Below are 69,462 nucleotides of genomic sequence, written 5' to 3'. Positions count from 1 at the left end.
CATCTAGCGTGAATTTCATAGAATCATAGAATGGTTAGAGTTGGAAGGGACCTTAAAGACCATCTAGTTCCAACCCCCCTGCCCTGGGCAGGGACACCTCCCGCCAGCCCAGGTTGCTCCAAGCCCCGTCCAACCTGGCCTTGAACACCTCCAGGGATGGGGCAGCCACAGCTTCTCGGGGCAACCTGCCCCAGGGGATCACCACCCTCAGCGGGAAAAATTTCTTCCTCATATCTCATCTAAATCTCCCCTCTTCCAGTTTAAAACCATTCTCCCTCATCCCATGGCTCCACTCCCTGATCAAGAGTCTCTCCCCAGCTCTCCTGGAGCCCCTTTAGGCACTGGAAGGGGCTCTAAGGTCTCCCCGAAGCCTTCTCCTCTCCAGGCTGAACCCCCCCAACTCTCTCAGCCTGTCGTCCCAGGAGAGGTGCTCCAGCCCTCCCAGCATCTTCATGGCCCTCCTCTGGCCCCGCTCCACCAGGTCCATGTCCTTCTTAAGTTGGTGGTCCCTGAGCTGGACACAGTACTGCAGGTGGGGTCTCACCAGAGCAAAGTAGAGGGGCAATTTGTCCAAGAGTTTCATGTGCCACCAGCATCTGAGCCTGTCTTCCCGGCCTAACCGCTGTCCCCTTGTCCCCAGGACGGTGCTGCTGCTCAACCGCTCTGAGGTGCAGAGCGAGTTCCTCTCCATCGCCGAGAAGCTGAGCGCCAGCGAGCACCCGCAGCGCGCCACGCTCGTCCTGCTCCTCGAGCACCTCTACCAGGCCAACTTTGGCACCCGCTGTGACCTGGGCAGCCTGCACCACCTCCTGAAGGTAGGCTCAGAGAGCTGCGACTTTGGTGGTGCCCCGATGCTGTTGGAAGCTGTTTCATGCAGGTGGCTGGTGGATTTCCTGACCAACATAATATTTGATTGACAAAAGAAAAAATGTTTTCATAACCCTTCTTGTAGGAAAAATATGTGTCCTTCCCTTCTCCTCTCAGGTTGGACCTGAGGTCTACGCTTCTGTTTTGTGAAGTGTGGCAGGGGAATAACTCACCTTTTACCCTTTTACTCCTTTCCCCATCCCTAAGTGGAGAGAGGAAGAGCCCCTGGATTTGAAATGCAGCAGAAGTGTTTGTTTAACCAGAGAAACACGTTGCTTTGGTGGTTGGGGTGGCAAAAACTTTTGAAGAAGACCCATTAGGTGTGTGCAAATACATATTTTTTTTCTTTGCAGAAGTTTTGGGGAGACTTGAAGGGGGTAGGAGATAGAGAAGGGAGAGACATTTGCCCAGTGGTGTAGTTAGTGACCTTCCCCAAAGACCTATGCGTTGCCTCTGCGGAGGGACCCCCTCGATCTCTCGTCTTGGCTCTTCTCCCCCCAGTCCAAGACGCTGGAAGAACTCTCGGAGATCTACGCCAGCGCCGCTGACGCGCAGGAGATTGCAGCCTCCAGCAGCGACCCTGTCCTGGCCCGGGAGCGGCTCCAGTCTGTGCTGCGGGACATCGCCGGGGCCGCGTCCTTTCCTGCCATCGCGGGTGAGGAACCCCCCCCGGGCCCCTCTTTCCTCCAGGGTTTTTCTCCAGCTCGGCCTCTGCAGTGGCGAGGCACTCCCCTGCGCTGCGGGTGCTGGGAGCCAGCTCGTTGTGGTGCGAAAACCTCTTTTGTGCAAAGTTTCAACCTAGTGCAACAACAGCTACAACAAAAAAAACCCCACAAACCAACAACCCAGGTCCAATTTCATAACCACGGGATGAGCCAGAAATTGTTTCTCATCTTTCATTAAAACAGCACCAAAAAAAATTTCTCCAGCCTTTGCAGGCGAGATGAAAGCATTGAATCTGAAACCGATGGCAGCAGTGATGTCTGATGGCTCTTAGAGGTGTGAAATATCCTCTCGTCCCAACTGCCCGTGACTTCGCGGGGATAATGACAGCAGCGTCAGTGCTCTGCGTGACCTGGGCTGCCCAAAACACGTCCATGGGGTGGGCGGCATCTCCCACCAGCCGGGAGAGCCATGGGGAGCGGTATGGGGGTTCCCTGCAAACTAACTCCTCTCCCTCCTCTCTCCCCAGGTGAGGCTCAACCCCGCAAGCTCCACACCATCCCCATCCCCGCCGCTCGCTGCTACACTTACAGCTGGGACCAGGATAACTTTGGTAAGCGGAGGGGGTCCCCCATCCCTCCTAGAGACACCACAGCCCGTCGCAGGGGCGGCTGAGCAGCGTTTCAACGCCGCTGGCACTGCCATGTGTGGCACAAACTGTGTCCGGAGCCTGAAAGAGCTGGTAACAAATTGGCGGTGGTGATGGGAGAGATAATGCAGTGGGCGCCAGTGTCCCCTGGGCAGGAGGGGACATGGATATCAGGTCGGGCACGATGCCTGCTGTGATCCCAAGCAAAGCCCTCATCCGAGTGGTGGGGACAAGACATCGGTGGCCCTAAAACATGTGTCACCAGCGACAAATCATGCAGGGCTTAATCTCCTGGGCAACGTTTTGCCTTGTGTTAAGCTGGAAGAGGTTTGTTGCACCTGAGTCCGTGGGGACAGCGGTAGGGTGGAGACCTTGTTTGATAGAAAGCTCCTCTGCAAGGAGTAAACCTTGCTCGTGCCCTGGAAATAATTGTTGCTGGAAAAGCCTGACCACACTGAGATGTCAGGACTTTTTGGGGTTGAGACCCCTCGGACGTTACAGCAGGGGTGGCTTTGGTGGGTGCTGTGCTCTCAGCCCGACCACAGCAGTTTTGCAGGGGAAGTGGTGGCTTCTCCTTCTGCTGAGCTGGTCTCTTCAGCTTCTCCATTCTTGGAAGACCTTTTCTGTTCCCGTGAAGGTTTGGTGTTTGTTGCCTGCTGGCCTCAGCAAGCTGGACCAGAGCTCTGCCTTGGGCTTTGCAGTGAGTCCAGCCTTGCTGGGAGGCCACCCACAGGGGGGCGATTTGGGGTTTGATTAGCCAAATACCTTGCTTTCCTCCTGCCCTCCAGTTAAACCCAAATCGGACGTGAGCCCGTTGTGAAATCTGTGTAGGAAGGAAGCAAAACCCCAACTGGTGTTTGCCTTTCGAGAACTCAAACAGAATGTGACCTCAAGGAGAGAAACACGTTTTGTTTTGCATTGCATCTGAGCGCCTTATGGAAATCTAAAAACATTCAGTAGGAGGTTTTCAGCTCCTTGTTTGAAACCGTGCAGGATCAAAGCGAGCGTTGACCATGCTGTAGTACTGTTGTTGTCTGGAGTCGTGACATTTCCAGTGGTTATGCTGGAGCCCGTGCCAGACACGATTTCCCTCCGGTTGCCTTTCAGATATCCTCAATGATGTCCTCAGCAAAGAGTGCAGTGTTGTCGAGCCCATGGCCTCGGAGAACGAGGAGGAGGACGAAGAGGAGGAGGAAGAGGAGGTGGAAACCGATGGCTGTTCTCCTGAGCGGGACTCGCTGCTTTCCCCCATCTGCGCCATTTCCAAAGACTCTGTGTACTCGGCGCTGTCGGAGGAGGGTTCTAAGCCCTCACGAGTGTCCCTCTTCGCCACCTCCAAGGACTCCATCTCAGAGCTGACGGTGGTCTCCAGAAAGTCCCTGAAGTCGTTTGTCTCCAGCCTGAAGGACTGCATGGACAGCGGGTATGCGGAGGACAGCGACGAGAGCTCCCTGGACATGGTGGGGAGGCCGGAGCTGAAGGTGGAGAAGACCCATCACAAATACAGACACACGCTGACCAACAAGATCTACAAACTGTTCAAAAGCAAAAGCCAGCTGGTCTTGAGGAGGGACCTGAAGGACTGCCCGGACACGGGCTCACTCCCACTGCCCCTGCGCCGAGCCGAGAGCTTGTACACCCCCCAGGCCAAGCACCGCATCCCAGCGCGCTCTCGGCGTGCTCACTCGCTGCCACAACACGTCCTGAGCCAGCGGCTGCCGGCCCCGCTCGCCCCGCGGCACCTCAGCCTCCACCGACGGCCCTTCCTCAGCTACGACGAGGACGCCAAGGTGTCCACGCTGCGCATCGTGGTCTTCGGCTCTGACCGCATCTCAGGGAAAGTCGCCCGAGCCTACAGCAACCTCAGGTGAGCCGGTGGTGTGGGGGACCCGGCTGCAGGTACCTGGGACACGCTGGAGGACTTGGCTCACCCAGCCTTCTCCTACCTTCTCCTAGGCTCAAGGAGAGCACCTGCCCCTCACTGACAAGGTACTTCAAGCTGCAGTTTTTCTACGTCCCTGTGAAGAGGAGCTGCGTGGCTCCATCAACCCCACTGATGCATCCCTCCCCGTCCCTGGGGGACCCACAGCTCCGAGCCTCGGCACAGGCGGTAGGTGTCCTGCTCGCCGTGGGGTTCATGGTGCCACCAGTGCTCTGCTTGGCCCTGAGAGTGGTGTGTGAGGAAACCGGCAGGCAGGCTGAGGGGAGCGTCGGTGTCTCTTCCACCAGCCCCAAGCATGGGTTGAGGAGCCTGGGGGGTGACCCCATGTGTCCGTTTTCAGGATCCCACCTTGGCTGGGATGGAGAGCAGCACCAATGACATCTCCCACTACATTGGCATGCTGGACCCATGGTACGAGCGCAACGTTCTTGGGCTGATGAACCTGCCCATGGATGTCCTGTGTCAGGTATGTGCATGCCAGCTGCTGGGGCTTGGCGTCCCCCTTCCCCCAGGTACAGGGCAGCTCAGTGGAGAGCTTCTGAACCACCACGATCCTTTACAGCAGGCTGTGCTACGTGGACATGGGATGGAGATGGTGGCTGGGAGGAAGGTTTCCATCCCTGGTGGGGTGGGACAGGCAGTTCTTGGCACCGGGCAGTGAGTACCACGTCCCCCATCAGGTTTGTGGCTTATTTTCTTGCCGCAGTCTGCCAAGCCGGAGGCTGAAGCCCAGGAGGACTCCCAGGAGCAGCTGCCCATCCTGGCTGACATGATCCTCTACTACTGCCGCTTCGCCACGCGCCCCGTCCTGCTGCAGCTCTACCAGACAGAGGTAGGTGAAGGGGCTCAGCCCCATCTTGGCGAGGGGAAAAGGGGGGTCTTCTGCCTCTGCCACCAACTCAGGACCTGCCTGGGAAGCGGATGGGGATATAGCACAGCCACCATGTGCTGGTGGGGCAGAGCTCGGTCTCTTCTTATTCCCCAGGTGCCCATGGTGCTTTGGCTGGTGCTCCTGGCTCAAGGACTGAGCAATCCTTAAGTCACACAAGCACTTTTCCATCCAAATACCATTTCCCATGACACAAAGTGACTCCTGTCAGTGCTGACAGGTAACTCGCGTTGCTGGAAATCCCTCCAGTGCTCTGCTTTCTAAACCAAACCCCTCCATGAAGCCTATTTTCCATGCCCCGTTGTGTGCACGGGGCAGACGTGGCGGGGAAGGTTGAATGCACGGCTGCAACCACTGCTTTGGTGTGGTGGCACAGGATGGGCTGCAGTGGGGCCGTGGTGAGCAGAGTCACTGCCATTAGGAGGATTTGTGTTGCCCAAAGCGATGCTCAGATGTTAGGCTCACGTGGGTTTTCTTTCCAGTGGGTTGTGGAGTTTTCTTTAAATGAAAATTAGGGGTTTGGGCTGTTTTACTTGCTGGTGGTCTTTTAAAACAGTCACAAGTACAGCTAAAGGCAAGTGTCGCCCAAGGCAGTGGTTGAAAGGTGTATTTTGAAAATGTGAAAGGATTTTCCCAAACTGACCTGTTTTCTGTCGAAAGCAGTGAGAAGGGTGAGCGTTGCCTGGCACGGGCTCGGTCTCCTCACCACCACGTCTCCTCTCGTCTCCCCCTGGCAGCTCACCTTCATCGGGGGAGAAAAGATGACCGAAGTCTTCATCCACTCTCTGGAGCTGGGCCACTCGGCGGCCACGCGGGCCATCAAAGCGTCAGGTCTGTAGCTGCTTCTGCACCCACAGCTTCGGGGTGGAGGTCTGCAAACCGCGGGGCTGGGGGAGAAATGGAGAAGAGAGGCTGGAGGGAGCATGGGCTGGAAGAGGTGTCCGAGCTCGGTCTGCGTCCTGAGCAAAGATCCAGACATCTTTTCACAAATTTGGAAGTGAGGCATCGTGGTGCTCGCATTCCTCTTCAAGAGCGAAGCTGTGACAATGCCGCGTTGTTTTTACTGCTGTTAACTCTAAAACGTGTTTGCAATGAAACAGCTTCAAGCCCATTTCCTTCCTCTCGGCAGCACCTGGCCAAGCGCAGCTCTTCATCTCTTCTTTTTGCTGCTTTCTGTTTGTGCTTTGTCCAGGAGTGTCATTTATAAATACCCTCTTTCCATTTTATTTAGTTTACTGGGCAAAGCAAGGTTCATGCCTGTGCTTGTAGCCATCCTGCAAGGGAGATCCATGAGCTTTTACGCTAGGAATTTATAAAATTAGTAGAGACAAGAGGTGATGGCAGGAGCATCTGCTTGCAGCGTGCTCTCCAGCTCTCCTGGGTACCACCAAGGACAACACGCTGTCTGGTGCGGTGCAGCTCACAGAGACATCTCATGGCCAACCAACAATACTGCATTTAAACATGTTGCTTAACTTTTTTTTTTTTAACCAATTGCTTTTCTGTGATCTCGCCTTGTCTTTCTAAACAGAGCTCGTAAAATATCCTCCATATGAAGTGTCACCACCACCCCACTCCCCCAAAATACAGGCTTGGCCAAGACCTCTTCCCAATAACTCATGAAACCACCAATCCTTTCTGACTTTGATTTTATTTTATTTTTTTAATTTTTTTTTTCCTTGGGTTATCTGGCAGCGCACCACTTAACATCTGCAAAAAATTATCCAGGGGGAAAAAAAAAAGTTAGTAAGTGTCGGGCACAGTATTTCAAGGCTAATTTAATGTGGGCACAAATATGCCCGGAAAAACAGGAGCTGGGTTAGCAATACGGCCTTTTATTGCTTTGTGTTTTCCCTGGAGCGCTGACCCCTCTGCACCGGCTTAGCCGGCACCGCTTTCAGTTTTGCAGAGCTGCTTGTTGTGCTTTGTGTTGAAATTTCTGCACTGGATTAATTGCTTTCTGGCAGCTTTTAAGCCACCTTTTCTTTTTGCCTTTTTTTTTTGCTCCACAGCTGTGTTCAGCAAACCGTTTTTTGTTTGGTTTTTTTTTTCCCCCCTTTCTGTAGGTACCGAGTGTGCTGCTGTATCGGTAGCCCGTCGATGAATGGGGATAAAAGGCCACCGTGTGACATTTGCTCCTTGTTTTGTGCAGGTCCAGGCAGCAAACGGCTGGGCATAGACGGAGACAGAGAAGCAATCCCACTAACACTACAGATCGCCTACAGCAAGGTGAGCCCGCGGGACTTGCACAAAGACAAATGGGGCAGAAAACCACTTCAGTGGTGGGCAAACACGTCTCTGCTGGGAGCCGAGAGAGGCAAACACTCACGGTGTGCTGGAGAAGCCCGGATCCAAGCCCAGACAAGCCACATTGTGTACTTAGTGGCTAATTGAGAGTGGCTTTCCACTCATGGAATCATAGAATCCTTATGGCTGGAAAAGACCTTTAAGATCATCAAGTCCAACCATTATCTAACTCTACCAGGCCCATTTCTAAACTGCGTCCCTGAACACCACATCTAGACGGCTTTTAGATACATCCAAGGATGGTGATTCAAGCCCTTCCCTGGGCAGCCTGTGCCAGTCTTTGATAGTCCTTTCAGTGTCGAAGTATTTCCTAATGTCTCACCTAAACCTCCCCTGGCACAACTTGACACCATTTCCTCTTGTCCTATCAGTCGTAACTTGTGAGAGGAGACCAATGCCCATCTCTCCTTTCAGGGAGCTGTAGAGAGCAAGAAGGCCTCCCCTCAGCCTCCTTTTCTTCAGACTAAACAACCCCAAGTCCCTCAGCTGGTTCTCATGAGACTTTTTCTTAATACCCTTCGCCAGCTTTGTTGCTCTTCTCTGGACCCTCTCCAGCACCTCAATGTCCTTATACTGCAGTGCCCAAAACTGAACACAGTACTCGAGGTGTGGCCTCACCAGTGCCGAGTACAGTGGGACAATCACTGCCCCAGTCCTGCTGGCCACACTGTTCCTGATACAAGCCAGGACGTTGTTGGCCTTCTTGGCCACCTGGGCACACTGCTGGCTCATGTTCAGCCCAGTAAAATAGGGAATGTGCAGCCAGTTTCCGTAGACTGGATGTGTACTGGGTGCCATTTTACACTGGTGAACTTTGCTTCCAAGGAGTGATCATCTTCTGGTTACAGCAGTCCTCCTATTTTGTTGGTTCCTCTGCAGTTATTTAGTGTTAAGCCTGGGCGGTTTTTGTAAATCTGAAGTTAAATGAATTTTAATGCCTCCTGAAACTTTGTCTGTGCAGCTCCAGGTAAATCCAGATGTGAGCTCCTCCAGCCAGATGGTTAGGGGTGGGAGGCAGGGCAACATCAGCCTGGAGCGTGGCATCTCATGGGCTTTGCTTGGTCTCTGCAGACAGCCGCCAGTGGAAGAAGTCACTGGAACGATGTTGAGAAGGTCTGCACATCCATCAACCTTAGCAAAGCCTGCAAGAAGTATGAAGAACTAGGTGGGTAGAGGTGGACTTTGTGGCTTTGTGTAGGGAGCACTGGGAGGAACTGGTGGAGCAAGAGGATGGTGTGAATCTTCTAGCTGGAGCAAAGCAGGGATGTGTGAATGAAGGAGAAGATCCATGGAAAGTGCCTGGTGTCCCTGTGGGATCCTGTAGTCCTTGGTTGTCCTTAGCACCACATCAGGGCCGAAGGGCATTTGATTTCCCATTGTCCTAAAGCCTCCAACCAGGGAAATGGGATGTCCATTAGGGACAGGGATGGGATGGTCCAAATAGCAGGACGGTCACTGCAGAGCGGTGCTTTCCAGAACAACGCTTGTTTCGTGAGGAGAAACAGGTAAAACTGTTGTTAAATGAAGTGGGACCAAAGGAGGGGGTGCTTGTCCTGCCGTCCACAGCCGCTTTCAGCGGGCTCTTGCTAAGCTGCCGCTTCAGCCCAGTTTCCTTCCTGCAGCTCAGAGATAACTGGCTGCCACATGGTTTTTCTTCATAACTAATCAGGTTTCCGATGGGATATTAATAAAGCTTTGAGCCTTTTAAAAGCAGCAAGACTTTTAGTCTGTGTGCGTATTTAGAAGCAATACCTGTTCATTCTTGCTTGAGAACTGCCGTTTTGGCAGTCAGACACCCAGTTCTGAGTAAACTGAGGGGTTTTTTTCAGTTCCTCTTTCCTTGTGTGCTTTGTGTCTGACAGATGTGTGGTTTGTGAGCAGAGTAGTCGTGGCAAATGGGTCATCTACCAAATAGGAGACAGCTCCTACACGCCCCACGGAGCTCAGTCTAAGCCTCTGTCCCTCCTGTTGCTGCCCCATCCATGAAGTCATGCAGGCAACCCTGGAAAAAACCCAGCAGGAATTAATTTCTCTCCTCCTCTTTACATTTTGAGTTGGATGTTTCTGCACTGGTTCAGGAGCTTCGCTTGTGCTGCCAACGCTGTGGGTTGGGTTCAGGGAGTGTCCTCAGTTCCACGTTGGGGAGAAGCTTCTGCTTCATGAATCTCCTCCTTCCAAGCAAACCTGCTCCTCTTGATTGTCTCTGTTGGTTTCCACACTTAACAGTTTGACCACAGGATGTCACTGTAATTCCAGACACGATAAAGCATCTCCAGGTGGACTGTAGGAAAGGCCATGCTGGGAGAGCTGGAATGACAATGGGGCAATGGGTTTTCTTCTGTTTAGGTCCTAAGATGGTTAAACGCCCTTTGCTGCTATGTTTAGAAAGCAGTTAGAAATTACTCAGAAGTTTACTTGTGTCTCTCTGATTGCTTTCTTCCCGTGTAGGTTAGCCTTGGGGAAGGAAAGCCGGAACTGTATGGTATTTCCCTTGACAGTGGGGTCCTGCTGAGAAGCGCTGTCTCTGGGATGCTTTGAGGGGTGGAGGCACCGCTTGGGTTCCTACCAGCGGCCCAGAAACCCCAAGTGATAACAGTTTTCTTTTATTCCAGCCTCAAAGACAGAGTGCCTCAACTTGACCGTGACGGAGGTGGTCAAAAGGCAAAATTCCAAATCCAAAAAAAGTTTCAATCAGGTAACTCGAATCATGGTGCTTTTACATTTGGTAACAGGATGTCAGCCTGAGTCAGCTGGGATGGAAGCAGGGCAGGAGACAGTAGCTCCTTGGGGGATCCGTTTGCTGTTGGCCACCAGGGGAGCACCCAGCTCCCTTGCTCCCCTTCCCTGCGCAGGGGTAATGCACTGAGCCTGGCAGCTCCCTCACACGGACTTTTTTTCTACCAGCAGATCAGCGTGTCCCAGATAAAAGTAGACAAGGTCCAGATTATCGGTCTCCAGTCCTCCTTCGCCGTGTGCCTGGACCAGGATGAGCAGAAGATCTTGCAGAGTGTAACCAGGTAGGAACTGCAACGTGGCCGGCTGCCCACTGCAGTCAGCGCTCCTGGGATGGTGCATCCTGTGTGTAAGGACTTGTCCATGAAGCGTGGGTGGCCGAAGAGGGAACAAGGTCCTGAGCACCGTTGTGGGTCTAAGCCATATGCCCAAAGCCGGGTGACATAACTCCAAGCTCTGTAGTGCAGTTTAAGCTTCATCACTGCCACTGTCTAAAGGGTGGTCCCCAGTCAACTGTTGAACTCTGGAAAGACAGCACTTTCAGTAAGACCAGAGGAGAGGTACGCAACATAAATGAGGTGTCTGAAGAGCACTGGACATATGAGCAGTGCCTTCAACTTCTAAACCTCGTTTGGGTTCTCCACCACCTTTGGCATACCCATTGCAGAAGGAACCCATGATCCTCATGGGAGAGACTGGAGTAGTGCAAGAATTGTTCTCTTGATTGTTCTTCCATCAGTCATGTCCCCAGGGCACCAAGCTGGCTCCCCAGGTGATGGAATTTGAAAACTCACTGTAGACAACATACTTCCATGAGCACAAAGAGATCAAACCAGTTGATCCACGAGTCTTAAAAATGTGCAAGCGTTTTAATTTCTCCTTCAGAGAGAGCAGAACTCTGCAAAGTTATGCTGCCTCCAGTGCAAACAGATGTAGGATCTTATTTCTTAAATAACCCTAAAGAGAAGTGTTTTACTTAACTTGTTTGTTGTGCAACTCAAGGGGCTAATGGAAGAGTTCAATACACGAAATGGAAAAGGAGCTACTTCCCTCTCCCCAAAACTTGGGGGATGCAAAATTTCTCATTTTCCCTAATGAGTTCCAGAAATTACTCTTTATGGATGTCTGCTCTAGGTCCCAGTTTAAGTCAGCTTAAAGACTTGAACTCTCATCACTCAAACTCCAGTCCTATTAAAGACTGCACTAATTCCTGTTTGTTTGCAGATATTTCTGCTGCACCTGAGGACCGTGATTTTCAGCCACATACCTTACTTAATCCTGGTTTCTTTTTGTTCCCTGCAGATGTGAGATCTCTGTGTGCTACAAACCCAGGGACAGCGATCCCTTTGCACTGAGAAGGTCCACTTTGCCTCCCCAGGACCCCTCTGAGTTTCATTCTCTCCTGTGTTTACCCATTGCCACCTTCAGTGGAGCACTGCCATAGAAGAACTCTGTGTTGTCTCAGGCCAGACTACATCCAACACCAAAACAGCCTCAGGAAAAGGAAGTTGACTGTCCTCCTTTGGGCTGGAGACCCATCCGTTCTTGTCCAAGACATACTGCAGCCTGAAGTGTTAGCATGGTGGCTGAGCTGCTCATGGTCCGGGCTTAGTCCATCCTTGGGAAACAAGAACATTGGTGTTATGCTCTGGTACCTCTCAGGGTTCCTCAGCAATGGGAGGAAAGCGGTCTCCTTGAGATCTCCACCTGCTTCAGCAGACTGCTGTCACCTCCATTGAGAGGGCAAGTCAAGGACAGTGATATTTTCCTGCCAGCAAATGGTCTTGTGGCTGTATTTGACAGTGACTGCAAGGCCCGTGTGATCTGGGCAGAGCTCACAGGGAGATATTTTGGAAAATGAATGTCCTTGGCTGAGTGGTGGTAGGTGGCTTTCAATGCATGCAGAGTTGCAGACTGACCAACCAATGTCCTGATGGCACTTCACCCATAACAGGTCAAGGGTGCTCAGGACAGTTCTTTAGGGATGGGGACAGGCTTCCTCAAGGTTTCTTCTTACTTAGGAAGGTTGGTTGTCTTGCAGAGAACCGGTGCAGAGCAGAGCAACCCAACTGAGGCCCAGAAAGAGCCCAGCATGGGTTGTAGACTGCTGCTTGCATTCCAGTGAATTGAGTGCAATAGGCCGTACCAGGGCATGGACAGCTTGTCGTGTATATGTGCGTTTACTGTAAACCCAGGACCTGCAGGAGATGAACTTCCTATTTCTGCAGAATTTCAGAGCTCACCCGGGAGATGTACTCCTTGTTCAGCCCGTGTTCTTGCATCACGCTCCCAGCACTGTGCGCTAGAGACATCCCAGAGGCTGAATCCTCAACAGTTGCTTGAAATATGGCAGGAGCCACGCTCACGCTCACAGGAGGGAGGGACGTACTGGGGAAACCAGTAGGATTGCCTTAAGCTCACCCGAAGAGGCGGCTTTGCTAGAGAGGGACCCAGCACCAAAAACACTAGTGACACTCGCAAGCGATAGCAGGATTTGAGATCCTCCTCCCCTGCAAAGAGGCTTTATGCCTTCTTCCTTCTCTGCCAGGCTGTAGGTACAGAAAGGTGCAATAGTTGGGGGTATTTAGAGGTATTCTGACCCCGGGAGCAAAAAATGAGACTGGAGAAGCCTTGCCCGGTTTCATAGCCCTGCAGCTGTTTCTCAGTAGTTTCTGGTGATTGCACTAATGATAACAGGCAGAAGAGCATGCTGCCTGCTGTGGGCTAAAAGCATCTTTATGCCAAGGGCACATGCCCCCTGGAAAATGTCTGGAAGGGACCCCTGATACAGCTGGGGGCTGCAGGGCTCAGCCGTGGTGCAATCCGTTCAGTGTGGGCCCCTTGATCCTCCAGAAAACAGGACCTGGTTAGCTCTTAGCACTAATTAGAACAATGTTGGGCTCTGTCCCCGAGGGGTGGTGGCACAGCAGCGGTGTCATTTGAGGTTAAATCTGCCAGGAAAAGGCCCAAAGCTCCTGGGGGCTTCAGTTGTCTCAGAGGAGTGTGGGTCAGGCTTGTCTGCTGGATTTTTCCACATCCCTCCTGGAAGTGTTCTGGGGATCCCTCCTGTGCTGGCAACTCTGATCCTGGTCCCACTGCCTCTGTTGTGTGGGGATATCTCAGGTTAAGAAGGTACCAGCCGGCTCTTTGGTGTCCTCAGCAGCTGTGGATGCGTCTTCTCCCAGTGGCCAGAGATGCGCAGGAACAAGACATGAACATGCTCCCGAGGTCTCTGTGCTTCATCCTTTTACTTGAATAAACCATCCCAAGGATGGTGTTGTCTTGCGGACTCCAAGAAAAGTCCCTCGTGCAGGGAAAAGCATCACTTGAACATATGTAGGCGCTCTGGTTCCACCATGATGCAAAGCCAGCTTGACTCCTGGTGAGGACCCACCTTCCCTGGTCACGCACCGACTCCGGGAGCACCTGTCTTTTCTTACATGCATGGAGCAGTGTCCATCCCTTGCTCGCAGCACAGACTCGACAGGGACACCCAGACACTGCCAGGTCATGGTGGGCTGTCCCATCTCTCACGGGGTGATGTGGGAATGCGCGCTGAGGTCACTGCTGTACATTTCTGCACAGCAGTATTTTAAGTCCAGTAGGCTCCAGGGATCAGAAACAGATTTTAATAGCTCTTACCACGCACTCGGAAAAAGTTTTCCCACTGACTTTTCATTTCCCGAACAGGTTTATGTGCATCTTCTCATATGGGGCTGAAATTTGACAGCTGGGTTTTTTTATTCAATACTTTAAAATAGCACCTTATCCTGTCAAAACATTGCTATTTGTGATCTTGATATCCGTGGCTAAATATAGCCCTGCAGCTCTTAATGATATGAACCTCTTTGGTTTCAGCTGACCCTACAGAATTACTAGAGAAGAGAATTTCCATCTCATAGAGAAAAACAAGCACAATCTCTAGGGACTCATAATCCTGGCTAAGCTTTTGACCTCTGATGCTTTCTGGAAATTAAAGAAGTCCAAGGTTCTTTCAGGTCATCCTTGTACATATGTGCAGCCTCACCAAATCTGTGTAATGTCTGTGCTGATCTGTAAAATACTGTTCAGAAAACTTTTAAGGTAATTGTAAAATATTAAAAGTTGATTTATTTCAAGTACAGAGTTTGAGTCGAGTAATTCCTGAGCAGGCGGGAGGCACAGGAGGAGGCTCCGTATCTCCACGAGGAGGGCAGGGACCACCCGGGTCCTTTGCAGAGTAGCTGACCTGAGAGCAGGAAAAAGTTATACAGTCATGATATTCATGAGCTTGGTCCCAGAGGGCACGACATGGAGACCTATAGCGATTAATTGAACTGCTTCTGTGAGTAAAAAAGCAGGTTTTGATGCTGTAAATCCAAAATTGGTTTCACGCTGGGTCGAGGAGGAGAGAAACTAGCAGAGCTTGTGTGTGCAAGGTGAGATCTCTGCATACCCTTCCCTTCTAGGAGGCTCCTTGACCTTTGCAGGGAAATACGAGTTATGGTGAGAGCTGAGCACCCGACAGCTCCTGGGGCCGTGGGAAGGTCCGGCCCTGGGGTGCGCGGCAGAGCCCCGGGAGGAAGGGCAACTGCTCGGCATCGGCAGGTTTTTGTGCCCAGCAGCCGGGTATGGGGGTATTTCTGACTTGGAAATCTCTGCCACATCTTTGGGGATGCAGACTTTGCAGATGGAGCTGTTGTTCCTGAAAGTACCCTTGAGATACGAAATGACACTTGCAAATGTTTCACTGCCTCAAGCGTCACCTTCTCTTCCTGGGGATGTTCAGGGAAGGAGGCTTATGAGGGCCAACGTGTCGTAATCAAATAAACAACGTGGGAAGAGCCATTTCAGCTCAGATGAGCCAAAAACCAGACGAGAATAATTTTTGTTAGTCAGCACTTTGTTATGTATTAGCTATCAGATTTTTTTTCACTCTGATTAGAGAATAACAAAAGGTGGATTTAAATAAAAAGAAAAGGGTCTTTTGAACAGGCAAATAAAACTCAAAAGGAAAATACTTTCTTTTCCAAACTGGAATGATAATCTGCTTCTGTTTGTTCTCAACAACAACAAAAAAACGCAACAACCAAACCCTAAACCACAATTCCCCCTTCCTTGTTCTTTTATTTTGAAAAAGAAAAATGGAAAGGGGAACACGCATGCTTAAATCCAAAGCAGAAAGAAGGTAATTTGTTCAAAAAACATGCATGAGGAAAAGTTTAGGATCAGGGCTCAGGTCTGCTCCGTGAAGTGCTGCGGAGCTGGGGGTTTTGTTATTGTAAGTACAAAAGATTTAGCAAACAGCTGCTGATAAAATAAGCAAGGCTGTGTTAAGTCTAGACTATTTAACAAAACTCTTTTTGCCTCTTGTAGATATGGTCAAATCAACTCGATAGAGCTTTTGGCAACTCTCACAGCATCAAAGCTGAGATGGTCTGTGGCCCGTCTGCGACTGCGAGGGCTGAGAAGACAGTGAATAAGGTGTTTTTGGCATTTCAGGCTGGTAACACCAACTTACATCGGCTTCCTGAATGAGATAGGTTATACCAAAAAAAGTGCCTTGGGGTTTTGGTATGTGTTAATTTATCAAGGTGCAGTGGTGGTTTGAGATGGTACCCTGCTCTGTCAGGGGTTGTCATCCCGCAGCCACCACAGCTGAAGCTGCTGGTCTTGGCAAAGCTGGAGTAGGACATGCTCCGTCGCCAGTGAGGTGGGATGTGGCGATGTGATGTGGGAACGCACTGTGGGGTGAGTTCTCTCTCTCTGGTCTTCTCCAACAGCACTTGTGCATAGGTGCTCCTCATCTTTATTGGTGTGATCCCCACAGCTTCACCTCACCGGCACAAGGAACATCCCAGGTGCCAGTGTGCCACAGGAGTTGGTTGAGAGCCACCATGGCTCAGCACTGGCAGGCAGCAAAGAGCTTAATGCATGCAGGCAATGTCAATCCGGTTGCTCAGGGTCCAGCCAAGGTTTAGATAGCTTCAAGGATGGAGATGTTCAAGTTCATGAGCTGGAGAACAACATAAGCCAATGATCATCCAGAGAAGGGGTCCTTAAGTGGCCAATCCGGATCTGGTGGCTAATTAGGAATACAGAATGAATTAGCATCAATAGGAAGGAATAAGATCGCCTGTGCTGGATCCACTATTAAAGTCATTAAGATACTCCCCTGAAAGGTAGAAAAAGCAGGTGCCATCCTCTTTTGGCAGGTGGGGCAATAGAACCCACCTTCCATGGTCTATGTAGGTCATCACAGAATGGTTTAGGTTGAAAGGGATCGTAAAGATCATTGAGTTCCAACCCTCCCTGCCCTGGGCAGGGACACCTCCCACCAGCCCAGGTTGCTCCAAGCCCCGTCCAACCTGGCCTTGAACACCTCCAGGGATGGGGCAGCCACAGCTTCTCGGGGCAACCTGCCCCAGGGGCTCACCACCCGCACAGGGAAACATTTCTTCCTCATATCTAATGTAAATCTCCCCTCTTCCAGTTTGAAGGTTGTCTGAATGGAGACACTGCTGTGAGGCATAACGACTGCTCCCAAACAATGACAGTTGTATCTTGAAGCATTTTGGGTGAGGAAAAAAATACACTCGTTCCTAAATACAGCATTTGTTTAGACTGACCCTTTAGCTTTACTGTCATGTTGGGGGAAGAAAGTTTGTTTGCAAAATTCATGTGGTCTACCAGGCCCAGGATCAGGACAGCAGCCTGGAGAAAGCTGGAGCCTGCCCCCAGGCTTGGTGCGCTGGCATAAAAATGGCCCAAGCATTTGGTTGGTGATGAGGAACTTCACCTGGGTGTAGGGACCTGCTCTCAGGCTTGTGCAGCTCGGCACCTCTGATCCCTTCCTCGTGCTCGACTAGTTGTTTGTCAGAAGTGCCAGGGCAAACATTCCTCTTGAACTTTTGCTTCCTGGTAGACAAACGTGGTTTCATGGATGGCATTTCCAGATGCCCTGTGGAGAGAGAGAGACCAGCAGATATGGGCGATGACAGGGGATGTGGAAGCCTACAAGGACCTGGGGACTGAGGTCATGGGACCTGACTTGGTCTGTTTCCAGGAGATCTCTTACAAAGAGCTATTTCAAAGGTGATCATCGGCTCTCTGAGCTGCAGCAAGAAACAGCGGAGAGCAGTCACGCTTCCCGGCAGCACGAGGTCCCCGCATACCATTTCAGGGTTAGGACGAACGTGCCCAGGCTGTCTCCTCGGTTAGAGGTCACAGCCCCACAAGCACCGTCCCCTCCTTTCTTGCTGCCTGTCTGCTCCTGCCCCCGCATCTCAAATTTCCTTCAGCCGAAGCGGAGGTACCTGGGGACGGCTCAGGTCCGGCTGGCAGCGAGCCCCGAGCTTGGCTCCCTGCCTGCGGGCTGGTGACAGGCAAACCGAACCAACGGCATCGATGGCCAAATTCACTCCTCTGCCAGGGACAGGCTCTGCCTGACCCAGGGGGATTTATGGAGAGACCCACCAATAATCCAGCACTTTCAGAAGAAAAGGGAGAAGAGGAAGAAAATCCAGGGAATGCCTTCTCCTGCCTCCTTCCCTCTTGTGGCTGCGGGTTTCTGGGCTGGTAGATCAGGCTGTTTCCCACGTGCGTGATTTAGCTGCTCTTACAGGCAGTTGTAAAGTAGAAACGATTGGAAATTTCTGTGAATTTTGCTAATTTCTTAAGGGTTTTGACCAGCACCCATGACTGAAAAGGGCATCTGACTCTCTGTTTGTCTCAGGACTGACGTTTGCTTAGGGCTAACGAGAGCCAAGCTAGGCAAGTGAAACATTTCTGGGCTGCAGGCGGCTGTTGATGTCTCTTGGCAATGCCCGCCGCTGGCTGTCCTTATCTTCCTTGTGCTAATTAATGAGCAATTAAAAGTTAACAAGGCTCCATGTGCATGCATGAGGAAGGGAGTTTTCCTAGCAGGGAAAATTCACTCAAGAAGAGTAACAGTGTGCTAACGATGCAAAGTTGCGTAATTATCAGTATGTTCAGATGCAGCACACGTCCTGTAGCCCCTGTGTCCGTGCCAGTTGGTGCGGGCAGATGACTGCATGAGGAATGGGGTGGGCTCTCCTGTCCCAATCCCAAACGCTCTGCCTCTGCGCCCTTGTGATGCCCTTTCCGCTCCGTAGGCGCCTCCTGCAACACTCGCAGGAAGAAATGCAAAAGCTAAAGTGTTGTAGCCAGCGCAAACATGTCCAAAAACATGAAATCCAAATCAAAGCAGGCATGAAAAATATTTTGTGGTGTTTACCCAGCTCTAGGATAACCCAGGCTTGGGTTTCACTGCAGAAAACGTTCTGGCCAGCAATGGGCCAGTGTAATGCACTGTGTTCAGTTGGTGTCTCCATCCACAGAGACGACCTTGGGCAGGCTGGCTCATCCAGTTGAACACTCCTGTTCTTACAAGGACGAGTCCTGCTTCTGGCTGTGTCTGGAGACTTTCTAGGAGACACCTATGAACTGCAGGCTGAGGTGTTGCCCTTGTAATCAGAAATCTGTGGACGGATCCGTCAGGATACCCAGGACCCTGGGTTTTCCATGCTCTGGTTTGCTGGGAGGTCTTTGCTGGTGGCAGGCTCTGTCCCATCTCCCAGGAGTGGGGACACACGGTGCTGCCCCTCTGCACTGTCGTGGGCACCAGCTGGGTGCTGACTTGCGGGGAAAAATGAGACCCTGAATCATCAGTACTTCCCCTGTACAGAAACTCATGTTTTGTGTCATAGTTGGTCTCTGTGTTGACTTACCGTCAACAGTGGTTCAGGTTAAACCACTTGAGGACAGGGTGCTCTTCTGAGAGGTTTCTAGAAGAAAGTTCAGCCCATTAAGGGTTTTCCTGCCCGGGTACCCACGTGAACTGTTCTCCTGAAGCTGTAGATTACATTTTTGCTGCTGTTTTATGGTTAGGTTTAATGGAGCCCTGGGTACAGGAAGCAACGTGGTAGCTCCAGCGAGGAGCTAGGGCTCTGCAGCCAGTCCCTGGGAGACTGGGCAAGGGATGAAAGAAGGGACGGAGTGCAGGCACTGTCTCATATCTCTGCGTGCTCCAGACCATCATCTGAACGCCTTCCTGCTGTGGACTGGGTGACTGAGAGGCGTGTGGTTCTTTCGAGATGTGACACACTGGAACCGGCACGAACAATCTGGGTAAGGGTGAGATTGAGCGATAGCTGAGATTCCTCCTCTGTTTAACTTCACAGCCATCGTTAAAGGAAATACGTGCTAATCTTTAGTTAGAAGCCAACGTCTTCCCGTCCTAAGGAGCCATCTGTACTTTAACATGTGACTCAAGCCTGTGTGTAACCAAGACCATTACAGTAATTGTGCCAGTCCCTCAGGCCCATACGGTGGGGGGGGAGGTTGAAGCCTTAAAAAACTGGGGAGATGCTGGTGTTCATGCTGCTTTCTCTGCTTGCTTGCTGAAGGAAGAGCAGAAGAGGCATCTATCCTGATCGGAAATTGCCCAAGGAGACACTTTGGTGAGGAGAAATGGTGCCGGTAGCCTGGGCTGGGTGCAAGCAAGGATGGGGATGTTTGGCTTCTCACTTGTCTCTTCTGTTTCCTGGAAGCCATCAGTAAGGAGCGACTTGCCTCATGCACCCGTGACAGGTTTTGTGGGACCAAGCTGAGGCACTCCAGCAACCTTCCCATGCTGTCCTCTGCCCCTGGGATGCTCGGGACAAATTATCTCTGTTGCAGTGAGTGAGTGGCATGGTGGGCTGTGTGCTGAGGACTGGAGCCCATCCCTGTGGCTGGGCTACAGGTCCCCTTGTCCCCTTGCAGCCCCACCTTGGCCATGGTGGCTGGGATGAGCAGTGGGGTCCTTCCCCCATGACATGAAGCGTGCCCAAGGCAGGATGGAGGAACAGACTGAGCCTACATTTCCCTCCACCCCTCCCTCCCCGGGCACGGCTCTCAGCGACCATATGAACGTTTAGCTGGAGGTCCCCGGGTGGAGATGGGCACCCACAGGGTGGACACAGCCTGTAACTCATCCTCTTCACTGACGGGCAGAGTGGGCATAGCTAACGGCTGTTGATGGCCAAAAGGAGGCTGTGATATCTTTGTGTTTCTCACTTTTTATTACAATGTGTTTACAAATAGTTTAAGATAGTGAGAGATGTTTTCTGAACTCCCCCGATATGACTCGTGTGTCTAAATATGCAAGCTGTGGGACTGGGCTTTGCGTGAGTTGAGTCGTCTATTAGTCATTTTAAAGCCTGTGAATACCCCTTGTGCGTACAACCATGCCAGGAAATACACATCGCTGTATTTATCTGTCTACCTTCTTGTCTCTGTGTATCTATCAATGAAGCCTTCGCATAGCACACGTATTCGGCTCGTGTGTATGTATGTGCTGTGATATGAATGACAAATACAGTGCAGATGTGGGCAGGTGGGTGGATATATACCTACACACCGCACATTTCTTTTTAGCATATAAAATAGTTCCACATACTTTGTACAGTAACTAAATACAGGTATATTATTAAGTATAGTATGCCAGCTGTATTATGTAGTATGGTAAGTAATGCGATGTAGGTCGATATGGTTTGCTTATTAGCATATAACCCGGGCAGATAGAGCAGGCAGGTGCACGTGCGTATGCATGCTTTTTATGTAAAGTTTCTCTTTCAATAGATGCCTGAAAAAAAAAACCAACCCAAAAAACCCCACCCAGAAATCTAAGCACCATCATGCTCTGCGAGCAGCCACAGCCAGGCAGTGAGAAACCTCTACCCGTGAAGGTTTTGCTCCAGCACACACTCAGCTCTCGCCCAGGCAGGACGTGGGTGGGGGACACCTCAGCCCCGTGAGGGCTCGTGGGCAGAGACGCCTACACCCACCCCAGCCAAACCCACCGGCCAGGGGGCTCGGCGCCTCCTCGCCCCATGGGGATGCCCTGGAGGAGCCGCCTCATCTCATCATCTCCTCTCGCCAAGGCTGCTGGGGTGTTCCCACAGTCGAGGGGAAGATGAATTTTAGCTGCCAGCAGATGGAGTGGACTGCAAAACTGGGGAAATAACTCAGGAGTAAAAGTGCAGCCGTTAGGCTGCAGGGTGCTAGAAAGAGATGCTTCAGCTATTGCTCCCAAATTCTGTTTTTTTCTCTGGGGAATTTTAAAGCTTCATTTGTCATGATTTTTTATTTCTTCTTTGTGGTTTTCTCCCGTCTGTCGTCTCTTCCCAGCTCTCCATCCCTGGCTTTAAAAAGTCCAATGAAATAAAACCCTAAGGTGCTGAACTTTGGCGGGAAAATGATCCCCAGCAGTGAGGAAATGGGAAGAGAAGAAGGAAATAGTAAATCAAGAAAACAGTTTGTCATGTTGTTGGTGTGTTTAATACAAAGCTGTTTTACCTACTTGTGATGTCCCTGTTTAAGAAATATGGAGCTGGTCTGTGAAGCAGAGACAGACCCAACAGGGATGAGTTGACACCAGTGAAGGGACTCCAGTGGGGAAATTCTTCACAAATACAAAGGTAAGAGAGAGTGGTTGGTATCAGCAAACACTTTTACTTCTTCAGGAAGCAACTTCCTATATCTCTGATAGTATTAGCAATCCCTGTCATTGGGTGGTGACACCAGTAGATCTCCCCATGGTTCACCCAAGAGGACAATATCATTTTCCTCACCCTACACACCCAGATCATCCCACTGTGGAGGAAAGAGACCCTCCTGGCTAAGCTGCAAGCTCCTCGCTGACCTGCCACCAGGAGGACAGGGCTGAGGCGCTGGGGTGAAAGCAGATGACAAAGAGCAAACACAGGAGCATCTCAGAGTGAAGGAAGGCAGAGGAGGCACTCACTGGGCTGCAGGAGCACGACAGCAACATGCGCTCACCCTGTTAGGGCATGTTAGAGGTGAGAGAGAGACAAGGCAAACTTGGTTGAGTTCTTGCTGGAGAGGGAAGGATATCCATGGACGACGTTGAAAGTGTCAAAGGCACGTTTGCATGAACTGGGAAGAGCCCAGCTGGGAGCTGGTGGCTATCAGACTCAGGGCCAGGTCCCCCTATGAGAGGTAGGGGCACTCAGGAATGTTAAATGCTTTAAATCACCTGGCATGAAGAAATTGCTGCCAAGGTGCTTCAGGATTCAGCTAAGGGCTCCCTCTTGCAGTGAATTTTGGCAATGGGTAGAGAAAAAGTGAGGCTGTGAGACTGGAGAAGGATAAGTGAAGGATCGGCCTTTAAAAAAGGGGGAAGGAGCTGGAACTCCCTCGGCTTCATTCACCTGCTGGGAAAACGCCAGCGCAAACCAACCAACCCTTTGCAAGTACCTGGAAACAACAGGGGAGTGAGGGATTTGTCAGAACCGAACTGGGGATTTATCAGAACCAAACTGAGTTAAGCCAATGGCGTTTTGCTCCTATGAACCCTGAGGACGCTGAGGAGCTCGGTGGAGTTTCTGCCACCGCCTCTCCTGCGCTGCCTGGGGAGGGACTCTTGATCAGGGAATGGATCATAGGATGGGGGGGGGATGGTTTTACACTGGAAAAGGGTAGATTTAGATTAGATATTAGCAAGAAATTTTTGACTGTGAGGGTGGTGAGCCCCTGGGGCAGGTTGCCCAGAGAAGCTGTGGCTGCCCCATCCCTGGAGGTGTTCAAGGCCAGGTTGGACGGGGCTTGGAGCAACCTGGGCTGGTGGGAGGTGTCCCTGCCCAGGGCAGGGGGTGGGACTGGATGATCTTCAAAGTCCCTTCCAACATAAACCATTCTGTGATTCTATGATTAACTGGAGAAGGCTGATGATGGGATATTGCAAGAAACATTGAGGTTAGGCAGGGTGAAGGATGGCCACGCAGGGGGAGCAGAGGTGGCTGTTGTACCTTGGGGGCTGGTTTCTGGGTCCAGCCTTGCCCTGGGATTCTCCAAAAAAAGCAAACGTTGGGATTAAGGAACAACCTGCCCCTTCCTCTGCCTTACGCAGCAGGTTGGAAGCTCAAGCAGCATTTTGAAAGCCCTGCTCGTCCATCCTGAAAAACAACTGTAGAAACAGCTTCTCCACTCAGCTTATCAGCTCAGCGAGCGAAGTGGAGCAGAGTGACTGTGATTAAAAAGCGCTATTTCCTGTTGCACGCTATCGCTGGCAGGAACGATAAGCTCAAGGATTTGATCTCATTCCAAAACTGTCACCTCGGTACCCAGGGGAGAGCCGTAAATTCTGGGAAAAAGATCCCGGGAGGTGTGAGCAGCGGAAACCTATAGCCCTTGGCGTACATGATGCAGCACTTAAGATTTTGGACAAAAGACCATCTCTCACCATTTCAAGCAGCTGATCTCTTCCTCGGCAGGGACAAGTCACTGACAAGCCGTGTGAGCAGAGGTGTCCCAGCTCGTCGGCACGAGCCGGATGCAGCACCCACCGGCGGCACCGGACCCGTTTCCTACAGGTGCCTCGATGTTTCCCGCTCACGAGTGGGTAACCTTGACTCGCAGCGGGTTTTCCATCGCCTGCACTGCGAGGCGGTTGTGTGATACCAGGCGTGTAATTGCAGCCCTGAGGATGGTGGGAGATGGTCTCTGGACAGGGATGAAAAGACAAAGCTCGGTGGTTTCTTATCAGCTGTTTGCTCATGCTTATCGCAATCAATTTGCTTGGGTTCTTGAACCTGTAATTAATCTGTAGGCGAGCAGTCACGTCTCCTGTACAGTCTTTATCAAATAAATCAAAATTTATTTGATATTTCAAATATTTTCCACTCTTGCAGGACATACTGAGATGCTGCTCAGACTTGCAAAGTCCATGATTTATTATTGTTATTATTATCTTCTGCTGCTGCTATCTCCTTATTACAGATTTTTTTAAGACCAAAAAAAGTGTGTTGGAGATGGCTTAGTTTGGAGAAATCAAAAAGGCAACTTAAACACCATCAAACTGGCTGTCTGCTTGGCTTTCCCTCTCCCAGTATCATCCCGTCTTCTCTATTTGCTAAAGCTGGAGTAAAACCAGAATTGGGCTGAATTCCAGAGTGGAAAATAGAGATGGGACATCAAAATACTGCTTGGTTTGTGACCTGTTCCCTTGTAAACTGTAAGAAAATCATCCATTGACCAAAGCACTGGGGATTGGGACATCTGCCAGGGGGAGGTTTCCCCGCAGGATGGGTTGCTTAGGAGGAGCGGAGCTCAAACAGTATCGGGTTTTTTTGCACAAATACCTTTGCTTCCCTCAGAAACTTGGTCGATTTGCTAGGTATGTTATTAAAGTGGCCACGTAATCATGGAAAATTAAAGCTGGGAAAACTAAAGCATCCATGAATAGAAACCAGGGCAGGAGGAGAGGTGTCCAGAGCTCCCCTCTGACAGGAACCGTTTGTGTGTTTGGGAGGTGTGGAGAAGTGGCCAAAATGAGAACTGAACGTCAGTGCTGTGATGGGGAGGAGAAGCATTTCCCTCTGCCAGCCCTGGCATCGCTGCCAGCGCTCCTTCAGCCCCGGCGATGCTGGTGTGGAGGGTGCAGCTGCCCCCGCTGATGTCGGTGCGTCATGGCCCGGCGGTTGTGCAATGTACTCTCCAGCGCGGAGCTGCTGCTGCTGGGACGAGTTGGGCTGAGGTATCTGGAGAGGAGGGAGGGCTGCGCACCGCTCCCACGGCAGGAAAGCCCCTTTCTGGGCAGTAAGTGCATCTCCAGGCTGGAAAGCCCCTCCTGAGCCAGTGCTTCAGGTGAGCTCTTTCTGTTTATTTCGCGAGACAGACTTCCTCCACGTGAGGGAGATTCAGATTGGTTCAAAACTACTTTGTACCCCATTCATGCACAGGAGCATGCAGGCGTGGTGGCCTTTTATGATGCTCCTGTGCTACCTGGACATCACAGAGGAGAGTGTTTGCAGAGACAAAGAGCTCTTTTGTACCTGGTCCACGCTGCTTCCCACACAAGATGTTCTCTTTCTACTTTATTTTGGCTCTTTCCTTTTTTTTTTCTTTTTTTTTTTTTGGTTTCTTCTGACTGGAGCCTTTGTCTGAGCGAGGTCATACCTGGCTCTGCCTCTCAACATTGCCAGCACAGGTTGGCAGAGGCGTGATGTTCCCTGAGGTGATTTGAGAGTTCTCCGTCCTGGTGACAGTCAGCTGTGTTTCAGCATCTAATGATTTCAGCTGCTAACTGGAAGCTCGTTACAGAAAACATGGAGAACCAACCCCTTCCTCCCCGTTACATGGGTTACCACAAGAGAATGTGACCCTACCCTCGGAGGAGGGCTGATGCTACCACTAGAGTTGGCACGTACAGAAAAGGCAGGAGGGGAAGGTCTCCAGAAGGGCCCTATAGCTAAATGAATTTTGGATTGGGATCCCAAAGGTGATGGCAATGGGGCGTGTGGGGTGTGTGTGCTACAGGAACCATCCAAGGAAGCTCCCTGGCATCCTCCTTCTGTAGCTGTGCAGCGGGAGAGAGTCCAATTCCAGCAAACATAAGGGGGAAGGTGAAGGTTGGGGACCTGCGGTGGCCAGCTGACAAGTGAGGAGCAAAAATATCCAGCAGTGAGTGGGAGATCCTAACCTTTAAAGATGCTTGTGAAGCATCACCAAAGCAAGAGTGCACCCGACAAAGGGCTGCTGTGTAGCCAGTGCCGCCCTTTGCCCCTCCTACGCAACCGTGTGGGCTCATACCCGCACTCGTGTCAGTGCATTGGCTTCACACTCGCATTCCTCTGGCATTTGCATTGGAAACGATCTATATAGGCCCTATGTAGGGACTTGGGGCTTTTCAGTCTAAAGAAATGAAGACTGAGGGGGGATCTTATCAACGCTGATAAATCCTTCAAGGGAGGGTGCCAGGGGGATGGGAACAGTCTGTTTCCAGTGGTGCCCAGTGACAGGACAAGAGGGAACGGACACAAACTGGAGCATAGGAAGTTCCATCTGAAGCTGAGGAGGGCCTTCTCTGCTGTGAGGGCGGCAGAGCAGTGGCACAGGCTGCCCAGAGAGGTGGGGGAGTCTCCCCCTCTGGAGCCATCCCAAACCCGCCTGGACGCCGTCCTGTGCCACTGCTGGAGGTGCCCCTGCTCTGGCAGGGGGTGGGACTGGGGGAGCTCCAGAGGGCCCTTCCAACCCCCACCAGTCTGGGATGCTGTGATCTGTGTGGCGGTTCCTGCCTGTGGCTGGAGCTCCGGCACACTGGGTAACTCCCGCTGAGGAAGGACAGTCACAACATGGCATCAGAACTGATGGACAGGTACAGGACAATACGCTATTAAACAGGGATGCCCAAAACCTTAGCCTGGGCATTTTGAAGAAGATAATTGTGATGCTAGCAGGGACAAAGTTTTTGCAAACAGGATCCTGCAGGTATATGGCACATCCATGCTGCCCACAGGGCTGGGCTGAGGTCGGCCAGTGCGGCCGGTCTGCAGCGATCCTGTACTGGGGCCAGGACACGTGCGTGCGTCCTTCATGAATGGGAGCGAATGTGAATGAAAACAAGACAGGGGAAACGAGGATGTTATCATCTGCTGTTGTTTCCCCGCAGCCTTCCTGCCTGCAGGACGGCTGCTCAGCCGCGCGCGGGGCAGCGAGCGCGCCAGGGGAAGGGGATGCTGCTCAGCGCAGCCACTTGGCACCAGTGCAGCGAGTGCGAGTAACGCTGACAGCCACTTAAACTGCATCCTCCTGCCTTTCTCTCCCAGTCAGGAAGGAAGTAGGTTATTTTTAAATCTGGGGCCCAGGTATGTAGCTATACCTAATGCTTTTTCTCATGTAAAAGAAGATGGGAAGTGATACGGTATCAGCTGCGGTTCCCACGCTCCCTCTATAAGTACTTTCTCCCCTCAACCCACTTACCCCAGAAAAGCTCAGCACCTCAAGCCTTGCTCTGGACAACACTTGGGGTGATGAGCTGACCTAGCAGGGCTCTGGCCATAAACGGGGATGGCTCTGGCCATACGCAGGGACGGCGCTGGCTGTGGCAGTCGCTGGCTGGAGGGGTCGGCCAATGCTATTGCGCCTTCCTGAGCGCTTTGCGCAGTGAAGCGCGGGGCCACGCACACGTGTCCCATCAGCTGGCTGGACTGCAGAGCCGGTGGGTTCACCCCAGCCCTGCACCCACATCCCACAGGGATGAACGTTTATCTCCTGATGTGGGCTGGGTCAGCCGGGTCCACGCATCCCTCCCACATGCCAGACTGGGCTTATGCCAACGTGCAAACAGGTCTCAGCCCTAGCTGAGTGTCAGGGCACCGCAAGACCTCAGCAGCCCTGAGCAGCCTCACCTGGGGCCCCATTTAGGCTCATCCCGGGAGCTGCACTCCTGACACGGAGTCACAAGCGGTGACAACGTGGCGCCCTGCTGAGCACAGCCAGACCCGCTCCAACCAACGCCTCCGTCAACGTGATGTCAAACTTCTCCGCGAACGCGTTCCAGAAGGGGCCGGGCAACCCCTGCCCGGGATGCATCCCCGGTGCTGGCAGCAGGCAGGGGCTGCGCGGGGCAGCTGCAGGGGCTGGCAGTGAGCGAAAGCAGATGCGCGTGAGATGCTCCGGGCAGGAGGCGCTGGCAGAGGCACAAAACGCGGCGCTTGGAACGGGGAGCTGGAAAAGTGTCTCCTTGGACAGACTCCTCCTTGTCTCTCGTAGCAACACTGTTTATTTCGAGGCGCGGGGCGTGCAGCCTCCACGCGCTCTCTCAGCCTCGGCTGGGAGGCGGCAGCACCGCAGGAGTTGCCCCCGCACGGGGCGCTCGGCGGCACGACAGCTCACCGCGTCTGCCCCGGGACGGGCTCGTCCCAGAGCAGCCTGACCTGCACGGCTGGTTTTGGGGGATTAGAGGCAGGGCACGCCTGAGCCCTCTTTCACCCACTCCTGCACGTCCAGAGATCACCGGGCGAGCGTGACCTGCCGGGGGGGACAGCTTTCTCCTTGAGGGACTTCTCTATGAAAGAGGAAGTTGTCTTGAAATAACTCCGGCGCTTCCCTTTTTGGTCTGCAGACTTTGAAGTGTGCTGCAGAGTCCGGCAGCCGCCCCGCCACTCTCCCGGCACCCACCGACCTCCCCGACGGGCAGAGCGGACCCCGCTATGACTCTGCCGGGACCCCGCTCTGCTCCCCGGCGCTGGATGGGACCTGGGGTGCACGCGTGACTCGCCGGGCTCCCCGTGCCTGCCCTGAAGAAGCAGGTAGAGTCCTGGAGGGTGCTTTGGTCCTGGCTCTGTGCATGGGGAAACGCAGCGCTCATCCTCTCTTGTGTCTTCTCTTTGCTCCTTTGAGGGGGACCTGCTGCTCTGCTGGTCCCCAGTGCTGCGCTTGTACTGGGGAGTGCTTTCTGCCTTAGGGGTTGGCAGTGTGTGCATGAGCGCTGCATCCCTGGGGATGAAAGACCCCTTGAACAGGGTGGGTTTGGTTCCCTTTATCGGGGAGAGTTAGGGGAGGGGGCACGGATGGTGCTGGAGAAGAGGAACGCGCCGCTTCTCTGCAGAAGGGGAATATTTGCGTGAGCTGCCCCGGCTGCGCCCCGCCAGTGAGCGGGATCCTGGTGGGAAGCACAGGGTTTGCCCGGGAGGAGCGTGGCGACTTTGCCACCCACACCCCTGGAGAAGGCGCGGGTACTTTGGGTGCTGTTAGCGCTCCGGCGTTCGTTCCCGGTCCCCGGCCGCTGCCTGAACACCCGTCCCCCGTGCACGCCCCGCAGCCAGCCAGCGGCTCGCTGCTCAGCCCAGATGGGGTGAGCGCATTGCATCACTGCCTTGGGGCTGCTTTCAGCGCTGCCTCACGCTTATTCATTCCGCTCTGTGGGAAACAACTCCCCGTCGCAAGGAACGCAGTCACCTTGCCCACAGCCGCTCCTGGCCATCGCCACTCTTGCCCTGGCATTGCTGGGGCTACCCCTGTGTCCAGCTCCTTGCCCATCCTTGTCCAGCTCCAAGCACTGCTTGCCCATTCGGCCGCCGGGGGGAGGCTCTGCTGGGGATTTTGCTGTAGATTGGGGGTGGCACACGCTCCGGCGCCGGCTTGTTTGTGCAGTCTTGTTGCTGCTCGGCTTCCCCTCCCCTTGGCCCGGGGCCGCATCTGTCCCTTGGGAACCCTGAGCGCCGCAGCAGTGACATGGCAATAAACAGCGATGGTCGTGGCGATAACGAGGAGAGTGCAGCAGCCCCATCCAGAAAGGAAACAGAAAATGGGAGTGTTTGGGGCCTGAGCTTCAAAAAATGTGTAGATGAGCCATCTCTGTGCGACAGGCAGGTTTTAGTTCTCCTCCCTGCTATGTCCTGCTGAGTATTTTCCTCTGCGTCCTCCGGCTGCACCAGAGGTACCGAGCCCAAGCCATCACACCATGACTGCTCACCTCCCTGGGACGCTCTCACCCCCCATGGGAGCTCCCTGAGTGTCTGTGCAACTTAGCAGCAGTTTTTCTTTCTGTCTCTTGACAGAACACAGAGACAAATTCCTCTGGGCTGCAAGGATTGATTTATCACCCCTGAGCATTACACAAACTTTTAGGTGTGCACTTGTTTGGTACTTTGGTCGTGGAGTGAGTACGTGGCTCCCAAGGCTTTCTCAACCAGTTTCCCAGTTCTTCTGTGGATGGCCCAAATCCATGAGACGTTAATTCAGCCTTTACAGCTTAGGGTCCCACCAAACATCTAAAGGTATGTACTACATCTGCAATGGAAAAAAATGTGAGTCAGTCTGGTGAAATATATGGCCAGCCTCTGCTCTGTCACGTGAAGCTGTTCAAACTGCACAGCTTGCTCTCAAACGTTAATTTGACCAGAGGAAATTGCTTGAGCTCTTCTGGCAAGACCTGGGCTCTGCCCTGCAGCCTGTCCCTGCCAGCCGGGGGATGCTGCGGCTCCAGCACAGGTACAGCACCGTCCCAACATCAAGTATTGGGGGGCTGCTATGAAGGTCAGCTGTGATGGTGTTTCTACCCCAGAATAGCTTGGGGTTCAGTTCTTTTAGTCCTGTTTCCTAATAGGACAGAGTTATGAGACTTCCCTGTCTGTTGCCTGTCCATCATTCTGGGATAGCCCATATTCCTGGCTGGATGGCCCCAAATCAGACACAGACTTCTTGGCACTGGGCCCGATGGCCCAGGGCAGCTAGCAATGGTTTTACTGGAGTTTCCTGGCCCTTATGGGACAACATGTTCAGGTTGTTGTATGACAGTAAGATTGCTTTCTTTTTCTGCTACAAAAATAAAACTAACTCTTCTTCACGGAAGGGCTGTGGGGGAGGCGACTGGCCGCTGTTCCCCACTGCCAGGCACCAACTTGCACATCCCCATTGGAGCAGTTTCCATCTTCTGTTTTGTGTTCAGACGGCTTCCCTCTGGGAGTCCTGTGAACGCTGTCTCAGAGTAGCCTTACTTGTGTTGGACATGGTCTCACTCTACCAGTGATGGGCACCATGATGCATAAAACCTGTCTTGTGGCCCCTTTGGTGGTTGTTGCTCTGTGCGCCATTCCACTGGGATATACTGAATTCCCACCTCCCCACCACCTTCTGGTACGCGGGGTGGGCATGGCTGCTGTCGTGACAGGGCCGTAACGACCTTTAGTCAGTCACCTTCATATGGGTTTGCAGCCGCTGTTGGGATGCGGGCAGCAGCAGCTCCGCTCCCCATTATCCCCTGTGTGCTCAGCCTCGGTGGGGGGTTGGCAGAGGGGAGCTCTGATTTTCACAAGGAATGAGAGCTGCTCCGAGTGTTTGGGAAAGAGCTGACCCAAGAGGACTCTCATTTTGGTTGTGTCCAGCCTTGCTAATGCTGACCACATCTCCTACCCAGGCTCTCAAGAGTCGCTTTCCCAGTTGCTTTCTTGCTTTTGTGAGCTTTGCTGGTGTTAATGGCTGTTCTGAAGGCAGATGCTGTGTTGGCTGAGTCATGTCTTTCTATTTTGAGGTGTGACATGCCTTGAAGACAGCACCGTGCATCAAACATGGTTTGGGCAGGAGCTCTCCAAAGGAGCTGCTGTTGTGAGTGATCGGTGCTGGGATGTGTTTTTGCTTGTGAGTTTCTAATCTGATTCTTCAGTCCAGACTGGTGTTACTGGGGGGTGTTCATGGTCCTACTGAGAGCAGTGGTTTCTGTTGTTGCCCGTCATGTAATTAAATCTCGTTATTATGTACTTGCCCCTTCCTTGCCAAGCTGTTCCTCTTCATGCTCTGTGTTAGCCCTGTCAGCAGTTGACAAGTTGTTTGTTCCCCTCTGCCAGAGCGATGCCAAAAGCACACCACCAGCCTGGCTCATCTGCTGACAGCGGGGAAGGTGCCATGCACCACATGCTGGGGTCACTGTGGTGCTGGTCACCCTCCTCCTGTGACCTCCCAAGCCCGTGGGCAATTGCTCTCTGCCTTCCCTGAGCCCCAGTGACCTCCCCTGCACTGCCGGGAAGATGTGGCCACCTGAGTGCAGCTTCCAGCAGAGGCTGGGTGAAAGCTTCTCTGCTATGGACGATAGGATATGGGTTCAAGTTATGTCAGGGGAGGTTTAGATTGGATATTAGGAAAAATTTTTTCACTGAAAGGGTTATTAGACATTGGAACAGGCTGCCCAGGGAGGTGGGGGATTTGCCACCCCTGGAGGTGTTTAAAAAAAGGGTAGATGTGGTACTTGGGGACATGGTTTAGAAGTGGTTTTGTCAGGGCAGGTTAATGGTTGGACTTGATGATCTTAAAGGTCCCTTCCAACCTCAGCGATTCTATGATTCTAAGGAGGGGAACAGCACTGTGTCCCTGCACAGAGCTGGGCACTGAGACACCATTGCATTGCCTGGGGAGAAAAGACCTGAGTTATAAACAGCATTGGTTTCACCACTGAGGCTTCTTGATACAGGCAGACCTGTGGTGGTCCCTTATGGTCTGATCTCCAGATTGTGCCTGTGGTCAGGTGAGGCAGGTGGGTACCGGTGTGCGACCACCAGCCCCACTGCCGGAGCGCTGCAAGGAACAGCAACGCGGCACGGTGGCACCAGCTCGGCCATGTTCATGAACTCCTGCCTGAGCATATCTCACTGCAGCCTGGCAGGAGCCGCTTGCTCCACAGGACGAGATGCTGAACGCACACCAAAACCCGGTTTAAACCCCGAATTTCTTTGGTGGGGGAAGGATTTGCCACCAACACAAAACTGCTTTCTCCCAGCTGGTGACACAGAGCATGGCTGTAGAGAGAAGGGGCTGAACCTCCAGTGACCGTGCGGGTCAAGGTACCGTGCAGGGGAGGTATCGCTCGGGGAACGGGGCTGCACGGCACAGGGAGCAGCTGTGCCGTCCCACAGCCCCTTCCACCTCCCGAAAGCAGCCGGCTCCCTGCCTGGCCTCTCCCAGGCTGGCCGTATGCAGGAACGTGAACTCTGCCCGCTTTTATTTCCCCCTCAGGTGGACAGCACTCACCCGGGCTGTTTGCGCGAGCAAACCTGGCAGCAGTTTTCAAAATGCACTTATTTTTTCCCTCGGATTGTTTTTTCCAAAGCCGACTCTGGGAATGGAAAGAGATGCTAAATCTAAAAATCTGATGCTTCCGGAAAACTCATTTCTTTCCTTAGAAAGAATGAAATGTGACGTTGGCGAGGAAGTCTCCAAAGAGTCATTAGTGTCCAGGAAGCCGCTTGACTTCCACACCAGCTTTAGCAAAGGGCTTCGGGGAACATTCAAGCCTGATGGGCAGATGAACGTCCGCTGCAGAGTGAGCTGTGGAGGTGTTTCATTAGTGAAATGGCTGTAGAGCCGTTCTCACCTTCTCCCTCCATGGGCATGAGTCTCCTGGCAGGGACGAGCCTTGCCAGAGCAGGCAGCAGGCAAGCGGCGCAGCAAAGTGTTGCTGGAAAGCAGAGTCTGAGCTCGAGATGCGTTTCCTTGGCAGTGAGAGCCTGAGGGAGAGCATCTGGTTTCATACCAGAGCTGTCTGAAACCACAAGCCCTGCCAGCTTTCAAGCTGAAACTGAAAATCAGTCCAGAAGGGGAGCTCCAGGCTGGTCCACAGCACGCGTGGTCACCCCACCTCTTCTGCGGGTCTCCTCCGCCCCAGCAACCTGTCCGAACGGGGCCAGAAATGAGGCAGGTGATCTTTATGTGAGTTTTGAGTTTCATAAGGAAAGTTTTGCTCAGTTTTCATTTTAACGGAGACGCCTTGCTCTGGGGCAGCTGATGCAAGGTGAGATGGAGCCAGACACTGCCCTCGGTCTTCATCCTCGGCCATGGTGCAGGTCCTCAGGACAGCCTGGAGCTGCTACTGCTCAGGCAGAGAAGCTGCGTTTGTCCTGCTTTCCTACCCGAGCTGTGCCTCTGGGCTGGAGGAAAGGACCAGGGCTGAAAATAGTGGCTGCTCCGCTGGCAGACGGGCATGGTTTAAGGGGAGGGTGCTGACAGCACATCAAACCTGCCTCTAGTGGGCTACCGTGGATGACTCCCTTCCAGTCCCTAAAGGGGCTACAGGAGAGCTGGGGAACGACTTTTTACTAGGGCATGTAGCCATAGGACGAGGGGGAATGGCTTCAAACTGGAAGGGGGCAGGTTTAGATTAAACATTAGGAAGAAGTTTTTCACTTTGAGGGTGGTGAGGCACTGGCACAGGTTGCCCAGAGAGGTTGTTGAGGCCCCATCCCTGGAGGTGTTGAAGGCCAGACTGGACATGGCCTTGGGCAACCTGGGCTGGTGGGAGGTGTCCCTACACATGGCAGGGGGGTTGGAACTCGATGGTCTTCAAGGTCCTTTCCAACCTAAACCATTCTATGATTCTATGATTTGGCTGCAGCATCAGTCTGTCCCGGTGTAAGCAATGACGCTGGGTCCAGCGGAGCAATTTGCACAGCGTTTCGGGAACTGCCGGCTGCAGTTTTGAGCAGCCCAAGAGGATGCAATGTCGAATACTCAGGTTGGCATGGGGGAAACGGCCCTCCAGCTCACACGGTGAGGAAATCACCCCTTTGGCTCACGTGTGATACTTGTGCTCCAGCTGCTCTCGCTGGAGCTAAAAGGAAACGCGGGCTGGGCAGCCGCCTCGGAGCTTTGTAACGTTAGACGAAGCCTCTGATGTACTACTTTCATAACCGATCTCGCTCGAAGGCAACTGCCGGGAGAAGGGGCAGGGCAGCGCGAGGGGGTGGCGAATTCTGGTCTGCTCCACAGGACATCTGTCATTTCATGACGAAACGCTGCGAGTCCCTGTGCTCATGTGTCTCCCCTACGGCTGAGCACTCGCCGCATCTCCCTTCAGGACGCTCCGGCGCCGAACAGCTCACTCGTCACTGCCGATGGTATTTGTACAATCCTTCCTTGCCCCGGGAGCAACCGGGGTGTCTGCTGCAGGAATGGGAAGAGTTGGGACTGGGGCGGTGGGATGGGGCAGAGGGGAGAGGAGGAGCGCGGACAGGGGAACAGCTTTCCATGCTTCGTTCCTGTGCAGCACGCGGGGTTTTCTTTGCAAGCGTCTGCAGTCGAGCTGATAAACAACCACAGGAAACCTCAGACGTAGCCGTGTAGTGAATTTGTAACTAAATACAGGACTGCAGAAGGCATGGAGGGACTGGCTTTGGAGCGGGACTAAATATAACTCGGAGAAGGCGAGCGTGTGCACACCATGGGCTGTGTCACTGCTGTCCTCGGGCAAAGCGGGGAGGTGGGAGAGGGGACATCCCCAGGGGTGGCTGTGGTCAGCAGAGCTCCAGGTAAGGGCATGAGAGACCCAAGCCAGGGTGTGATGGGCAGCGGACGGTGCCCGGGTGTGTTGCAGAGCTGGGGCAGGACGGTGTGTCCGAACTTCCCAAGGGAATCTGCCTGCTTGCTGCTAGCCCAGCTCCCACCGCCAAAGGGTTTGGGTTTGGGTTTTTTTTCACGGCTTCAGTTATTTCTGCATCACTCGGTCTGTGTCTCACGTGTTTCATCTAGTCTGGGGGTTTGGGGTTTTAGTGATTTCTACCAACTTTCAATAATCCATGAGGTCTCTCGGGGAGGCTGTGCATCCCCATGTTGAATGTCTCCAGGGGACAGCCTGAGTCATTTCTCTCTGCTGAGTATGATGGGGTTGAGATGACTCATGTGGATGGACACATCTCCATCCTTCTACTATGGGATTTTTCAATCTCACCCCAGTGTCCTCACATATTGAGAGCTTAAAAAGGACTGAGCTTCAAGTCCTGCCGTGGGTCAGAGCTAAGAGGGAAATACTCTTTTCCTGGGACAGGGATGTGTTTTCCTGCAGACCTGGACTGTTCCTCCAGCGGGTGCTGTGGAGGCAATCCCATTGCTGTGCCACACACCTGCTGGGAAGTTTGCCCAGCTGGGCTTTGTCGTAACAGTCAGCAGAACGGAACAGATCTGGGGAGCTGGGCTGCTGTGGGACGTGGCCCAGGTGGCCTCCTGGGACTCAGCTCTGGTCCCAGTCAGGCTGGATTGCCCTGCAACTCGTAGAGGCTCTTGGGTGTTTGCTGACAGTGTGTTGGCAGCACTTCTGAAAATCCCCCCGCTGTCTTGGTGGTGAGGCTGTGACTGTGCGATGCCCTTCTCTGACCGTCCCTGGGGGACCACACAGTGCTGAGCCTGATCCAGGGTCCTTTGGGACTGCAGGTGACGTAGCCTGACATCTATAAGGGTGGCAGCCCACATTGTAATTAAAACAATCTAACAAGGGCTGAGCAAGCATGGATTGTCCTTCATAGAGGACAAGAGCAGGCGATGCAGCCCAGTCTGCGTGCAGTAGGGACTGGTGACCCTACAGGCACCCATGACCTTCTATCCGTACAACTTGCTGGTGCCCACCCAGCCGTAGCTACGACCTTCCAGACACATCCAAAAACCAAACAAGTTAATGCGTAATCTGCCGAAACCCACCTCATCACAGTGTCTTTGGTGTCTGTCCTGCTAATGACCAACCCTCAGAGAAAGGAGAGGGCATCGGTGTGGTCTCCCCACCATGCCTCCCTGGCTGTAAGCACCAGGGAGGGGACAACCCTGGAGGAAGATGACTACTGCCTTGTGCAGGCTTGGGCCAGAGCGTGCCGCAAATGGGGAACCCCTGCTTAGGAGGAAGGTGGTTCAACGGGGTGAGCACAGGGGGGATGGAGAGGTGAAGGAGGGAGGCAGACGACTGGAGGATCCCAGCCCCGGTGGCCTCAGCTCTAAATGGGACTGCACTTCATCTTGTCTTAGCTTGGCCAATCTAGAGCAGCCATCGCAAACTGTTCCCCACCTCCGGGTCCCCATTAACTGCCACTGTGCAGAGGAGGGACACTGAGGATGGGTTTGTGGGGTGCTCAGCACCCGATGCTCATCCAGGTCCTGCTCATGCTGTTTCCAGCACGTGGTAGTTTGGAAAAGGAGGATGAGGCTGCAAAGCCCTTTCCCCCATGGTCTTATCTGCCAGTTTGCAGGGTGAACTGTACTTTCAACACAAAGTTCTTCATTTTTAAGACTATAGCCAGATGGTTCCCATAACTACCTCAAACGCTTGGGAAAGGTGGCTTTTGAGTCACTAAGGCTTTTTCACTGAAAACCTCATAGTTATTGAAAGCTGAAGGGAGGAATGTGACTTTCCTTCTCGCCCTTCCTTTATAATTTTTTCCTGCAAATGAAATAAAATACAGCTGATGCCGTGGGTATTTTAAGAATTGCAGAGAGGAAGCAGGGATTTGCAGCTCTGCAAAGAAGTGGGATGAATGCAGAGAAGACTCTGGTCTTGCTGAGCTGGCAGACAGCAAAATAACCAGTTACGGGATGAAATGTGTCTCATGTCTGCTGCAGGGAAGGGAAGAGATCCAAGGCGGGAGGCAGGGGACAGAAAGCAGAAGAGCCCTCACGGGTGCGGATCAGGGAACCGAGCGGCTTCTACCTCTCACCGGCAGGTTTGCAGGGCTTGCTTTTACGCCGCGCACCATCATATTTCCCCTCGACTCGTCTGTCGTCTCCCCACCGTCATGTGTGCTGGCTGGGCCCTGTGAGCCCTTCCTGTTCCTGGGTAGAAAGCTTGTGGTCACCGGTGCGCTCAGACACCGGCACGCCGAGCAGAAGCCGCTTCGCCGCCAAGCCCCCCCCTCGGCCGGGGAGCCGGTGCCCTTCGGCTGCGCCTGATCCCTTGCCGCCTCCTCCTCTTCCTCCTCACAATGTGCATGCTGGGACCGTCCTGTGCCCCGACGGGAGCAGTGATCCTGGGAGCTGGAAGGACACAAGGGAAGGTGAGTGCAGGTTTGGGACAGGGTCCTCTGCTCCCACCCGCAGCAGACCCTGTCCCCAGCCCTCAGGGGAGCGGGGCAGCCGTTCCCAGGAGAAAGGTCCGAGTCAGCCCACCAGGCAGTAGGACAAGCGCAGAGTACATCCCCAGAAATGGGGACAATATCCCCCGACTTGCGCCGGGCATCAGTCGTTTCGGGAGAGACGAGGGAGGCAGAAGGGGCTGTCTGTAGTGGGGGGCTCTGATGTCTTTGTGCTCCCCTTCCTGCAGGGACCGCGCTGACACTTGCTGTCAGCAGCAAACCCTGTCCGCTGCACTGGGATGTGGGGATGCGGCGCAGTGAACGCGGTGGGTCTGGTCCTAGCGGCTCCCCGGAGTCCCCTTTGCTGAGAGCATCCCTGTGTGAGACACAGACCAGCAGTGCAAAGCCGGGAGAGGGGACCCAAATCCCTGGATGAGGAGGTGGGGGGGGGCTGCAGTGCAGCTCAGACACGTCTCTCTGCCTGCCATCCCCACGCAGCGCCTGAGCCAGCCGTGGGCATGGGGGAACCCCCGGCTGGCTCACAGCACGTGGTGGGTCAGGGCTCGGTGGGCACAAAGCACAGAGGTGCCTGTAACCAGGGTCTTCAGCCCTGGGGTCGGTCACCAGAAGGGGTGGCAATGGCAAAGGAGCCAGCAGGAAGGGACATGAAGAGGATGCGGGGACATCCCTCTCCGTCGTCTGCAGGGATGGAGCGGTCCCAGCATCACCACATCACATCCCGGCGTGTCGCGTCTGGTCTCTCAGGGGATTTATGGCTGCTGTGTCCTGGGAACAGAGGCGCACAGGGTGGGTGTTGGGGACTGACCCTGTCTCAGCAGACCCAGCAGCAGCCTGGCGCAGTGATAGGGATCCCCTTACACCCCAGGGTTCTGGGTGCCAGTGGGTGACACCTCCCATTGCTCTGACACCAGCACCGGGGTCTCCATGGTGTGTGTCTGCAGTTCCACACAGCCTCTGCTAAAATGCTTTTTCACCCAAATCAGCAGCTCTATGTCATTCAACCTCAGATGGTTATTTTGTCACCGCAGTGTACACATGGCTTCTAGGTGGTGTTCAAGGAATCCCTCCTGCCAGGTTGATGGGCTTCATCCCTTGTGGTCAGCCTCTGCCCAGAGCAGCGTCGCTGCCAGGACAGGGACAGGCCGTCTCCTTCCCAGGAGCGCATAGGCTGGGTCTTTGCTCCCTGCCACTCTCCGCTCAGCCAAAGAGGTGCTGAGGTCAGATCATGTGGCATAAATCAGCCCGGCTTCATTACTGTCACCCCGTGCACCTGAGCTGAGGAGCAGCCTACATCTCCACGGGCCAGGAAGACGTAAACGCTCTGTGCAAAGGCTGAATGTAATCCTTGGTTACAGCACAGGCTCTTGCATCTTCAAAGCCTTCCTCGCCATGTTACTGGGTTTGGATTTGCGCCGGGGTGATGGCAGGGCCAGCTGCTGTCGGGAAAGTCCTGGTGAAGCGCGGGAGGGAAGGACAGGCAGCATCCCCGTCTGTCGCAGCCGGTTAGGACAACGTGGTCCTGTTGTCTGAACTGCTCCGGACTGGGGCTGATGCTGTCCAGCTCTTCCCCTCCTCAGCCCTGCATCCCTCCTCCTCCTCCTTTGGTAGCCCTGATACCCTCACCCTCTGGGAGCAAAGCAGGCAGAAAACATCCCCAGTGAAAATGGGGCTCATTTAGGTCCCTGTGCTGGTTATGGCCAGGCCAAGCGAGAAGAAGTAGCTGGTGCCTGGCAGGAACCAGACTGACCCCAGTCTTCCTCACCAGCCTGTTTCTGTGTATGTCCTTTCATACCTATTCTCACAGAACATTTACCTGTCCTCCCGCAGATGGTGGGACTGGACTCTGAATATGCTGGGGACCAGTTTTATGTTGGATTTTCTTGCAAGACCCAAGCACTCGGAGCAGACTATGGATTGAAGCTCAGCTCCTCTTTGCCAACAGGGAGCAACACCAGCACTTTTTAAACAGATAGGTGAACCGAGAACCAAAGTTTCTCAGGCAGGAGGAGCTCATGTCACTCTGTCCCTGTGGAGTCCTTTTCTAAACCTGGAAACCGAATGCTGGCGAGCAGGTTCCACATTTGGTCACCAGCTCTCCTCCCACGCGCGGGCAAGTCGGATGCGGATGTGGAAAACCACCGACGCAATTAGCAGCGGGCTGTGTTACGCTTCGGCAGGCGGTCTCGCCGAGCCCCGAGGCAGCCGCCCCGGAGGAGCCCGGTGTGCGGCCCCAGCTCCTCCACTCAGTACAAGCACCGTGGGTGTCCCACGGCATCAGGGACCATAGCACTTTTCCCAGCAGGAAATATCATTTTGAGAACCAGAGTGCCAATCAGGTGTGTAACGCTGCGGTACGGGATCTGGTGCTTTTATGCATGCAAGGGATTAGGAGAATCATTCACTTTCCTTCTGTAGCCAGTGATTCAAGAGGGTGATTGGTCATTTCTGAGAGTAGGAGGATTAATTGATGTTCTCCGTCTCTAGCCCAGATGCCGACCCACCAGGAGACACGTCCCATTTCTTTCTGCCTGTAGAACCCAAGCCCCGTTTGTCCGGAGACACGCGGCTGATGCTCGGTGTAGGCTGTCAGCGCTGTGGTTAGCCATGGCCAGGTCATGAGAGCATCCTTCCCGTGGTCACCACTCTGCACCCAGGGTGCTGAGCATCGCCGGGGAGTCATCCAGTGCCCGGCCAGGGGCGGCAGCGTGGGTGCGAGGGGGGAGGCAGGATGCTGCGCCATAGGCAGGAACAACCCGTGGGCAGCACCGTGACTCGCCTGCAAGCAGAGCTGCTGCCATCAGCATGGGACACAGAGAGGGAAATGGTTTGCTGGCCTTGGTAGACACCCTCTGCCCCGCTACGCAGCCCTGGTGCACCCCAGGGCAGTCGCTGCGGAGGAAAGGGCACGTCCATCGTCGCAGCCGTACCCCCGTGCTGCAGAGATGCGTTGCCAAGGTTGGTACCAGGCATCCAGCTGAGCCAGAGGAGGGTTGGCATCTCCTCCCCACTCCCGCCCCTGGACCGAGCTGCCTGCCAGCTGTGCAAGCAGAGGCAGGGGTGTTGCTGTAGTAAACCCCTGGCCTGCAGGAGGACCCCAGTCCTCCTCTCCCTTGTCCTCTCTGTGGCTGGGAGCTGCCCCCGCGGCACTGCTGCTCAGCGGGCGGTGGAAATGCGCGGCGGTGGCTGGGCGCCAGGCCTCGTCATCCCGCCCCGGGGCCAGGAAGAAGGGCCACACGGGTCTGGGGTGGGTTTTGAAAACTTCACTCGCTGCAGGAAACCTTTAATGAGCTTCTGAAAGCTGCCAAGAGCGGGATGCTCTCGGGGCTCCAGTGGTGCGTGGCAGGGGCGTTCCCGCACGTGTCTGGCCATCTCCCCCTGCACCGCAGAGCTGCTGGGTTTGGTGATGGATATTTACAGATTTAGGACCTACCTGGGTAGAGTTAGGTCCTAAATCTGCAAATTAAATAGAGCAGATCCTAAACAGAGCAAAGACATGAGCACAAACGTGGGCTGATGGCCCGACTGTGCTTGGAGGGATGCGGAGGACTGACGGGACTGAGTTGTTATTGCTGCCTGTGCTGGTTTGGGCACCGCTGGAGGTGGGCTGCTTCTTCTCAGCCAAAAATGTGGGTGTTTCAGGGAAACCATAGAATTCACAGCTGTGGGCTGGGTTTTTTTTCCATCCTTAAAGGCAAGAAGAGAGGGCAAAACCCACAGGCTGGAAAAGCCTCATTCTAGAAATGCCAAAAGCTGCGTTGCAGCTCGCTCAGGCTGTAAATACGGGCAGCACGGTCCTGCGGTTGCTGCTGTGCCCATGGATGGGGAGACATGAGAGGACAACGCACTGGGGGAGACGTGGCCTCGCCGTGGGTGCTGGGGGAGCAGGACCATGAGGCGCTGGAGCTGGGGGCCGGGAGGGACCCCGTTGTGGGGTGGATGGCTACAGCTGAGCATCTCAGCAGCGGTATTTCACACAAAAGATGCTGGCGTCTCCTCTGGTCCCCCACGGTTGCCCAGTGCTGGCTCCCCAGCCTGCCTGTGGTCCTGTCACAGGCAAATCTCCCTTCCTTCCTCCTCAGCTCTGGGGATTATTTTTTTTTTCCCTCTTTCTTTAGAAAGAACAATGCGTGGGGGCAAGGGAAGCTGTCCGGCTCCAGGCTGGCTTCCCTCTGCAGCGTAACTGGTTCCCAAGCTTTCCTTGGGGTTTGTTTCTCCGGGATGCTGCATCAGGATGGCAGTGGTTCAGCACACCAGGCAGGGAAACCTCATAGAAATTTGAGCCCCTTTTTTTTTTTTTTTATGGTTGGAATTTGCATTTCAGACTCAACTTGACTTACCCTGAACATTTCTTCTTAAATTCTGGGGAGGAGAAGGTGCCCGATCCTGCCCTGCTTGGCAATGCTGATGCTCATCCCTGGGGGCCTCCTTGCTGCGGGAGGCTTTGGGGGGCCAAGTGTTCAGACGGGTTCAGCTTCGAGCTGAAGCTTTCTCCAGCAAAACACAGCCCCTGAGATGCTGCGCTCACCCTTAGGGCTTTGCCTCCTTGTTGGACATCCCCCACCCCGGGGTCCTGTGCCCGCGGTGTCCTGGTGGCTTTGTGCTCCACCCCACAAGGTTCAGCCTGATCCTGATCTCCACCATCAGCCTGAGCTGAGCGTGCCCTAATTTTTTTCACAGGCGAGACGCAGGACCCAAGGCCATGCCCGTGTGGAGTGAGGAGCAGCTGCGCACTCACCCCATCACCGCAGACACCCCGCGGCCGTCCTGCCCGCCCCGTGCTGCACACTCGGCCCGGCCATGGAGAGCACAGGTGGGTGATGCTGAGCCCTCCGGGGTGATGGGGCAGGAGGGTCCCAGCCAAATTAACCCACCTCATCCATGTTCTCGTGTGTCAGTTGCCTTCCAATAAAATACATGGATATCTGAGGAGGATGCATTGCCGCTGGGCAGACCTTGCTCTTCGCAAGGTGACGGCAGACCGCGCTGGGTAGGGGGGACACGAGGCATGAAGCAATTGAGGGGTAGTCACAAGATTTGCTGTAGAGGGGCACTTGGAAAGCACTGGGTCTGGCAACCATTCACATTTAAATTTTAAAGAAGTTTTATTGCATTTCTTTTTCACGTCCATTTCCACTCCCCCCCCCCCACCTGGTTTTTTTTTTTTTTTGCACCCCAAGGTCAGGATATCAATGCTGAAACGTGGGGGTTTTTTTTCATTTCTAAGTCACTACTGTTTGTCGCCGGTAGGTTGAGGCTGTTTTTAGATCAAAGTGCCTCTTGTTTGTGTTGGAGCAAGTGCTTTGACGCTCTGCTGCTCCCCATGAAGAAACCTCAGCATATCATGGCTGTAGTCACTTTGATTTAGAAAAAGAGGACAGTATTTATATCGGTGCTCAGGAAAAACTTCCCCTGGTAATTAAAAACACACAAATGAAAAGAATAGGGAATTTCAAATAGCCCATTATTGCGCAATTCCCTGGTGCAAAACCAATCAACGTAACAGTGAAATTGAGGAGCTTTACAAAATCACTGGAGAGAAAACAAAAAGGAGAGAAAATACAACTTTCCAAAGCAAAATTTTTATATTTCCCCAAATGACACTTCCAAAATATGAAAAATCCCATTTCAAAGGACATTTTTGCACTGTAGTTTCTCCCTGTGTCGGTACGATGGCACGAACTGTGCTGGCAGAGATGGGACTGCTTGCGTACGCACACACGGCTTCGCCAGCACGAACCCGAGTGCGTGGTTGTTCTCTAACATAGCTTCGAATGAAACCAGTGCTCCTCTGCAGAAGCAGCCTGAGTTGAATGAATCCCCCCCACATGCATCCTTAAGGGGATGCACTTCCCTGAGGTCAGTACATAGAAGAACGATTTTGGCTCTTGGGGTGAACTCAGGAATAGGCCATCTCCAATACTTTAAATTTTGCGTTTCCCATTTTTCTTTTAGGCATGGCTCATGTCTGCTGCCCCTCTGCCCTGCTCACCATCGTGTTGGACCCGTGGCACTGCAGTCTTTGGGCTTTGAGAGGGCAAGAGTGGCTTGTCATGTGTCTGGCCATGCTGCCAGCTCTGCGAGCTGGTGACAAGGAGGCAGCAAGGATGCTGTGAGGGGCAAAGCTGTGTGCATCGCCAGTGGCAACGGTGGCAACTCTGGGGTGCCACGTCCACTCCCCTGCATGATGACACTGCGCCCACATACCCTCTGAAAGCCACAGTAGAAGAGCAAAAAACCATCTCTGTTTTTTGCTTCAAACCCATCCTTGAGGTGGTGTATGGGTCTGCATGGCATGAGGGGGCAGAAACTCAAAGCTGCCCCATCTCCTGCATGATCATGTCTTGATGGTCTTCTGTCCACAGGAGCACTCACTGGAGATTCCTCTGTTGGTCTGACCCTCCAGCTGAGCTGTAAACCCCCTCCTGTAGTTTCCTGTTTCCCTTCCCATAGCTCCCAACCAGCCAGATCCCAGCACATCTCCCCCAGTCACCGGTCCTTGTAAAGTCCAAAGCACTGCCTGCCCCACCAATGGGACCCAGACCAGTTGGCTTCATCTCCTCCCAGAGCCAAGGAAGGATGTTTGGAGGCTGTGGTCCTTGAGCACAGCTCTTATTTAGTGTCACCCTGGCTGCCTCCTCTGTTTCTTGTAGATAAAGATGAGTGTCCACCGCTGTCCTTCTGCCATCTCTCTGATGTTAGGGATGATGGAGCTCTGGCAGAAGAGGGTGTGGAGGGAATGAGCCAATTCATGAGCAAAACTGGGCAAGAAATGCGGTGGTCATGACACCAATCCCAAAAGGCGATCCCATGTGGATCAGACAGCTTAGACTATGTGTCTAGAGTTCCCTCAGGACCTGCATCAATTGCTCCTTGCTTGCATTCTTGCCATGCAGGTGAGACCTGCTCAGCCACTGCTGGCGATGGTCCGGACCCCACCAGGGAACACAGAGGCAGGAACCTGCCCCAGGAAAGGGCCCTGGGATACAGCTGCCACAAACATCTGAGATCTTCCTCTGGATCAGGCCATGTTCTGCCTGCTCCAGCCTACAACTTCCTACAGAAGGAGAATATCACCTAATAATACCCAACTTCATATAACGCGCTTTTTTTATTACAAAGGAGAAAGAATCATTTTGCCGATGGGGAAGAGTAGCGCAGGGTAAGGAGGGACATACACACACAGGCCATGGTGGAGTAAAGGAACCATGCAGCTTTCCTGGCTGACACCCCGTGTGCTTTCAGGGCTGACTTTTATTTTACATCGGCGATGTGTCAGCGTGCATGGTCAGCCAGCTGCCATGCAAGCTCACTCGCGATCACGAGCCCTCGCCCCACATACAAGTCATACCTCAAACGGGGTCTGAGGTTGTCAGACTTATTTTTGGCCAAGAGCAGGATGCGGTTTGGTTTTGATGCGTATGAGGTGCATGTGGTGGTTACCAGGCAGAAGCACTGACCTTGGGTCTGTCTGGGGAGCAGAAGGTGCTCGGGACCCACAGGCAGGTGGTCGCACGTCAGGGAGAGGGTGTGCGGGGTCACGGGTGGAAGGCAGGAGGTGACATGCCCAGCCTGGTGGCTCTGCCTGGGTTTCCCAAAAGGGGTGAGATGCCGGTGCAGGCAGCAGACCTTGTTGCAAGAGTGCTCCTTGCCATGTGTGTAAGGTTGAGACCAAATCCATGCAGTGCCAAAAATGCAGAGGTGTTTCTGCTCCTTCGTGGTGCCACGTTGTGGTTTAATTTTGTTGGTTTCTATAGTTAATGTGTGATGTTTTTATTGAATAAAGGGAGAGAGGAGCTCTGCAGAGCTCATGCATGAGCAGTCCTCTGCAGAGCTCCCCTACTGCCACATCTGCTGGAGCACTTTGCTCTCCAGTATGGCTGGGCCACCAGTCCATAGGATGGCATCTGCCCCCGAGCTCCAGTGACCCTGGGAAGGGCTCTGGCCTGTTTCCATCAAGGCTTATCCAGACTTGAAGCCTGCTGAGACAGCCATCCCGATGGATGTGGTGAGGGGGCAGTTCCCATACTCACTGCACACCCAAACCAGTGTCCGGGGTTGTCCCCGGGTGCCAGTCTCCCAGGGGTGCTGGCCTGGCTGCTCACGTCCTCTTCGTCCCTGCAGAGGTGGAGTCGGACATCCTGCGCCGTGTCCGCACGCTGCTGCGAGAGCTGGACGGTCACCACCCCGCCTGCCAGAGTGACCGAGGTAAGGCACCCCCCCGTCCCCTCTCACTGAGGCATTGCTTGGTCCCAAATCTCACTGCTCCCCCCTCTCAGACAGCGTCAGGGTGGGGGGACACGGGGTGGTCTCACCTCCCTGGCCCTGCTCTGCCCTTTCTCACCTGCTCTCAGAGGTGCGAGCTCCTGGTGTCTGCCATACACCAACCTCAGCAGCTTTCATTCCTCCTCCTCCATCCTCTACACCCTTCACTCGCCCAGGGGGTCCAGCACTGAGGTGGGACACCAAATACCAGTGTTTGTGATGCTGTTCCCAGCTCTGACACCGACTCGCCACGCAGCCCAGTCCAACTCACTTAACACCTCTGAGCTGGAGTGTCCCCATCTGCCCCTGCGGGGGTATCGCTTCACTACCCACTGCTCAGTCCCTCACTAAAGAGTCAGTAGAAATCCCCGTGTTACGGTTTTGGAGAATAAAACTCTAACTGATCCAGCAACTGGACTGCTACAGCCTTAGGAAGCCTTATTGATTTTGAAAAAATGATTTTACTTGGAGTGCGCAGAATATTTTGCAGTTAATTAAATTTGATTTTGTCTGGAATGAGCCTTGACATCTGCAGGACTTGAGATGCTTTGTGGTCCTCGCTCCAAGCGTGAGCTGTCGGCAGCCAGTGTTCAGGCGCTGCGTGCTGGGACTACCAGCAACCCACATTCCTGAGACCTGGCAGTGAAAACAGGCAGTCACGAACAGAGTAAACAGAGGGACCAGGAAACAAACTTCATGTCCATTGCCCTGCATTGCTTTTCTCCAGCACCCCCAGTCCTAGGATCTCTGAGACTTTTTTCCAAAGGTTTCCCAGGATTGGAGATATGATACATCAATGCCGCATCTGGAATCAGGGCAGCAGCATGACGTGTCCCTTGCAGAGGGTCACTGATGGAAATGGAGTGCGGAAACGCCTGGTTTCGCTCTGATACTGATGTCAATGGAGCATCCCTGATGGTGATTTTTTAGAGCAACGTTGCCCAGGGCTCCTGATTCCTCTGTCAAACTCTGCCCCCGATCCATCGCTGTTCTGCTCTGCAGCCTGACCTCTTTCTTGGCTTTCAATTCTCAGGGATGCTGCGATGGACCCTGCATAAAAAAATCGACCAGAATCCCAGTAATAGCTCCATCCTGGTCAGGATCCTGGTGAAGGAGCTGGAAAGGGTGAGTGCTGCCTCGGAGACATCCCCTGAGCGCTGGGGTCGGCCCCTCTGTGGCATGTGTCCCACTGCGGGGCCCGGGGGGACCAGAGGGATGGGGACTCAACACCACCCGCAGGGCTCTGCCTCTCCTGGGGCATCCCAGGCTGGAGATGGCTAAGGTGGTTTTAGGGACCTTGTGTCTGGCTGGGGACTGTGGCTCAGCAAAGAGTGAAAAACTCTGTGGGACACCAGGGCAGAGCTGCAGCTCATCCCCCCTGATGGCTGCAGGGACCAGGGTTTGCCCCAAAAGTGGCAGCAGGCCATAGGCAAAGCAGGGACCCTTCCCAGGCTCCTCGATGCCACAGCAGCCAGAGGCAGACAGCCTTTGCAGCTTGCAAATAGCAAAGTGCAAAACACTTCTGACCGCCCCCAAATCCCCCTCATCCCACCCCAGCCAGCAGTAGTCACAGCTACAGTGGAAATTTCTCCTCCGTGTCACTCATTTCTGCCCCAGAGGGTGTCAGAGCAGAAACATCTAGCCCATATTCTGTCCTGAGAGCATCTGACGGAAACCTTGTCAGGGATTTTTTGCTTTCATTGAGTTGTCTTGTCATTTTTCTGATCTCGTGTAAACCTTTAGCACTCTCAGCATCCTGGCGTGACCTCGTTTGTGGTTTGATGAAATGTCATGGGTAGAAGTAGCACCTTTTCTTTCTTAGGAGCCTGTTTCATTTTACCCAGCGCCCTCTCATTCCGCCACAGGGAGGAAGAGCCCACATCCCCCCTCCACCTCCTCCTCCCCACCCTGGTGAAGAGCCCCTGCTAATTGTCCTTTGTGCAGAAACCTCCCCGTACCATTTTCTCTGCATCTTTGCCATTTCTCCTTTCCAGCTGGAAGGATGGAGCCGCCTTGCTCGGCATCGCTCAGCTCCCGTGTCTCCTGCCCTCTGCTTCTCAGGCCCGGTGGGGGGTGGGGGCCCAGCACCCTCTGCAGAGGCTGTCACCTCCCTCCATCAACGCCCCCGTGTCCCACACTTGAGCCCGTCAGCTCAGCACAGACCCCTGCGCACACATCGCAGCGCTGTGACCATGGAGCAGTTATTCCTGTTCTCTCTTTCCTGCCTTTTAAGCAGCTCTGAGGCCATTCACGAGCTGTGTGTCTCCCCGTCCCCGTCCCTGTCCCCGTCCCTGCTATGGCAGTTTAGCTTCCGTCGGAGGGATCTTATCAGATGGATTTTGCAAATCCAGATAGACAGGAACACCCACATCACCCCCAGCTTCGGCTTCAGATGCAGGGATTCCCCCAGAGGGCTTCAGGTCTGCTTTCCCCTGCAAAAGCCATGACATTCCCTCCCCATTATAACTGTTATCACTCTGCTACTCTTATCTTTCCTAGCCCAGGAGGGATGTCAGGTCGCCTGGTCCATAATTCCCTTCATCTCCCTAAAGGTCTTCTTGGAAATCAGTGTCATTTTTTTCTTTCTTTTTTTTTTTTTTTATTCCTCTGGTACTGCAGCAGCTCTGAGCAATCACTACCAACCATAGATAATAATTTAGCAATTTCACACTTGAGTTCCTATGGGGCTCTGGGCAAATATCAACTGGTCTCAGCAACTCAGTATTGTTCCATTGTATTGATAATTTCTAAAGCTTTGCTGCCATCAGTTCCATTTAACTCAGATCTATCGGCACAGCAGCCCTGAAGAAAGGTGCTGGAAATAGCTTTGGGATGGAAATACCTTTCCCAGGTTTATCCAGGGGCATTCCCATTGCCGGAGCTGTCAGTTAGAGCCAGGCTGCAGGCAGGGGGTACACGGCTCTGTCGTCTTGAGCATCCATCTGGCTTCCCATGGGCCAGGACGGGGATGCAAGAGCATCTTTTCTGCCTCTCCACTCTGGTCCCGCGCCCACCAAATGTAAACCAGGCTTTTTCCAGAGGGTTCCCTGTGGTTTTATATTTTCGCATGAATTTTTGCAACAGAAAGGAGCTCCTTATTGACCTCAGTTAGAAACTTCTGCTCGCTCTCTCCCACCATGACTGCTGTGTATCACAGCTCTCGGTGTCCGACCCACACTCCCAGAGCCTTCATGTCCTTACAGCAATCTCCAGCCCTGCAATGTGATGGTGGCCACAGCAATGTTGTCCACCCCCCTACCCCTTCCCCAAGGCTTGGCTTGCATGGGATGGCCACCAGGCAGGACCTGTCTGCCCCGGGGACACTCTGCCCACCCTGATGCCCTGTGGAGGGACCCCAAACCCCACCTTGACCTGGGGAGCATCACCTCTGAGCCAGGGAGAATGCCTGTGCTCACCCGGTGTGCCTGAGCCGCTGAGCAGTCGGGACCCAGTGCATCCCGGGGGCCATGGTGGCCCCCCCGGCTCTGGTCCCTGCTGCCGCCCATCCCAGCCCCCTGCCAGGCACTGCCTGCGTTGACTGTGCCTTTTGGTCCCACAGGCGGAGCGAGGTGACTTCAGACATTACATCATCCCTTTGCTGCACACGCTGATGTACACCTTGATAAAGGTAACCTACCACGGGCTTCTCTGGGGCAAGAGCCAGGGACATCACAAACCACAGGAGGGACCACCTGAAGTCACTCAGCACCTATTCCTGTGCTGAAATATCCCAGTACCTGCCCAGTAAGGCTCTGGGACTACCACGGAGGGACTCAACTGTGCGTTTCCCAGTGTGATGTTTGATGGCTGAGACACTGGCACCTTTGACATGTTGGGGAGTGACAGGTCCTTCCAGCTGACCCACTTTTCTGGAGGTGCTTAGGTGTCTGATGGTGCAGGAAGCCACAAGCTGGCAAAAATGCGTGCCCACAGCCCTTCAGTGGGTATTGCTGGAGGTTTCCATTGTAGGGCCTGGTTCTGCTTCAGATATTGCATTTAAATCCATATTGAATTTGGCGTAGCGCTGTGCCCACCCACCCTGGGGTCTGTTGTGGGGAGAGCACCTTTAGGGATCACTGCATCTCCTTATCTACCCCTTTCTCGTTCCAGGCTCCCTGCATCTCTGACGAGCTCTGCAGCAGAGTGTATGATTTCTGTAAGAAGCTGCTCACCCTGCCCAAGCCATTCTGCACCGTCGGTTTGGACTACGCCATCAGGCTGAAGATGGAAAGGACAGCACCGGGTATGAGAGCTTCTCCACTCTGCCCGTGCAGGGCATGGTGAACGGCTGGGCTCCTCGAGGCGATGGTAGTGGGGGTTTTGGGGGGTTTCCATACCTGAGCTGGCCTTTGCCGAATGCAGTGAGCGATGGCAGGGACTTCTGCATGGGGCTGGCCAAACACTGGGGGGTCTTAGGAATGCATTTGGATGGGAGGGTTCTCCCTCTCAGGCTGCTGAGCCTCAGTTACTTGCGGAAAACCTTGGGGTCCTCCTGCTGTCGGTGTAGGAACCACCAGCATCAAGTCCAACCCATCTAAGGCAGGTGTATATACACGCTCTGTCCATATAGGAAACAGGGTGTTTATGGTCCCAGCCTGGGCATCTCAGTAAATTTTGTGGAGGTCTCCATTTTGCAAAGCGAACTCTCTATCTAAAATTGAGTGCAGAATGGGCTTTCCCTTCACTACTGTGTATCACATTTTAGACACTGAAACATCTTTAGTTCCTGCAGAGATCAGTCTCTTTCAGAACGCAAGCCAGAGGAAAGCTCTGTTTTCCTTTTCCTCTATGTTGGTCATTAAAGTTCTTCTTGGTAAAGCCTTCTTTAGTAAGGCTCTTTAACAGCACTCCTTTAAAACAGTGCAAGGTGCAGACACCTTGTGAGGTGGAAGTAAAATATGAGAAACCTGGTGGGAAATTAGAGAGAAAGTGCCATTCTTGGTTGTCTCAGGGCATCACCATCACCCCAACCACGCTTCCCCAGTACCACTTTGTCTGGAGCTCCAAGGTCCACCTTTCTCTCCCCTGACTTCTGGTAAAACAATGATTCAGTGTGGAGAGATGGGGATCTCCAGCAGGGCTTCTCTTGGAGCACCACAAGGTTCACAAGATGATTGCACCCGAGCAATGCGGGGTGGATGCATCTCCCCCACCTCAGAGCTGGGTGAGGGTAAAGCACATCTCTCCTGATTCAGAAACGCTTTGTGCTCTTCATATCTACCCACACGTTGTCCCCTGATGTGGCTCCGAGTATGGAGGCCAGGAGTAGGACTCTTCCTCCTGCTTCCGACTCCACTCCCAAGTTCATAAACCACTAAACAAAGGAAGGGAAATACAGGAAATAGTCCCTGAATAGAAGGGGGTTTCTTTTTATGTCGCATGGCCTATCTTTGTCCTTGACTATTTTTAACTCTGGGCCCAATTCTTGGCTCTTTTGCATCATCTCTCCAGCAGTGAGCGGTCGCTGACTTGGCAGACCCACCATCCACCTCTACAACCGGGAGCAGCGTTGAGCTGCTCTGGTGAGTTGTGTTGTTATTCCTCATGCTCTGACTCCTGCGTGTTTATCTTCTTGCATTTGCTAGGTATGTTGTACCAAAGAATGGTCATTTCCGAACAAAGTCTTAAAAGTGACCCGTACCCTTATCAGGAAAAGTGAGTAGCACCTCTTCAAATGTGTTGTTACTTTTATTTCTTTTATAGTCTCATAGTAAAATACGCCTTTTCCTGCATTCTGACTTAATGTTCGATGGAACAGACAATTTGGACACAAACCATATGGCGGCACATGGTCTTGAGGGAGCTTTGCATTTGGAGAAGCACATTCCTCCCACGTGTCTCAATTTATTTCTGCGGTTCTGGAAGGCACGGAGCCTCCCCAAGCAGAGAAGGGGAATATCAGCAGCAACCCTTTTTCTCTGCATGGGATGATGGTGACACGAGCTGCTTGTGCCAACCCTGAGCAAAGGGGAATCACAGAATCCCAGCATCCCAGACTGGTGAGGGTTGGAAGGGCCCTCTGGAGCTCCCCCAGTCCACCCCCCGCCAGAGCAGGGGCACCTCCAGCAGTGGCACAGGACAGCGTCCAGGCGGGTTTGGAATGGCTCCAGAGGGGGAGACTCCCCCACCTCTCTGGGCAGCCTGTGCCACTGCTCTGCCACCCTCACAGCAGAGAAGGCTCTGGTTGAGGTGGAACTTCCAATGCTCCAGTTTGTGCCCGTTCCCTCTTGTCCTGTCACTGGGCAGCGCTGGAAACAGACCGTTCCCCTCCCCCTGGCACCCCCCCTTTAAGGATTGATAAGCATTGATGAGATCCCCCCTCAGTCTTCTCTTCTCCAGACTAAAAAGCCCCAAGTCCCTCAGCCTTTCCTCATCAGAAAGATGCTCCAGTCCCCTCATCATCTTTGTAGCCCTTTGCTGGACCCTCTCCAGCAGTTCCCTGTCCTTCTGGAACCGGGGAGCCCAGAACTGGACTCCTCTTCTGGACTGGAATCCTCATCTCATCTCCCTCTTTCCGTATCCTCCTGCCCCATGCAGGATTTTCATCTTTGCTGATCCGAAGCTGCTCTCCGAAGCCATCTGCAACGCGCTGGTCACCGACACGGAAGCAGCTCAGGTCTCCCAGAGTCCCCGGGCGTGCATGTGCTATGTGATCATCCACACCATGCAGGCAGCCCTGGGCGAGGGCTGCGATGTCAGCGGCTTGAAGAGAAGCCTCCAGGTAACTGGCACCACTTCTGCGGCACCCTGGGTGATTTTTCCAATGGTCCTGCTCTTACCGGGCACATCAGAGCAGAGAAAGGATTTTTGGCAAGTGGGGAGACCCCCCTCAGCTCCTCGCTGCTGGTCTCCATCCCCAGTAGCCCCAGTGATACCCACAAGGCTGGGCTACAAGCAGAGCTGGTGTTAGACTAAAACATTCTCCAAATATAAAAGAGATGCTGCAGCACAAGCCAGAGGTTTTGAATCTTCAGGTTGAGTCTTCAGTTTTGCACAGCAAAGGTGGGCTCCGTGGCTGAAATACAGGCTCCCCTGTGATCCCTGGTTTGGCATCACGAGCCCTGTGGGTCATTGCAAAACCATCTCTGCAGAAATGTTTCAACCAGTTTTCTCCCAAACCTCCTTCAAGGAGCTGTGGGGCCACAGCGAGACAAAAAGCTATTTCAGACAGGTGACTTTGCAGGGGCTCCCAGCGATTTCCACTCCAAAGGACACCTTTGTGTGTCTGCTGTCCCCATCTCCGGAGCCGTCACTTGAGCTGCCAGCTTGGCTGCTGGCTCCCCGAGCTCACGGCAGCCGGGAGCACAGTGCCCATCAGCTGCAAACCTGTGAGAAAAACATCTTTAAGCAGCCAGTACAGCCAGCAGCTCTCCTCCTCCAGCCTTCCCCAGGGACAGGAGGACATTTGTGTCCTCTGCTGCAAAACAATAATTTTCGCAGGACTCATTTGCCCTCTTTCTGCCCTCTCCTGTGGTCCTGCCCCTGGAGCATCTCCTCTTTTCACGCCTCTGGGTATTAATATCTGCTCCTCACAACAGGATATGCCCACGAGCGACGTCGAGCACTGGTTCCAGCAAGTGGTGGCGGCAGTCGAGTGCGCAGGACACGAGGCAAGCGCAGACCGCGGCCAGCACGCAGAGAGGCTGGAAAAGATTTACCACGCCGTCCTCAGCGCCTCGCAAGCAGGTGAGGTCCGGGCCACTCGTGCACAGTGGGTTAAGGCAGCCGTGAAGCTGGCAGGTCCCTGCCTCGCTGCCATGTCCTCGCCACTGCCCTCCCACAGCTGTCCATCCCCACCTCCCCTCTGCCTCCACTTTAGCAGCATCCATCACCGGGATCAGGTCCTCGCAGCCCGGCTCCTAGCAGTGACCTGATGTCCATGATGACAAACTGCACCTGGCAGTGCAAGGCAGATTTGTCACCTGAAGAAAAGGGACCATGGCAATCTGCTGCTAATTGAGCTGCCCTGAGGCGCAGAGATACGTCTCCGTCGTGCAAAGGGTGCCATAGTTGTTGACCAGTGGAAGTTGGACAGCCTCTCTAATGTTCTGCTGGTGTAAGATACATCTTGCCATGACCGAGACTGGGGACACACTGTGCTCCACACCCTGAAACCTCCTTGTACTGATGCGGTGGACAGTGGTACTGCCATCTCCTCCCATCCCGGGCAATGTTCTGTTCCACCCTGGTGCCATTGGGGCTACATGGACTATAACAACTGTCCCCATCCACCACAGCTCCTCACACAAATCTGGGGTAGACCAGAGGGAAACGGGGGTCATGCTATCTTCTTCCTGGTTACTCCTCATGGAAGGTCCCTGCATCCCAACCCACTCCCTGGAAAGAGCTGGAGACTGTCCCAGTGCAAGATACAGGGAGCAGCAGCCAGTGGGTCAGGGAAATGAGTGGGACCATCTCCTTTTGACGGCACTGAGCTATTCCGTTGTCTCACTGCTCCTCAGAGAGCCATAATGGGATAAAAATAGCCAGTGATGATGGGGTCAGAGAGCTCCCCTGAGTCTGATCGCCAAGGGGAGGTTCGGCCATGTGCGTTGGAGGCCCAGTGCTCGAAGAATGCTTTATTTATTCCGCAATTCCTCTGCTGTCTGCAGCAAAGCAAGGTCCCAAGGTCCTTCACTTGCCTGTGCCTGTTTCCCCATCTTCATTTCTTCCTTTCACTGATGGCGTAGGGACCTTCTTATGTCTCAGTTTGTGAGAGCAGAGGTCTGTGATTACAGCCTCAGGTCTGGCCAGAGGCGACCAGGGTGGGAGAGCCCTTGGGGTCAGCACAGGCTATCTCAGCCAGTGCCTGAAGCTCTGGGGTTCATGCACCTATGCAGGAAAACTGTCTGCTCCCGTGTGTTACAAGCATCCTTGTTTCCTCCAGGCAATGCTTCCTCGGGAGGGCTGCAGGGTACCCCTCTGCCCAACCCCAACATCAGCTTTCACCTCTGGACAGAAGACGACCAGCTCTGTGAGTGCCCTGGGGGGCTGCGGCAAGTTGGGAAGATGCCTGAGGCTGGGAAGCCTGTGCAAAGCATGTCATTTAGCCCTGATTGTTGGGCTATGAATTTCATAACCCTCACCCAAGGGCCAAACTTGTGGAGGCTCGTGCTGACTCCACCAGCCTTCCTTCTTGCGGGGTGTCGGGATCAGATCAGGGGATTAGAGGGAGAGAGGGGTGAAGGAGATGGGGCAGGATGGACCCCTGTGGGACATGCTGCAGCAGGATGTACCCAAAGTACCTGATTTGAGTGATACTGAGCTCTCTTCATGGTGCAATGTGAAATGGGACTGAAAGACTGACGCCTCTTGGACCTGCTGGTGGAGATATGGACCCTCTGGTTTGCACGGGAAGAGGGGAGCCAGGGCAGGACTAGGGCTCAGCGGGGGTTTGGTTGTATTTCCCTCCTCGAGCTCCCTTCTGCCTGCAGGGAAGGAATTGGTGCTGTTCATCCGCCCACTGTCGCAGAGCTGTGAGCCCAACTGCCTAAGCCAGGACCTGGACAACTTTGAGATCCAGGACATCATTTCGGACTGCGAGTGCTGCGAGCAGACCCGCTTCTCCGTACTCTCCACCGACAGCGGCATCGAACGGGACCTGCCCACAGCAGCTGAGGAGTCCTTCTCCCCTTGCAGTGCCGAGACAGAGCAATCCCGGCTCCAGAGGAAGGGTGGCATTAAAAAAAAACAGTTGCCACTGGAAAGTGTGGCCTTCCTGCAGACTGGATGCAATGGTCCCGGGGCAAAGCCCCCAGCAAAGCCACAGAGGAGACCGGGCATCCCCCCAGAGCCTGCAGCCCCGCTCCAGAGGCTCCACACTGCCCGCATCGTGCTGCTGGGGGACGACCGGATCCTGGGGCGCCTGGCCCAAGCCTACCACTCTTTGAGGTGACCGGTGGCCACAGCCACTTTGGCTCTGGGGGCTTGGAGAAAGGCAGGGCAGAGCGGGACAGAGCGGGACATCAGGCTTCAGCCTGATGAAGCAGCCAGGATGGCTGGGGATGGGGTTGGGCTCCAGGGTTACCTGAAACAGGATGGGACCCAAGTGTTTTGCACCCAAATGCATCTGACTTTCACTGGCTGCATGGCATCGTTTGGCTCTCTTGGCCCAAGTGGTGCACACAGGGAGTTTTTCCCTTCTGTCCATGGAACGGGTTTAATGAACCATAAACGAGGCAAGATGCTTTCCCACACAAAAAGGGAAAAATTCTAAAGCAAAGCTGTTGCCCAGCTGCCCAGCCAGCTCACCTGGGCCAGGAGACCAACGTGGGGTGGGTCTGTGTGGCGGTGCGGGCAGCAGACGGGGGAGCAGAGCTGGGTGCAGTGGGGACTGCTGGTCCCAGCTGAGCACCCGTCTGCCCCCTGCACCCATCATCTCCCCTTGCCGGATTTGGGATTTGGAAACTCGGGGCATTACTGCCATGCTGTCACACTGGGCAAAGGAGACATGCCAGGAGGGCATGAGCTCATGTTGCAGAGCAGCTGTGGTCTCCTGGCACTGCCCAGCCTTGGCCACGAGCCGTTTCCCTCCACCTTCCCCTTGTGACATGGCTATTTATTCTTCTGTTTGAAGGAAACGAGAAACACGGCGAGTTTTCCTGACTCCCAGGCTGAACCTGCAGTTCTACTACATCCCGGTCGTGACGGGGCAGCCAAACACCTTGGCCGTTGCGGTGAGTCTGGGCTTGGCAGCTCCGGGCGCTGCCGCTGGCTGCCAGCGGCTGACGGTGGTTTTGGAGGAATTCCTGTTGTTTATAGGAATTCACATCCATCAATGCCCAGTTCCTAGAACGGGGAGGATGGGAGCCAGGACAGGGTGTCTGGGCTCAGTTTGCAGACTGACTTCGGGAATCCATCAGCTCCATCAGACATTCAGGCTGCTCCAACCACCCTGACGAGTGATAACTCACAGCCCAGAAATGGTATTCGGTCTTGCTGCTACGCGCCAGCTATAGGAGGATCAAAGAAACTTTAGCAAAGGACTGATGCTTTTCTCACCTCCCAGACGCTTAGGGGAAGCGGTTGCCCCTTACTGAGGGCTTTGCCTGCTTGGTCATAGCCCCAGTTTTAGTTCTGCAACTCAGTACCTTGCAGTTTATCTTGGCAAATCTCTTCCCCTCTGATGGCCTCGAGAAAGCGATAAATAAACAGTCGCACTTCTCACAATATTTTAAGCTGGCCCAGAGCTGGCCGTGAGTCCTGACAAATGTGCCGTTATAAAAATGAACATTTCTTCTTTTCGTTCTTTGCTTGTTGTTGAGCACCTGCTAAGTGAGTGCTGCAAGAAATGTTTTGCCATCTTCTCTGGACCAAGGAGGGAAGGGGGAGGGATGGGGCTCACAGGGCCTTTGTGCTCCATCTCTCTCTGCCTCCTCTATAGCTCCTGGTATTTTGAGCCATGATTGTACTCTGAGCTGTGTGTTTCTCCCACAGGACCACACTACCAGCGGCCAAGAGGAGCTCTGCGAGGTGGCCGGGTACCTGGGCAGAGCCGACCCGTGGTACGAGAGCAACATCAACACGCTGTGCCACATGATTCCCAAGCTGGCCACCATGGTACGAGGGAAACCTTCCCACCTCCCCAGCCTGGCCCATTTCCCAAAGACATCTGCGGTACCTGAGGACGAGCTCCTGTCCTGCAGGGCTCCTCTGTCACCCCTTCTCCCTGTAAACCCGCCCTGGGGAGGGTGCGTGCGGCTGACACTGTCCCAGCCCACAAGACCCGTTTGCTGCGATGGTAATTTTTGGCCAAGTGACAGGAAATGGCAGATTTCAAGAAAGAAAATGTAAATGAGGCATTTGCTGAAATACCCCCCCAGTTCTCATTTCCTGGCAGTTTGAGCCACCACCGATAGCCTACAAAGAAGGCTGGTTAGGTGGGCGCAAGCCTTCGCTTCTCCCATTCGCTTTGACTAGTCACGGCAGAGCAGCTCAGCGCTGCCCTGGTAGACAGCTCGTTATTTATCTAGGAAGGCATGAGGGTTAGTGGCCGTGTTTTTGAGCAGTGACTACAGCTGATCCATAATGTGATTTTCCCCCCCAGCCTTCCTCTCCAAGCAAACATCTTGTGACTGATCTGTTCATCACTGATGTGATCGCATACTACGTCCGCATGGGCATCCAGCCCGTCTGCTTCCAGGTCTATGCTGTGAAGGTGGGTGCCACATCTCTTGTGCCTTCAGGTGGCCCTGCAAGGACTTGCAGAGCCCCACTGCTGGTAGAGCTGTGCAAAGTCAACGGGGTCTGGGGGCTCTCAGAAGATCTGAGCCTGGATCTCGGTGGTCCCCAGCCCGCCCCCTCCTTGCCAGGCTCCCAGATCTAGCGACTCCCTGTAGCACAGCTCAGCCAGAGCCAATGATCCCAGGAAGGCTATTTCAGGATCACACAGGTCAGCAAAGTGAACCTTGAAATTACCCTGTGAGGACACAGATTTCCTGCTCTGCTGGACTTGGGTTTGCTGAGGAGCTCTGGCACCTCCTGCTGCTTTAGATGCCGTAAGCAAACAGGAGTTTACAGAGTGGCTTTGCCAAAACCATCCTGTACCTTGCAGGGGCTTTGCAAGGCTTCCTGAAACACCATTTTATTTATTTCCTGCCAGCTTTTCTCTGAAATGGTATCACAGTGGCATTTGATACGAGAGCAAAAAACTACTGTATTTGGTCACATAACGTCAACCCCCCCCCCCATCTGCTCCTCCGGCAGTTTTCCCCGTTCAAAGCTTAGCGTGGCACTGGTGCACATATCTCCTTTTAATCTACCCGTAGCCAATGTGGCAACCTGTTGCAGCAAAGGACCAGCCATGACATGAGCAAACTGACGTGTGGCTTGCAAAGAGCTGCAAGAGCTTTGATAATTACTGGTAGAGGATCACCAGGACTTGAACTATTAACATGTAGCTCCTAAACCCTTGGAGCACCTGGTCCTCAGCATGCGTGGCTGGGGATTTGGGGTTTTTGGTGCATTTTTATTCCACTCATTTCTCCTCCAAGACAGAAATCAAAAGCAAGCGAGAGAGTGGGTGACTCAAGCAGGGGAAGAGGAACTGACTCCAGATGTGGTTTTCAGATAGAGGCACCTAACCTACCCTGCTGTCATACGGGGTGTGGTGCCGCTTCGTCTGGAAACACTAACCCTCTTTTGCCTTTCTGGTTAAGACCACACTGTTCCTCTTTGGTTGCAGAGAGTTTTCCTGGAAGTAAGGGTCAAGTCCCACAGGAGCTGGCCGTAGGGCTAGGAGAGGCTCCCCGGCACCTTATCTTTGTATTTTGCCCAAAATAAGACCATGAAAAGAAAATTACTAAGTCTGAAGCGACCAGTTGGTTTAGGTGTATCAGGGAGAAATGACCTGCCTTGAAGCTAAGCCAGGACGTGAAGTCAGGCCTGGGAAGCTGCTCCCCTTCACCTGGGTTGCCTCGGGGGTGGGTGGCTGAGAACAGACTCATCTGTGAGGGCGCAGTGACACCCAGTGGCAGGGGACACTGCCCGTGGCTCTGCTGGCCAGGTCCTCCTGGCAACTCCTGACATGCTCCTGGGCTTCAGAAAGCAGTGCAAAAGTAGTTCTCTCCATCCCATGGGCCCCCTGGCTGCAGCGATGAGGTCATAGATTCCCTTTGACGATGTCACACTGGGGTGAGAACCTTTTGATGTCACAAGCCCAGTGTGTCGTCACAGGGTGACTGAGGAGGAACTGTTTCTTAGAGGTTTTCCTCTCTTTCAGATTTTCTTCAATGACCCGGCGCAGGAGCCGGCCGAGGATGTGTTCCTCACGGAGCTGCGCACCCAGGTGCAGGAGAGCATCTCCCACAGAGGTGTGTGTGTCCCCCAACGTTGAGCCCTGCAGCAGGGGATGCCATCCCAGGAAGGGGTCCTGCTGGCCCCAGCTCCCTCTCGCCCTGTCCTTCAGCCTGCAGCTGTAAAGGCCATGCCGTGGGGCACTATCCGTTGTTCCCTCATGAGCAGGAGGCCTCCCTAAACATCTCCATCTCCCTCTCGGGTGCATGACACCAGGCTAAATGAGAGACCTTGTGGTCACTGGTTCCTGGGCTTAACCGGGTTTTGTTGACTGTGCCTTTGGTTGGCTCCACAACCCTCTGAAGCTGAATTTGTGGACTGTGCCTTTGGTTGGCTCCACAACCCTCTGAAGCTGAACCAACAACATATTTTTGTGGAGGAAACAAGCCGGGCTTTACAGCCATCCCCTTTGCCAGATGCCCAGCAGAAGTAGGGAGGTGATTGTGCCCCTGTACTCAGTACTGGTGAGGCCACACCTCGAGTATTGTGTCCAGTTTTGGGCACCTCAATACAAGAGAGATATCGAGGTGCTGGAGCGAGTGCAGTGGAGGGCAACGAAGCTGGTGAAGGGCCCAGCAAACAAATCATATGAAGAGCGGGTGAAGGAGCTGGGACTGTTCAGTTTGAGGAGGAGGAGGCTGAGGGGAGACCTCATCGCTCTCTACAACTATTTGAAAGGACACTGTAGAGAGGTTGGGGCTGGTCTCTTCTCACAGGTAATTAATGACAGAACAAGAGGGAATGGCTTCAAGCTCCAACAGGGTAGATTTAGACTGAACATTAGGAAAGAATTTTTCACAGAAAGAGTGGTCGGGCACTGGAATAGGCTGCCCAGGGAGGGGGGTGAGTCACCATCCCTGGATGTGTTTAAGAGCCGTTTAGATGTGGTGTTGAGGGATATGGTATAGAGGAGACCTTTGTAGAGTAGGGTAGATGGTTGGACTCGATGATCGCAAGGGCCTCATCCAACCTAGACAATTCTACAATTCTATGATTCTATGTTCTCCCTACTAGAAATTCTGCTTCCTTGACTTGCCAGTGATGGGACAAGGGTGCTTGAAGGCTGGACTGTTACAGAGGTCACACCCAGCCCTTCCATCAGTGCACCCCAGTGTCAGATCCAATGGATGTTTGCCATTGTGGTTGAGCACAGAACCTCAAATGCATCCATTTCACTGGACCTGTTAAGTTCACAGAGCCTCAGCTCCCATAGGCAAGGAGAGAAGGGCCAGTGTGCCACACCATGACTGCTGTGTGATGGAGGGGGTGGCTTGTCCCATGGGAGGACACCTCTCTGCTGACCACAGACAGGTAGGATGAGTGAAACCTTAATCTTATCCGGTTCCTTCCTTGCAGAGTTAAGCATGACCAAGAAGAAAATGACCCTGGATGGCCCTGGCATAGATCTCACTGTAACATACAGAAAGGTAAGCGGGGCTCTCGGCAGCCCAAAATGTCTCTCCTCACAGGGACCCCCAGCACAGCACAGCTGTCCCAAAAGGAGTGCTCTGGCCCTCCTTCTTTCCTCTGGAATTGCACTCCAGGACAAAGAGATCATGGTGAACTTTAAAAGCCTGTGAGCTAACCCTGCATTTGTGAAAAACTGCCCCCAAACCTCTCCATGTGTAACCTCTTGGCCAGAGGGAACTAACAGAGCCTTTCTTGCAGGTTGTGGTGAGCAACCGGGCAAAGGAGCTCACAATGTCCCTGCGCTCCACAGGTCTGGTGATGAAAGCCATCCCCGCTGATGAGGCTGAAGGTGGGTTCCTCCTGCTTGGAACCATGTGAAGAGGGTTTGCTGAGTTTTCTGGTGCTTGATAGAGTAAATCTGACCAGAGTACTTAGTGCCAATTGTGCCTGGGCTGTGGGGGTTGGATCAGTGACATGCATACATTGGTGTCACCACAGTCTGTGGTTGCACCTTTTCTCCTGAATGATGTGCCTGGGGGTCCCTGTAATGTGGGGTTCAGCATAACCATAATCTTGGCTTGGCAGCATCTTCCTCTTTCTGCAGCCTTCCTTTCACCTTGCCCTTAGCACAGCCTCTGAGATTTTCACCCTGACCATGATCCCACACAAGCCCTTACCCCATGGAGCTTGCTAGAGTCCTTTTCTGCTGATCCCACAGACCTCTGGCAATGCACCTGAGTGTGGGATCTGGCACCACCCCACTCAAAGATGAGCACAGATCGTGCCATGGTCTAAGGCTAACACGCTGCTTCTGTTGCAGACCTGGTGTGTCTGAATGTGAACATCACTGAAATCATTAGGATCAACAACTTGTCGGGGCGATCATTCTCAGTAAGTAGCTGTGGATGGTCGTGGCGCCGGAGGGGCCGGCCAATGCATGGAAATCCCTTATGACAATGGTGAAAGGGGAAACACTCTGTGGGGAGGAGAAGGCTCTGGGGCCACCCTACTCAGAGAGTGTTTTGCCATTACTTCCCATGGAAAAGTCTAGATTTTTGAGCCAAAGCTCCAAATGCCATCCCAGTTGCTCAATGCCACATTGAATCATGTCTCAGGAGACCCTGAAGGTCTGAGCTGCTCCCGGGGTGATTCTGTGACCCCTGGGAAGAACTGGAGAAATAAGGCTTAGCCCTAATCATCGTGGCTCCACTTGGGTACAGGACGGGGTCTGTAGCTTTGCGATCAGCTCCATTAGCTCCACACCTCCGGCTGCAGCGCCCTCCCCACACCCCATGTCTTAATGCCCACAAAGCTCATGAGAACAGAGGCCATTGGAGAAATATTTTAACAAAGCATAAACGAGAAGCAGGAACTTCAACGAATCTAATTACCAACTCAGAAAGATGGATATGCAAAAGATGGGACTGACAACTTGGGCTCCTGTCCTTTTTGTTTTACGTGAGAGTTCAAGTAGACTCCAGAGGACACGCTGCCCTGTGGGAATGTGTCACTGCAGTTTGGATGGCATTAAGTATTATTGTGCCATGGTCATTTAGGCCCTGGAGCTGCCAGGTGTCTCAGCTGGTATTTTAGGTAGCCAGCACACTTTTGCTTATTTTCACCTGGCTTTTGGAAACACCAAGGTATTGCAGCCCATGCTTCCCACCAAGATACACCACGGCCCTGGAGAACAGACCACGTCCCACATCAGATGTCCCTAACCTTCCAACTTGTGTGAGCATTGCCAGTTTGGAAAGTTTGCCCTTGCAAAATTTGATCAGGTTGTGATTACGGAAAAAGGACAAGAGAGAAACTTACCTCCTTAAAGAAGTCACCTTATGTCACATCTGAGGTTAAAAAAAAAGCGAAATGTCATCATTTCTCCCTTTCACACCCAGTATGCACGCACCACCCATCACCGTGCAGCCAAGGGAAGGGAAGCGAGACACTCACTGGCCTTTCTCCTCTCAATCCAGGCTGTGGCAAACAGGTTGAAAACACGCAATATCAAAATCAGGAGCACGGAGCAGAGACCCTTCACAGTGTGTCTGGACAAGGACAGCAGAAGAGTCTACAGGAACGTGATCAGGTGAGAAAGCCACATGTGCCAGGCTCTGCGTATCTTGCCAGTGACCTTGCATCCCTCCCTGCAAGGGCTCCCAAGGTAGCAGAGCAGTTTCGCAGGAGTCCTAGCCCTGATCCTCAGACATCACAGAAGACCCATGGGCAAATACAGGGAATACAGGGCAAATACATGGGCTTCAGGGAAAGCAGGGATGAGTGGTGCTCTCCTACTTTTGTGTTTTCAGATGATGGTGTGAGAAACAAAATGTTTCTTCCGTTTTAAGTAAGGTGCTGTCATTAAGACAGTAGAAGGACAGGTACCTCTGGGGACAAACTGAAACCTTAGATCTCCTAATTATATCATGGAGCTGATGCTCTCTCACTGACTGCATTCCTCACCAGGGTGTCTCAAGCATATGAAGGGAGAGGGAGAGAATTCAGCTCTGTGAAAATAGCAGGGATCGATGTGCCTATAGTAGCTCCAGTGACATAGGATGTGTTGGAAGCAAACGGACAGGTGGTTCATGCTCCATGGACCATGTGGAACATACATAAAATGTGGATTTGAGAATCAAATTGAGCCAGGCTAAGGACACTGGTTTTGTGGTGAAACACTTACATCAGCTCATCTTTCCAGCCAAAACCAGTTGAAAGAGCGCAAAAGCAGCTGCACATCTCAGTATGACAGCCCTCCCTCAGCAGTCGGTGGGGAGACCTGGTGTTTAGTCTGAGATCAGACTCTGGCCCTCAAGGGCAGATTTGCACGTGCAATAAATATGTCTTTGTGCTCTTGCAGTGTGGAAGTGTCTCCTTGCCTAGAGCCCAGCTACTGCTTGCAAAAGACGAGGGCAATGAAATTCAGTCTGCACGAAACAGAAGATGTGGGGCTTGTGAAATACCTGCCCAAGTCTCTGCTGTTGCCCATCAACACATTCGCAGGCGTCATCCAGTGAAGAAAACGAGAAAAAGCTGATGTGAAAGATGTCACATTGGGTCGTCGCAGAGGAGATGGAAAAAGAAAACACACTAAAAGCCACCAACAGTGGTTTAACAACAGTAATGGCGTACAAAGCTGCAACAGCAGAGGTGGATAGAGGTCAGGCAGGACAGCCATGGCCTGCTGAATGTGCTGAATGACAGGGATGACCACAGCTAAACCCCCTCTGCCACGGAGTAGAGTGTTGCTGAAGAACTGAGTTTTCACCTTTTGCACAAGTCACAGAAAATCTTTGAGCTTCTTCATTTCAGGAAGACTGGAAGAAATACAGCTGAGGTGACTGTGCTTGTGGATCACGGAGCAGTTGCCATCAGTAATATTTATTACGGTGATGTCTCACAGCCCAGCAGGGGATCAGGGCCTGCTGCGCTGGGTTCTGCTCAGCAAACTCTTCATCCTGGCACAGGGTGATGTATTTGGGCAAACCAGCAATTATTCCCCTGACTGATTTAGGAAACCTCATTGTAAGCCTGACCACAACTGGGAGAGCACGTGTGTTTAACGCAGCTTCTACGGAAGGCGGTGGAAAACCTGCTGTTGTTTCAAAGGGGTCACACAAAGTAACGCTGAATGGTGTGAAAATGGGACATGGAAAAGACAGTGCAATATTTGGCAGTGATGAAGAGGGCAAGAACAGCTCAGGCTGCCTCAGCAGTGCTGTGAGACATGCTTGTCTGTGAATGGTATAGATCTTCTTGAAGAAGAAACCTTTGAGCAGACAGGAGGCTGCTCTCTGACATCGGAGCTGTGCCTTCGAGTCCAGCTGGGATTTCACTGTAGCTTTGCTACGTGACCTCTCCGCATCTGGTCTGGAGCCTCATGAGCACCAGTTGTGTTCCTCCAGCTGTAGATCCTGGGAACAACCCCCTGCAGCAGCACACCTCCTCCATGAGGTCAACCAGCAATACCTCTGCATCCCAGTCTGCCTTGCAGTCCTGGTTTGGTCTGTGTCTGCTGCGCAGGTAAGAGATGTAGAAGAGTGGAGTAGTGCTCCTGGGAATGAAGGGATGGGCAGGATGCCTGCAAGACTTCTCTGTTCCTTTCTTCTGCTGCTACTACGGTGTAGAAACCCTCCCCTGGTTTGCAGATGGGCCGGGCTGAGCAGTGACAGCACAGCTCCTGCTTCCACCCAGGCTCAGACTAACTCGGTGTCAAGGACGATCATGTAGGAGGACTGTCTTCATTCCAGTTTGTGGCTGACTGAAATAACGGAAGAAACATGGTGTGTATTTATTGACTTTCTGAATGTGACCTGTGGTTTTGTGGGTGTCTCTGGGGAGTCTTCCCTAAACTCATGTTGAAGGGGATTTGAGGGCATTCCTTCTATGACACTATCATTTTTTTATTCTCTTGGCTCCCAGATAACTCGTTACCTGGGTTGCCTTCACTCAGGGGTGCTTGCTTGGATCAGTAGCCCAAAGAAAGTGTCCTTTAGCTTTGTATATGTGCATAGCAGCTATTCTCAGTCATCTCTGGCTGTCACCAATGGGGTGACCTGGAGCCAGCTCTGCAGTGGCAAATCCCTGTGTTAGCCCTGATGGCTGGAGACAAATCCACCCCTCTGTTCTGTCTGTGCCACGTCTGCCTGGCCCTGGGGAACTGCACCTCTGGAAAGTCACTTCTGTTTAACCACCCACACCTGGAACAAGGACCTCACCTCCAGGTATCCCAGTCTGGGATACTGGAGAGGAGCTTCCCTTCTGCAGAACTGCTCTGAGCTTGCGAGTTGTCTTGGCTGGTTGGGCCCCATGGAAATCTTACTTGCATTTCTTGCCACGTGCACAAGGCTTTAGGGGTTCAACCCTCAGAATTCCCTGGTCCCTCTCTTTGCCAACAAGCACAGGGCTTCCATATTCCTGTGCGCGCGTGTCACTCACTGTCACCTGGCGCAGCAGGCAGTGTCGCTTCCTTTTCCCAAGACAAAGGTTTATCCACTCTCACTTTGAACACACCACGCAGTCCAAAACAACTGCTGAAATACACTACTGGGGCCACAGCAGCTCTGGAGCTGTCGGCAGGTGATGGGTTATTTAGCAGTGTAAAAAGCCTCCACGTCCCAAGAAATATTTAATCCCAAACCAGCACCAACAGTTGAAAGATCAGGTTGGGCAACAGCAACAATACCATTTCCTAAGGAAGCTACCTTGGAACGCTGGCAGATGTATCCCCTCACTGCCAGCCGGGCCAAGCACAGTTCCCAAGCCTTAACATCTCCCCACAAGAGTCACACAGCTGCAAGAGCAGCTTTCGGTTCATCGGTACTGTTTTTCACTGCACGAGTCAAAAATTGTTGATTCCCAACAATGTTGGACTTAGGCAGCAAACATTTTGGCCCTGAAAGAAGCTGCAGTTAGACAGGAGGCTCAGAAACAAGTTGGGAAATGCCTGCGTGCACCAGCTGTTTTCCTCTGTGAGCTGCTGCATAGGGTGCCACAGGGTTTAAGGGGTGACCAGAGGCTCTTCACACCTCTGCCTCCTTGGGGCTTCACTGCGGGGTTCAGGTACCCTGGCACGCAAGGCGAATGCTTACAAAGCCAAGAGACGTGCACTGGGTTGGAGCGAGGTCTGCAGTGTCCAGAGCTTACTCTGTACAGTTGTAAATGATGTAGATGGATTATAAGTTATTTATAAAGGTGTCAGAGATGACCTGTATCAGAAGGTGCAATCCTTTTAATGCCAATTAAAAAAAAAAAAAAAAGTAGAAAATCCAGTCAGTTTGGTTGGTGTTTTTATGTTTGTGTGTGGCTGGCGAATAAGCTGGTAGGAATAGAAAGGCATCAGTGTCATTTGTCCCTCTGTGGCTGATGTCTTCTCCTCCCCAGCTGGGAGCTGCATGCTGTGTTACACGGAGAGAGACTTCACAGCCAAAGAGCTCTTTTGTGAAGGGATGGGCAGAAATGGCTGAATTGCGGAATTTCAGAAGCAGTAGTTTATTACTCCCATGCCCTTCGATTCCCCTCTGTGCTGGTACATTCTGTCCTCATGGCCTGTTCCCCTCAAAGTCTGTCACTTTGAAGCACCCCAGTGCCTTAGAGGGGCCAGCACTTGGCCCAGCACACCTGGGCTGGGAAAGGGGTGACATGCTGGCTTCCTCCAAGCATCCTCTACAGCCCCCTGATCCTACTGAGTGCAGGAGCTGCTCATTGATAGAGCAGAAGCAGTTCACGAGCTCCTGCTAATGAATAAGCACAGCCGCGAGAAAGAGAATTTCACAGGTTGTTTTATTTATGCCTGGAAATCACGGGCAGCTAATGCATATCACAGAGCATCCATCATACAGGGGCAGTGTTCGAGTATACCCTGGACATACCTAGGAACTGCTGGCATCAGGGCAGCTTCATCTTCTGCACAGGGCCTGGGTGAAATGCCTGGAGGAACGTGGCAGGTGGGCCCCAAGGGGATAAGGGTGGACACGATTGCCTGGAGACTGGGAGAGCACAGAAACCTGAGTGCAAGGTGCATTCACAAATAACAGAGCCTGGAGGTAAGGCCTGCAGGCACAGACCCTCCTGGCCCAGCTGCGTTAGGCGGGATTCCCCACCTCCCTCCAGCTCATCGGAGAGACTCCCAACCTTTCAAACTCCCTCCTGAATACATTTATTTAAGCCATTATATCACACTTGTCTTTTGTTACACCAAACTGCCCCCAGCTCTCCGTGTGCCCAGCTTGATGCCAAGCGGACACACAAACAGCTCTCCAGCAGATGGTGGCTGATGCCGAGCTGGCTTGGCCATAGTCCGTGTGCATTCCTACCTGGTGGCTTGCTGGGTCACCCCACGGTTCCAGCTGCGTCATGCCAGGTCTGGCTGCCAGTGTGAGTCACTGCCACCTCCTCCTCCTGCACAAACCCGGGCAGCAAGCAGCGCTTCGGCACTTGCAGGTAGTTAGGGCGATCCCAAGCTAGCTGCCTGTGAGCTCTGCATTCTGAACAACCTCCTCCTTCTATCACCTCTCCCAAAACACCGCCTAGGACAACCTAACAACACACACAGGCTGTAAATTACTTAATACTATGTGAAAGAAGACTAAAAAATCACCTCTTTTCCAGGGAGTATTCTGTACCAAAATTAAAACCTTTGGAGGCAGAATGAACCTGCCAATAAGAAACCCTGGTATAGATCATTTTTACACATGGAAAGAAAATTTGTCTCCCAGCAGCTCCATGTGAAAACCTACAGACTGATCAAGGGGGAGGACAACGCTGCATGGCCACTGTTAATGGTGGATCAATGTGTCTTCGTCAAATGACCTCCCCAGCAGCACCGCTGCAAGGTGCCAGGAATAAATCTGCTCTAACAGCAATGTTCACAGCCCCATCCATATTTCATATCCCACCAGGATGATTTCAGCAGCTCTGTGCTCCAGGCAGCTCTTCCCTTTTCTTGGCCAAACTCGCTGAGCCCTCCACAGGCACCCAGTGTCCAGGCAGTCCCACCTGCCTTTGCCCCACAGCACTCAGAGGACAGAACTGTAAAGCCGGATGAGAGCAACCTTCAAACGCTGCCGGGGTAAACGCAGAACCGGGGAAAAGCCCCTCTTAAAGGTGTTTCAAAGCAAGGAGAATGCGATCTCCCCATGTCTTGCTTTGGATCCACTAAAATCAAGGCTCTGCTGGTTTCTGTGCTGCACTATGCTGTTGGTGTGTGTTTTCTGGGTGACCTCAGTGGCTGGAAACTACTCCATGGGATGTCAGTGTCATGACGGCTCCTGTGAACACTGTTTGCATGAACACACAGCACGCAGAACAGCCGCCTACAAAGCACTGTGGTAAAGCAGGACTATGAACACATCACTCAACGCATGGGAACAAAAATGAAGACTCTGTGTTGAAAGAAGGTATTCCCCATTGTGAATGATGATTTAGGAGATCTGACTGCACTGAGCTTCTGAATTCAGTGATTCATGAGCCTATTTTTACACATTTCCTTGCATCTTGCCCACTCTGCCACCGCAGAGGCATTGCTGGGACTGCTGGAGACCACCAGCATAGGAGTAACTGTTCCCTTATGGAGACGCATGGTGGAAGTCCTCAGCAGCCAGCCCTTCCCCAGCTTCACAGGGCTGGAAAGGAGCGGGGCAGAGCGAAGGTGTTAACATCGAGATGAGCTGTGAGCCGAGAGCTGTGGCAGCTGCCCTAAAGCAGCTTAAACCATCAGGGTGTAAAATTCACTTGGGGACACACCGGATAAGCTGAAAGCAAGGAACGATGCAAAAAGGGATCACTGCTTGCTGTGGGATTCGGATGCAAATTTGTTTTCTAACCTTCATGGCAATAAGCCTTAACAGCCCTGGGAGCCAGACTGGCTGACTTCTACGAGGGAGTTGCGGGGTGAGATTACAGTCCCCTGTGGTAAGAGGGGAGCGGGTACAGCTGCCCAGAAGATGGGCCAGTTACCTGTCAGCAAGCAGGGGAGGGATGCTGCAGATGGGCAGGGGATCCAGGCCAGCCCTGACGGTAATGGGGAGGGATGGAGGGAGCTCCAACGCCTGAGCAAAGCGTCTTGAACAAAACCCAGTGCCGGACTGATGCCTTATTCCACTGCAGCGAGCCGCTCTGCTGCCCAGGCCGGGTCAGCATGTTCCTGCCGAGGGTTATTTCGCAGGGGGGTGTGCTGGGGAGTGCCCTATGCTTTGGGTGAGAACACGTTGCCTGGAGCTGGTGAGATTTTATATGCGAAAGGAAGAGTTTCCTCTCTCTTTGTGACCAGAATGAAAGGGATTGGTCCTCAAAATCCATCCTGACTCTGAATGGAAGAGTTCAG

At 53.2% G+C, this 69,462-nt stretch overlaps 2 protein-coding genes across 2 annotated transcripts in view; both read left to right on the top strand.

Moving 5' to 3' along the window:
* Positions 1-11,494, top strand: part of PIK3R5 (phosphoinositide-3-kinase, regulatory subunit 5) — a 27,694-nt gene extending 16,200 nt beyond the window's left edge. Inside the window, exons 6-18 of the mRNA XM_009880007.1 lie at positions 641-815; positions 1,369-1,522; positions 2,060-2,143; positions 3,287-4,046; positions 4,136-4,289; positions 4,462-4,587; positions 4,828-4,953; positions 5,748-5,841; positions 7,163-7,239; positions 8,389-8,482; positions 9,930-10,012; positions 10,225-10,334; positions 11,353-11,494. Coding sequence (XP_009878309.1) covers positions 641-815; positions 1,369-1,522; positions 2,060-2,143; positions 3,287-4,046; positions 4,136-4,289; positions 4,462-4,587; positions 4,828-4,953; positions 5,748-5,841; positions 7,163-7,239; positions 8,389-8,482; positions 9,930-10,012; positions 10,225-10,334; positions 11,353-11,494 — 2,179 coding nt within the window. The remainder of the gene's footprint in view (positions 1-640; positions 816-1,368; positions 1,523-2,059; positions 2,144-3,286; positions 4,047-4,135; positions 4,290-4,461; positions 4,588-4,827; positions 4,954-5,747; positions 5,842-7,162; positions 7,240-8,388; positions 8,483-9,929; positions 10,013-10,224; positions 10,335-11,352) is intronic.
* A 30,475-nt stretch (positions 11,495-41,969) lies between these two features.
* Positions 41,970-63,655, top strand: PIK3R6 (phosphoinositide-3-kinase, regulatory subunit 6). The gene is made up of 19 exons (XM_009880006.1): positions 41,970-41,982; positions 45,294-45,377; positions 46,468-46,559; positions 48,994-49,062; positions 49,545-49,677; positions 51,020-51,089; positions 51,972-52,155; positions 52,973-53,120; positions 54,322-54,408; positions 54,869-55,325; positions 56,011-56,110; positions 56,871-56,993; positions 57,481-57,591; positions 59,155-59,245; positions 60,585-60,655; positions 60,897-60,987; positions 61,459-61,529; positions 62,615-62,727; positions 63,499-63,655. Exons 1-19 carry the CDS (start codon positions 41,970-41,972, stop codon positions 63,653-63,655), a joined length of 2,265 nt encoding a protein of 754 aa, XP_009878308.1.
* The last annotated feature ends 5,807 nt before the right edge of the window (positions 63,656-69,462 follow it).

The sequence above is a fragment of the Charadrius vociferus genome, unplaced genomic scaffold (genome assembly GCF_000708025.1).
Source record: "Charadrius vociferus isolate BGI_N301 unplaced genomic scaffold, ASM70802v2 scaffold532, whole genome shotgun sequence".
NCBI lineage: Eukaryota > Metazoa > Chordata > Aves > Charadriiformes > Charadriidae > Charadrius > Charadrius vociferus.
This window is presented reverse-complemented; position numbering and strand designations above follow the sequence as displayed.

Excerpts from the sequence above, each read along its gene's own strand:
- PIK3R6 (XM_009880006.1), top strand. Across the intron at positions 45,378-46,467 it reads CGCCTGCCAGAGTGACCGAG|GGATGCTGCGATGGACCCTG; the intron begins GTAAGGCACCCC and ends TTCAATTCTCAG. Across the intron at positions 51,090-51,971 it reads CCGTACCCTTATCAGGAAAA|GATTTTCATCTTTGCTGATC; the intron begins GTGAGTAGCACC and ends TGCCCCATGCAG.